This window comes from Carya illinoinensis, chromosome 5 (genome assembly GCF_018687715.1).
Source record: "Carya illinoinensis cultivar Pawnee chromosome 5, C.illinoinensisPawnee_v1, whole genome shotgun sequence".
In the NCBI taxonomy this organism is placed as follows: domain Eukaryota; kingdom Viridiplantae; phylum Streptophyta; class Magnoliopsida; order Fagales; family Juglandaceae; genus Carya; species Carya illinoinensis.
In genome coordinates, this window is record NC_056756.1 from 41894241 (window position 1) to 41965842 (window position 71602).

At 35.0% G+C, this 71602-nt stretch overlaps 5 protein-coding genes across 7 annotated transcripts; 1 reads left to right on the top strand and 4 right to left on the bottom strand.

Moving 5' to 3' along the window:
* Positions 1-11421: 11421 nt before the first annotated feature.
* On the bottom strand, positions 11422-15431 carry LOC122310675 (G-type lectin S-receptor-like serine/threonine-protein kinase At1g11410). Its single transcript, XM_043124772.1, has 7 exons — positions 14117-15431; positions 13781-13921; positions 13347-13549; positions 13011-13221; positions 12637-12874; positions 12350-12500; positions 11422-12052 (listed from the first exon to the last, which is right to left on the bottom strand). Exons 1-7 carry the CDS (start codon positions 15363-15365, stop codon positions 11750-11752), a joined length of 2496 nt encoding a protein of 831 aa, XP_042980706.1. The 5' UTR covers positions 15366-15431; the 3' UTR covers positions 11422-11749.
* Positions 15432-24923: 9492 nt separating this feature from the next.
* LOC122310784 (probable inositol oxygenase) lies at positions 24924-27595 on the bottom strand. Its single transcript, XM_043124920.1, has 11 exons — positions 27302-27595; positions 27033-27150; positions 26703-26781; positions 26399-26603; positions 26206-26265; positions 26047-26099; positions 25822-25944; positions 25664-25733; positions 25483-25561; positions 25251-25332; positions 24924-25163 (listed from the first exon to the last, which is right to left on the bottom strand). The coding sequence occupies exons 1-11, from the start codon at positions 27330-27332 to the stop codon at positions 25137-25139; spliced, it is 927 nt and encodes a 308-aa protein (XP_042980854.1). The 5' UTR covers positions 27333-27595; the 3' UTR covers positions 24924-25136.
* A 490-nt stretch (positions 27596-28085) lies between these two features.
* Positions 28086-30938, bottom strand: LOC122310782 (bark storage protein A-like). Its single transcript, XM_043124919.1, has 6 exons — positions 30206-30938; positions 29480-29547; positions 29211-29366; positions 28769-28960; positions 28512-28691; positions 28086-28428 (listed from the first exon to the last, which is right to left on the bottom strand). Exons 1-6 carry the CDS (start codon positions 30459-30461, stop codon positions 28252-28254), a joined length of 1029 nt encoding a protein of 342 aa, XP_042980853.1. The 5' UTR covers positions 30462-30938; the 3' UTR covers positions 28086-28251.
* A 145-nt stretch (positions 30939-31083) lies between these two features.
* LOC122310785 (peptidyl-tRNA hydrolase 2, mitochondrial-like) lies at positions 31084-38535 on the bottom strand. Of its 2 annotated transcripts, none has more exons than XM_043124921.1 (8): positions 38370-38529; positions 37240-37548; positions 37055-37113; positions 35398-35457; positions 35253-35322; positions 33626-33695; positions 32483-32509; positions 31084-31472 (listed from the first exon to the last, which is right to left on the bottom strand). In XM_043124921.1, the coding sequence occupies exons 2-8, from the start codon at positions 37447-37449 to the stop codon at positions 31423-31425; spliced, it is 546 nt and encodes a 181-aa protein (XP_042980855.1). In that variant the 5' UTR covers positions 37450-37548; positions 38370-38529; the 3' UTR covers positions 31084-31422. The 2 variants fall into 2 exon arrangements, 1 of the variants encoding a protein (XP_042980855.1); XR_006242676.1 differs by lacking the exon at positions 31084-31472 and adding an exon at positions 33923-33994 and having other exon boundaries at positions 38370-38535.
* Positions 38536-53476: 14941 nt separating this feature from the next.
* On the top strand, positions 53477-58299 carry LOC122310916 (TOM1-like protein 1). 2 transcript variants are annotated; one of them, XM_043125166.1, is made up of 4 exons: positions 53477-53627; positions 54520-55096; positions 55270-55515; positions 57665-58299. In XM_043125166.1, the coding sequence occupies exons 2-4, from the start codon at positions 54578-54580 to the stop codon at positions 58082-58084; spliced, it is 1185 nt and encodes a 394-aa protein (XP_042981100.1). In that variant the 5' UTR covers positions 53477-53627; positions 54520-54577; the 3' UTR covers positions 58085-58299. The 2 variants fall into 2 exon arrangements, with proteins under 2 accessions (XP_042981100.1, XP_042981099.1); XM_043125165.1 differs by having other exon boundaries at positions 54531-55096.
* The last annotated feature ends 13303 nt before the right edge of the window (positions 58300-71602 follow it).

Below are 71602 nucleotides of genomic sequence, written 5' to 3' on the forward strand. Positions count from 1 at the left end.
CCTACTCGTGGAGAAGTATGGAACTTGCTTAATGATTAGGAATTTGCTCTACGTTAGAGATAGTTCACATAGTAGACGAAGATATAGTCTATTTGATTGAATAGCTTCTAATGCCAAATAATTTTTATCATGTGCTGAGGCCTATTAACACAGTAAACTTTTATAGTCCCACCCTGCCATGGACTTCATGGTGACACAAATCTACATTTGTCAAGAATTTCATGTGGGCTAATAATGATAATGGAACTTTTTAGTTTCAAATTTTCTTTTCCTATTACAAAGATGAGTATTTCTAACTTGTTCTGCGATCTGTACATTCATCATTTCCACAGTACTTTGAAGGGAAATTTTATTTTGTGATTAGCACAATTATAAATAAGCAGTAGGCATGGAGAGTTGCATGTTTATTGTTGTATTCAACCAAATCATTCTCCCACTGCACTTCTCATTATTATTCAAGGTGAAGGAGAGCCTTGCGGTTGTTTGTTTAATGAAGTGAACATTATTAATGACTAGATTTTATTATTTTATCTCCCATATTTCCGCTTGCAGGTATAGGAAATGGCATGGCAAAATCCCTTCTGGATTCAGTTGGTGCTCCTTGTGCAGCACCTAATGCTGTGCTTGCCATTATTCGAGGTTATAAATGATCTCTGCCCATATTTTGTGGAGTGTTTGCTTTTATCATTATTCCAGTAGTGGCTTATTTCAATTCAAGAGTTTTTCTGCTGTTTGCTTAAATTGTTAATAGGCCACAAGTGCTCAGTGGATGTAGCTACAATTGTCCAGGAAGAGGCGAAGTTCTTTAGTGTTTTGATGCTTGCATGGGGTATGCGGAAATATCATTACCTAATGCTTGTTATGTTTGGAGTATGATCTTTCTAAAATTGCTCTGTATTCTATTCTTTCTTTTTTTTGGTGAAAATTGTCTCGTTTTGGCTAAGACTACTACTACCTTTAATATTTCCAAAAGTTTCTCTAACGAAATCTTATTTTTTTCAGGTCTGCTCGTTTAGATTTCTATGTATGTTTTCAGATTTTAATTTTTTGTGTAGATGGTTGGATACTTAATTGTTTCCGTAGGCTTTTAATTTTGCTGGACTTTGGGGTAAGTCTGTAACCCTAGCTTCAATCCCTTGCTTGGGTTCGTTGATCTTGTTGTTAGTCAGTTTCTCAATTAGCTCCTTTTTTTTTCTGCATCTGTCTCTGTCAAAGGATTGACAACCATACTTTTACTTGTTTGTTCTTGAACTTCTAAAACTTTTGTAACATGGTTTTATGTGCCTGATCTCTGCAGCAAGGAAGTTAAAGAAACCTACTCGAAATGCTCACACCAACCATGTATAAAGGAAGATTGCATGAATCAAGTTCAAGATAAAATAGAGCATATTGAGGCTGAACTTGTGGTGTATCTTTTTGTTATTTGTAACTGCTGCACATTTTATTACATTGTAACCGTAGCATAGTTTTTGCTCAAACATATGTATCATTCCTAAAATAGAACTCTAGAATCTGTGTATATATATCTCAGTCTTCATATCAATGAAAGTGTGGAAAAACAATTCTTTCAAATCTCTGTAGTGAATATTTTCTTACACCATGCACCAAAAGTAAGTATTCTGTATATTTGTGTTCCCTAAATTTCATATGCCTGGAATTGAAATACATTGATGTATGGATAATACATAGAAACTGGTATTAGCCATATGTTTTTTTTCATGTTCTCTCCTATTTCTATCCAATATCTCTTCTAACACATCATTTCTAGTATTTCAATTCCAGGTCACTCCATGTTTTTTATTTTTGACATTAATGGATTGTTTTGATCATTGCCATTAGATCTCTTTGCAAGTTATTTATATGATAGCTTATTGTTTTACTAAAAACTCGCATCTTCCTAGGTCCTTGAACTCATTTTGAACTGTTTGGTAGTTTTTATCTATAAATGAACTTCTTTTGATCTTGTTTACTACTCTTTGATCCATATATAGGATGTTCATTTCCTGTCATATCATCACATTGACATTAATGGCTTGTTCTAGGATTTAAGCACTTGGTTTTATTTGCTAATTTGTGCATGTTTATGCCTTGTATATTAGTCCAACTTATTAAAGAAATTGTTTTCTAAAGACTGAAAACTGAACACAAGACAGGAATAAGTATCTCGTCAGTAGTTCAAGCTGTCTTTTATTCAAGAAAAGGAAGGGGCTTGGCCTGTGGGGGATGGGAAACACGGTAAAACCTTTCTAGTGCTATTATAAGCTGCTCATTTTTTGTTCATGTTTTTGCTTAACCTTAATGTCTGCTTGTTTGGTGAAATGCTTTTGTCCTGCATTGCAGTTTGAGTGTGACAGAATGCATTCATCTTAATTGGGGTGATGAAGGATTGATTACATTATTTTCAAAGATTTGGAGATTGCTTCATCCGGTAATTATTTTCAAAGATTTATGTTACTAGATCGATGTTTTAGGTCACTGTGCCATTGATAATAATTCAAATAGTTGGTATATCTTCTGATCTTGTTGACTTCATGATGACGTGTTGCTTGGAAGCATACTGGCAGACATTTTGCTTCCAACAAGCCAGGTGTTAAACTCAAATTTGCTTGGTGCTAGAAGGCATGTGACACATAAACTGCAGTATGTTACATTAAATAAAATAAAAAATAATAATTTCAATATACGGACAAACATTTGAGTTTTATGGGAATGTTTCGTCCATAAAGAAATTTAGTTGCTATACATTGTTTAAACTCATTGGTCCTGGAAGGTGTTAAATGTTAATTGATAAATATATATATACATATACTATACAGACAAATTATGGTAAAATTTAGAATCACGATCTAAGACAGCGTAAATTTTTAAAACGTAAATAGATAGATATATACTATAATTTAAAATAAAAAAAAAAAAAAAAAAAAAAAAAAAAAAAAAAAAAAAAAAGGTTTCTTGGTTATTATTCATTGATGGGGTAATTTTTCTGATCCTCACTCAATGGATTGAGGCTTACGAAGGGTTTTTCTGACTATGCATTAGCTCTTGTTTTGAGCACCTAGGGAGACCTTGCATAACTTTTGAGGCATCATGGAGTTATAGCTTTACCTTGTTCAGGTGAGTTTTGGAAAAAGCTTCTATAACTTTGCGTGGCTTAAAGTTTCACTGAGGTAGAGTAAAAGATTAGCAGCAGCAAATATACATCAGGATCTCTGTCCTGTTTGATGCTGAGATAGCAGTTTAAGCTTTCATTTAACCTTTTTTATTTTTAATTGAGATGGCAGTATGTCTGCAGGTTTTATGGTTTTGCACGTCATTCCTGATTATACTCACTGTTGGTTAACTTAAACTGAAGTAGAAATAGCCATTTCGGGGACACATAGTTTCTTTGCCACAACTTAACATTTATCAGGGTCAAGTGATAATCTTATTTACTTAATGCAATTGCCAAATCATGTATGCCTACTTGATGACATTATTGTCTGGATCATTGTTTATCCATTCTTTATAATGTTTTCATTGCACTAAAATATAGAGGTTATGTATCACATATTGATGTTTTGGAACTGAACATGGATCGTGTTGTTTCTGGAATCAACAAATTAAATCTGAATTCTCGTAACTATATTTTAGCTGCATGACCAAAGTTGTCAAATTTGCTTAATTTACCTCGGATTTGAGTACTAGAAAATACATTTCAGGACTTCTGCATTGTTGGGAGGGATATTGGGGTTATCCCATCTTTTTTGGTTAAAAGTTGTACTCCAAAGGTTATGAGATATATCCAAGAACGTCCAGGTAAGTGAGTTTGTTGTTATTGATGTAAAAGTCACTTGCTATAAACCTGAAACTTAGTGCATGTGACTGGGTGGTTGGAATTTTGTTCAAATGAGATCACAAAAGGCCATACGTGGAAGTGAAATTATGGATACAACCGCCTAATGCAACTGGCGTGTAACCGAGTGTCCATATCATCCACAATATATTCGTTTTTATTACTTTCCACTTCCTCTTCCTCCCAATTACGTTCCCTCTCTCTCGCTCCTCCGAAATTTCATTTTCCCCCTCTCCCTCCCTCCCTCCCTCCATCTCCATCTTTTTCTTCTTCTTTTTTTCGGATCAGAACCCTCCATCTCCATCTTAGCTTCCTGATGAAGCTTCTTTTGTGCATTTTTTTTTCTTTTTTTAATAATCTTCTTCCACTACATCATTTATACATTTCTCCTTATTTCTGTAAGCTATCCATCTTTGTAGGTGGAAGATTTTATTAAATCCATATTTACATATTTACTTTTAAGAAGAGAATGCTTATCAATAGAAAAGTCCAGGTTTTAAAGCACCGACGAAGACCAAGACCAGTGGCACTCCCACATGAAGACAGACGAAGACGAAGATGAGGCAAAACACTCTAAAACATGCACTTCTTTGCAAGTTCATATTTTTTCTTTGTGATTTTGTCCAAAATTGGGTCTCAGAATTACCTTTCTCGTTTCAAATTTGAGAAAACATAAACATTGGTGAAATGGCATCCATTATAATTGAAATATATAGGTATTTGTAACACTAAGATGACCAATCTTTGGCAGATCATTGTTTTTTACCCGAAACAGTCTTTTTCACAGCTCCCATTGAGATTAAAAACTGATCAAGGGATGATAAAGTTTTCATGTCAACTGGTCAGAGTCATTTGGGCTTTTGGAGCTGCAAAGATGATGGCCATGGTGATTGGGAAGGAGGTTTTCTTTGTGGAAGAAAATAAGAGAAGCTTATGAGAGAAGGGGAAACAAGGTGCGATGAAGTAAAGGGGAAAGAAAGTCTGTTCGTTTTTTTTTTAATAAATCGTCTGACATGACATAAAAATAAATTGGAGATGTTATGATGAAATAAACTTTGTATTTCTTCTTGTATCTTTATAGTAGGGTTTAGCCTCTATTTATATACATTGTCCAGACAAGGAATATTCTCTAGAAATAGAAAGAATATTATGGCTAGCAGAGATTGTACAATGACATATGCAGTGTGTGCACTATAATGGGTGGTTGGTTGCAAGCAGCTTAGTGGGTGCAAGCATTGCATGAACTGTGAACGTGCTTTGGTCTACTGCATGTGCTCCATCATTTGTGGTAGACGTTGCATGGGTTGCATGTACTGTGTGTGTAGGTGTACTTTAACAGACCTCCTCAAGTCAAGCGGCAGTTGCTTCAAGCGTAGACTTGAACACATTTGAGTGAACCTTGCAGCAAAGAGTGGCTTTGTAAGCACCTCGGGGATCTGGTCTTTGCCTGAAATGAAGGAAATTGTGAGAGACTTGTTCAAAACCTGATCCCTGACAAAGTGGAAATCAATTTCCACATACTTTGTCCTGGCATGAAATATTGGGTTGGAGGAGGTAAGTTGCCCCTAAATTATCACATTAAAGGAGAGGAGTAGTGGTCAGTGTGCGACCAAGATCACAGCATAAGTGTTGCACCCAGATTATTTCGACAGTAGCATTATTAACAGCCTTGAATTCAGCCTCTGGAGATGATCTTGCTATCGTTGGTTGCTTTTTAGAGGACCATGAGATGAGATTGAATCCAGAGTAAATGAGGTACACACTTGTGGAGCATCTGTTGTCGATGCATCCAGCCCAGTCTGCGTCTGTGAATGCAGTGAGGTTCATGGTGGCAGAGTTAGAGAAAAATAGGCCAACATCGGAGGTGTGCTTGAGATATCTTAAAATCCGTTTTACAGCTTTCCAATGAGGGACTCTCAGCTCATGCATGTATTGATAAATTTTATTTGTGGCAAAGGCAAGATCAGGTCTAGTAAATGATAGATATTGCAAGGAGCCTACGGTACTTCTATAGAGTGAAGGATCTTCAAACAAATGGCCCTCATGTAGACTTAATTTTTTGGAAGTTGACATGAGAGTCTTTACTGGTTTTGCCGTTGCCATATTTGTTCGGAGTAAGTCTGCAATGTATTTTGCTTGAGTTAGCAATAGTCCCTAATGTGTGGAAGTTGCCTCAATGCACAAAAAGAAATGGAGGCTGCCAAGGTCAATTATGGGAAATTCTAGCCACAAGGCTTGGAGAAGATCAACTATCAATGACATGTTGGAGCCAATGATGAGCAAATCATCAACATAAACAAGAACATAAACTGTGTTAGTTCCACAAATTCAAATGAATAATGAAGAATCAGCAGTTAAAATGTGAAAGCCAAGATCAACCAGTTTGTGACTAAGTCGAGAGTACAAGCTCGAGGCAATTGTTTTAAGCCATAGATGGCTTTGCAAAGCTTACACACGTGAGTGGGAAATTGAAGATGGGAGAAGCTAGGAGGCTGAGCCATTGATGCAGGGGGATTCGAGACAGATGATGCTGAGCTGTCAGATTACACCTTGATGGCGCTGAGATACCAAGAGTTGGTAGATCAGCGCAAAGGCGGGAATTGATTGTGATATGTTCCTAATTAGGACCGTTTTGAGTGCGTTTTAGTCTTTTGGCCATAACTTTGGCTACGGGTGTCGGAATCGCGCATAAGACCCCAATTTGGAAAGCTCTTTTTAGCACGCAAGCTGTCCACATGGAGTAATTCCATGTGCCTTTTTTTCAACCTCAAAATCTGCTGTTTTCTCCTCCAAATCACTAGTTTTAGTTATTTTTTACTATTTATGGTAATATTTCGCTTGTCAGTTAGGAAGTCATTTTAAACCCGATTTGGGTCAGTTTTTTGGCATATTGCTTATTTTATTTTGAATTTCAATTTGGAGTATTTTCGAGATTTTGCTATTTTTGACAAAATTCGGATAAACACGATTTTTGACTATAACAATCCGGCTTGTGGACTGATTTTTTATTTATTGCTTGATTTGATAATATTCAGTTAAACCCTAGAGACTTTTCCCTCTGGTTTTGGGTGATTTTTCTCCTGTAAATCTCTGTTGGAATTAGCCTACAGGATAATCGCTATTCTATCCGGCGTCAGCCATGAAAACAGTTTCAGAGAGTGGGCTATGAAGAAATGCATTATGTACATCATATTGATGAATTGGCCACCCATTTGACACTGCAACAGAAAGGACTAATCGTATGGTGGTAGCTTTTACAACTGGAATGCAGGTTTATTCATAATCAATACCGGACTGCTATAAAAATCCCTTAGCCACAAGTCTGGCTTTCCTTCGTTCGATTGTACCATCAGCAAGGTACTTGGTTCTAAAAACCCACTTGCATGGGATGATGTTGGTGGCAGTGGATGCAAGCACAAGATCCCATGTTGCATTACTGATAAGGGCATTGAATTCCTTTGTCATGGTAGCTCTCCATTATGTATGTTTCTAGGTCATGGTAAGATAAGAGGGACTTTCAGGGATGGGTGAGGTGTCGGTTAAGTGAACTCGAGGTGGTGGCCAATTTATGGTACCATCAGTGAATTGTCTAAGGCATGCTAAACCAACCTGTGATCTTGTCAAGATGAAAAGTGCATGCTGCATAACAAGAGGTGAATAAGACTGAGAAGTTACAGACAAGCTGGAGGAAGAAGAAGACGTTGGAATGGGCCCGAGTATGGAAGGAAGTGTAGGTGAGAGGCCCATTGTAGAAGGAAAAATGGGAAGAGGCACGTGAATTTGATTTCTTTGGATATGTAGATGAGTTGGGTGGGAATATGGTAGCAAATGGATCCATTATGTTTTGGGCTTTGACCAAAGTAAACACATTCCATGGCCCGATAATTGAATTTGTGGGAATTGAAGGGTCGAGTGAGAGGCCAGCAAGCCGAGCCAAAGACGTGTAGTGTTTTAAGGTCTAGTTTGAATTTGTGAAGAATAGAAAAATGGAGAAGCATTTGCCAGTGAGGTAGATGGAAGAATGTTGATGAGTTTCACTGCATGTTGGAATGCGTATGGCCAGAACCGAAGGGGAATAGAGGCATGAGCTAATAAAGCTAAACCTGAATCAACTATATGCCTATGTTTTTGTTCAATAATGTCGTTTTGAGTATGAGCATGGGGACAAGTAAGTCGATGTTTAATGCCTGATGTGGAGAGTATCTCACAAAATGGCCTAAATTCCCCTCCCCAATTCATTTGAATTTGTTTTATTTTGGTATTCAATCGTAACTCAACGTAGGCTTTGAACTTTAGAAAAGTGGATTATGCTTATGATTTATGTTGTAATGGAAACAACCAAGTATAGCGTGAAAATCATCAACAAATGAGATGTAGTACCAAAAACTTTCATTGGATATATGAGGGGAAGGACCCCATAAATCACTAAAGACAAGATTAAAAGGTTCTAAAGATCTATTGATGCGGGTGGGAAAAGATATGCGATGGTGTTTAGCCATTGCGCACGCATTACAAAATAACGGTAAAGATAAAGGATCAAAAGGTATGTTGTGTTGCTAAAGAGTAGATTGGACAACTTTGAATGAGGGGTGGCCAAGTCTGGAGTGCCATAGTGGAAGAGAAGAGGAGCCAGGTGCAAGATTGCTTAAGTGAGTTTGAGGGGAAGTCGGTGTGAAGATGTATAGGCCATTGCTAGTTTTGCCTTGTAGAAGATGACTCCTCGTGTTGCAATCCTTAACACAAAAATGATCAGAGTAAAAGGTAAAATAAACATTGTTGTCTCGACAGAATTGTTGTACTGAAATGAGGTTTTTGTTAAATGAAGGAACACACAATAGTTCAGTTAAAATAAAAGGGGAAGAGGAGAAGGGAAAAGTGGCAGAACCAGAATGAGATATAGTGATGGGAGAACCATCACCGATGCAAAGATGCTCATCACCAAGGTGTTTTGTAGCATGCAAATTCAAATTGGCAAGTTCACTGGTGACATGGTTCATGGTTGCGGTGTCGGGGTACCAAGCATTGTCAGGCATGCAGGTGTTGGAACTGTAGTGTGCTGCTAGTGAAGGCGATGTCGTATAGGCTTGGTTGAACCGGTATAGACAGGAGAGAGCAATGTGACCAACTCTATTGCACACTTGACAGATTGGACGACCATCAGTGTATGAAAAGGGTGAAGTGTTAGAGGGAGTACCTGTATAACCATGATCACGATTTGATGGATAGCGGCCTCCACGACCACGATTACGATCATTACGTCTGCAAGTTCCATTGTTACGACCACAACCACAAGCCGAAAAATTTGAAAAGAATTATGGAGGAGAAAAGAGAGATAGATTAGCTGCATGATGCTGCAGTCGTGCCTCACGTGCAAGAAGATGACTCAGTAGCTCCTCAGTGGAAATGGGATTGATGCGAGTAGTGACAGAAGACACTAAGGCATCAAAATATGGACCAAGTCTAGCTAACAGGTATGGAACGGATTCTTCGAATGGTAAGGGATGACTAGCTACGCTCATGGTGTCAGCAAGAGACTTGGCCTTTCTGAAATAGACAAAAATAGTGCCAGATCCCTTCTTGAGGGATGCTAGTTGAAACTGGGTTTGAACAAGTCGAGCTTGAGATGTAGAGGCAAAGGTTTTCTCAAGAGAGGTCCCGACATTACACGTAGAGAGGCATCCTACGACCTGAGCCATGACAGGCTTAGAAAGAGACGAGATTAACACAGACATGACAAGCTGGTCATGTTGCATCCATACATAGTACACTAATAGTACGTTACGATAAATGCCGCTACTAGTAATTTGCTGACGCATCATATAAATTGACGGCATTTATTTAGATGCCACTAATAGTACATTGGTAGCGGCACATTGAATAATTTAACGGCGTTTACCTAAACGTCGCCAATGACCTAATTTAAAGGGGGTTATCTAAACGCCACCATTAGTACGCTGCCGGCTCATCATATAATTTGGCGACATTTATTTAAATGACACTTATAGTACTTTGGCGAATTTATTAATGGCATTTATCTAAACGACGCCAATTTTTAAAATAGCATCATTAACATAAACGCTGCTACATTACGTTGCCAACGCATCATATAAATTAGTAGCATGTATTTAAATGTCACTAATAGTACGTTGGCAGCACATTGATTTTATTAACGACATTATCTAAACACCGCCATGAGTTTGTTTTTTCTGTATTTCGGCTTATTGTAAACGTCGCCACTAATTCGTTGCTGGCACATTTTTTAAATTAACGACATTCATATAAATGTGGCTACGAATACATTACCGGCACATTGCATTAATTAACAGCATTTTATTAAAAACACCAATAATATGATATCCCACAATAAATATATATATATATATAATATATATCAATTAATAATAAATATGATATAATGGGTCATTATTCATATAATAAAAAAAAATTACAAATCAAAGCATATGAAAGTTCTTCTTCATGGATAATTCTTCTTCTTCACATTGTGTTTGTCATATTTTGTATTCGGATTTCGTGCTCTAAGCATCAACATTATTACCTCTAGTATATCTAACAAACACATGCATATTTGTTGCCAACAAAATTCATTTTATAACTACCAATTTCTACAAGATTAGAAAGCTCTTTGAACACATTTTGTAAAAGTTGAACAAAAACTAGAATCTTGTCATTTCCTTTTTCAAAATGTTTAAATGCAAATAATTCTATTGCCCTTTTATTTTGAGTAAGTTAAAGAGATGAGTTATGGACATAGTCGTACCCTAGGAATTGATGAAGGTCCATCACTAACCTAGACCTATATCAATATGTCTCACAGACCAAGGGTAATTAACACTTCCAATTTGAGATTAATAAATTTATCCTCCCATTAGTTTTTGTGATCTCTTTCAATTATTTAAATGGACTTGATTAATTTTTTTTTACGATTAAACCTAAATTTGATAGACGCCGACCTAAAGTTTTTTAGGATGGGCTTTGCTAGATACAGTCGACAAATACAGTCGGCGTGCAGTCGGCTGTACGGAATGAATAAAAAAAATTATAAAAAAATTATTTTATATTCAGGGGGACCTACATGAATAAAAAAAGTTATAAAAATAATTTTTTTTTTCATGTAGATCCCGTATTAATTTACTTTTTTCTCCACGACTGCACGCCGACTGCATTTCCCGACTGCAAAAAGTATTTCTCTTTTAAGATTACATTTTTCAAAAAATATGAATGGAATGACTTTCATTAAAAATATTTGTAACAGTCTTGGTTTTATTCTCGATTATCTTATCTCAAATATTTATTATCTTTCAATCCGCTCCCAAGCACCTCTCTTATTCTCTTCAACACTTTGTCCAATCATGAAAGTACAATGTTTTTGAAAAAAAAAACAAAAAAACAAAATAATTGCAATAAAGAGATGAATTCTTTAAAACATGATTATTAGAAAGTAATATTTTGAAAGTAATTAAGATAAATAGGAAATGAAGAAAGAAGATGATTTTTGAAAAGAAAGAAATGAGAATGTTTATATAATGCAGCGAAGAAATATTAAGATCTACTCAATATCTAGGATGAAGTAAAGAAATTGACATGCCTTATAAAATAAAACTCATATGGTGAACTTATAAAATATATCCCGATTACTATAATATTTACAACTCAGATTACTACAATATGTCTACCACTTGCAATTACATCAATCAAATATCTACATTATTGCATATATATTGTATAGAAAAAGAAGATTGGGACTGTTTTGGCTCGAGAGGACCTCCGCCAGTAATGTGGATTGGGTTTACCGATCTAAACCAAAATGAAGAAAAGTCATGACGTTGATGGCCAAGTCATCAACTTCGAAATGTCGTGCACTGATTAATTAAGCATGCGGTGGACGTACTTAATTAATTAGCGAGCTCCAACGTTGGATAATGTCACCTCATTTATAGAACAAGATCCTTCTGCAACTGATTTTAAATCATTGGAAGCTGTTCTGAAAATGAAAGCAGGTTGTTTGGGAGAAGGAAGAGTGGTTGCATCAGTACTCAGCATAAGCAGAACTTCCAACATATCTGGTCGATCTCCAACATCTTCTTGCACACATAACAGCCCAATTTGAATGCTTCTTAAGACTTCTTGCGGAACATATGACTCATTTATCGATGAATCAACTATGTCCAAGGCTCTATCTTCTCTCCATAGTTCCCAGACCTGTGTGTTTCGTAGCATTATGAATAAAAGGTTGTATCATAAAGAATTTAGATCCCCTAGAAAGTAGAAACTCTAGGATCAAGACAGATAGAGAGATAAATCCAAAGTAGACCCTACAGCATTTATTGAGTATATAATCTTGTGCAAAAAATTCACTCAGACAATAATAAATGTTGTAAGACTTATTTTACGTGTATATCTCTCCCATGCTTGAAGACTTTTGAGTTTGAACAAGAATGCTAAGGGATCTAAATCTGAGGATATAAGTGGAAAATATTGTTATTTGTAGTTACTTACATGCCCTATCAAAGTCAGGGAAGGATGCTCCATATAAGAACCACTATTCTTCTTGCCACTTACGATCTCCAATAATATTACACCAAAACTGAAGACATCTGATTTTGTCGAAAATTTTCCAAATACTGCGTACTCTGGTGACATATAACCACTGCACAAGAATTGTGTCAAAGTTAATCTTAACGTCATTGCATCTGAACAGAATAAAAAGGCATCCTTAAGATTTTCTTAGTGCTTAAAAATTAGTGTAGTTTTAAGTGTGGGAATAGTTTGCATATGATACTCACTATGTTCCGACAACTCTGTTTGTCCTGTCTTGAATTTGGTCCCCCTTGAATGTGCGAGCCACACCGAAATCTGAAATCTTGGGGTTCATCTCATCATCAAGTAGAATATTGCTTGTTTTAAGATCCCTATGGATAATTCTCAGCCTCGAGTCATGATGAAGATACAAAATCCCACGAGCGATGCCAATGATTATTTCAAAACGTTTGCTCCAATTCAGGGATGAACCTCTTGTAGGATCTATAACAATTTCGTTGCAGTAACACTCAAAATGGTGATTTCAATAGTGATTTGTATGTGGTTCTATGTATACAGACAACAAAAGAACATGTATATATATATATGAAGGGAATAAATTTATAGAAACAAGACATACCAAAAATAAAGTTGTTCAAGCTTTTGTTGGACATGTACTCGTAAATCAGCATCTTTTCTTCCCCATGAATGCAATAGCCGAACATTTTGACAAGATTTCTGTGTTGAAGTTTCGCAATCAACTTAACTTCATTTTCTAATTCTTCTATTCCTTGTCCTGAACTCTTGGATAGCCTTTTTACAGCTATGTGTTGTCCATTAGGTAATTGACCCTGACATGATTAGTCATTGTTATAGAATATTAACCCCTTCACATCCTCATTGTTATAGAATATTAAGGAACTTGAAATACGAAAAAACTTGCAAGATAGCAATCATGAGTTGTCACCATATATACCTTAAAAACAGGGCCAAAACCACCTTGCCCAACTTTATTGGATGGAGAGAAATTGTCTGTGGCAGCAACTATGCAGCTTAGATCGAAAATGGGTTGATCAAAGTTTGTATTACTGTCCTCGTGCTCATTTCCCTTCAAAGAGCCTTTGGTACCAGTCAATTTTACTGACTTCTTATGCAATTTTCTCTTCACTGTCCTAAAACCTAATGGGAGAAACTGTTTAATACAAATTGGAATTAATAGAGCATTTAAGGACCTTTCATCATGTGGAAAACTAACCTAAATGACTCCTGACATATGAGAACTTCTGTCACGACATATTGGCGCGCGCGCGCGCGCACACACATATATATATATATATATATATATATATATATATATATATATATATATATATATATGTGAACAAATACCATGCAACTGACTTTATTTACCTCTCGTTTTCTTCTTCTTCCTTCTTAGCCATACATGGGCTAGTAAAATTACTGGCAACAATGGCACAGCAATGGACATTACTACGAAAGCCAGCCTCCCCTTATTCCCAAGAAAACCTCCGGACTTCCTTGTATTCTTGGCTGAAAGGAAAAAGAAGGAAATAAGAAAAGTAAAGCTGCTTTTTATCATCTTGATTTTCTCGTCCTTAATTATACTAGTTGATATGCACATCTTAAATGATTTCATAGGTTAACCACTTAGATGAAAAGTTGCTTAAATTATAACAAAATTAAGGATGAAAAACAACATTTCTCTTGCGAAAGAAAGAAGCATACCTAAATCTGCTGCATCCACTCGAACATTTAAACTATGGTACCCCCCATCATCACGCACTCCAATATCCATCAACTCTCCATACCATTGCAAGCAATTAGTTTCTTTCCCATCATTCAAGCTTGTAAAAGCTGTGCAAGAACAATTCCTCAAGCAAGCTTGCTTGCACCCTTCATAGCTTATCATACTCAAATACATCTGACCTGCGACAGTCGCAAACGGAGCCTGCACACGCTCCACCTTCACAAACCCTTCTCCATTCCCACACATAGACAAACCCGACTTCTTTCTTACACAACCCTCAGAACCTTCTCTGAGATACCATTGCCTAGGAGACTTCGGTTCATACCCTGGGAGACATGAACATTCGAAATCAACATGGACTGTGTTACAAACACTGTACGCGCCACAATGTCCATACTTGTCACACCGATGCATGGGTGCAGACCAGAACTTCTTCCATCGATGTTCATCATCATTCCATACAAATTGCTGGAGCAATCCAGAGTTCTCTACCACGAATCTTGTGATGATTGCGGAGTCATCCAAGAAGTATTTGTAAGATATCTCATCTCCATTGTTGATTAAATTGACCTTATAATTGGATTTTATTGCAAAAGACCTCCATGGCCACGGTCCAGTCCGCCAATATGGGATCGAACCCTTGTACAGGAAGAACTCTGGCACCTCAGTAAGATTTAGCTTATAGGTACAGTCCCCAGTTCCGGGGTCATCTCGGGACTTCCAAGATGTTAAGAATCTGTCGAGCCCGGTTCTGCGATTCAAACCAAGCGACATGTTTGGCAGCATAGTGTCTGTCGGATAGTCAAAGCTTTGCCATAACACCTTTTTGTTGTTTACCTGGACCAGTACTAGGTTTCCTGAATCCAGGAGCTGAGCTGCAGTGGAGGTTTGCCCTTGAACTGAAACATTTGTAGACCAGAGAGAACGGTTAAAGCTGTCATGAAGAACAAGGTTTCCATCCTGGTTGATTGAGAGAACTCCCGAGGAATCATTGAAAGGATCATTCCTGTTTGCAACCCACACCGGAGTTTGTTCTGTCACCTTGGTGAACCAAATACCAAGATAACGATAGCTGGAGTTGGCTGGGCTGAAGAAGCCAAAGGAGAAGTTCTTTTCTTTGGATATCAAAGTTTGGCCATCTTTGATGGATTGGTTTTGTGTTAAGGTTTCAGTGGAACTGCAAAATGGGAAGAAGAATAGAAAGACTAAAATCAAAATCTTCAACATTTTGTCAGTTCATTTTCCAGCCAGTGGTCCTTCTATTGGAATGCTCGTGGGAGAAAAAATAGCGATGCTAGGCCGCCCAGCAATGACCGCTTGCGAACCTTCTAGTATAATTTTTTTTTTTTTTAATTTCTTATTTTTATAATACATTTAAGTATTTTTAAAACATAAAAAAATATATTAATATATTAAAAATTAATTTCTTAATCATTAATTAGAAAATACATTAATCCCGAAATTTCAATTTAACTTACCTCAATTCATCTCATCTATTCATTACAATTTACTTAAATTTTAACATAAAATATAATAAATAATTTATAAATTTTAAAATAATAATAATATTAAAATTAATATTTTAATAATATTTTATTCCTTTTTCAATTTTAATCTCAACAAACTTCAATACGCACCTAAAATAAAAACCTTCACAACATTTTGTCAGAGTTGATGACTTGATGTTCGAGCCAGTGTCCCTTCTCTATTGAAATGCTTGTGGGAAATGAAAACCAATAATTCCATGGTTAAAGTCAACCTTTGCTGCATTGTTGTCCAATTTTTCGGAACTCTCTTCCAATATTGAATTTTTTTTTTTTTTATTTATTAGAGAAGACGCCACATGTCTATGAGTAACATCTCTCAATTTTATTAAAAAAATCTTACTTATGAAGAAAGAATACCGTAAAAACAAACAAGACACATGAAATTTCAAATAACCTATACCAAACCATCCTCAAAATCAAAACCAAAATCAAACGTAACCAAACCCAGAAGAAATGACGTTAATTATAGACAAAGGGTTGGATTCCTCAGCTTTTCCTTACGAATAAGAGACCTCTCACTTTACTTGGCAGCACGTCACCTACAAAATATCTCCTCGTATTGCCTCGCTCACCATGACCAACCAAAAAATTGACAGTTAGTTTAGGTGACAATTATATTTATATATATACTAGAAAATGTTTGTATTGTTAAGTTTTGCTCTAAGTTAAATAATATTTGCTCATGCAGCCTAATTGGCATAACTCTCAAACCTCTAAAATAGAGGTCTTGAGTTTAAAACCGCCCTCTCTAAATATATAAAATAAAAAAATATTTGTTAGGCCCTAATATAGTGGACCTATTAGGAAAGCATTATTATAGCAGTATTTTATTTTATTTTTTGTACAGAAACATTTGAGCTTTAAAATTTTTTACACGCAAAATTTGAGAACATGACATCAACCGACTGAATAAATGATATGAATACATCCAGTTTACAGATATAAAAAATTATATGAGAAATATTTAAATGTATATATCATATTTGGAAGCCAGACAAATTTAATAAAAATTGAATATGGAATGAAACTATGAAACCTGTTTTTCCTTCCAGAAGAAATGGAGATTGTAATTAGCTAACAAAACATGAATATTGAGGGAAAATAGGCCAGTGCTTATTGGAGAAATTATGAGGACGAGTTGCAGCATGTTAATTAAGGAGTGAGAGGGAAATTTAAGTTTTCCTGAAAATTTGAGGGAGGTTGGTGCTTAAGTTTTCGGTTGTTTTTGTTTTGGAAATATTTTGAGGGAACTTATATATGGGTATATGTAGCGCGCCACCACTCATGATTTACCTCTTTAATTTAGTCTTCTCTTTCCTTATTTGGGCCTATTTCTTTCTAATTTCTTGACTAATATATTATGCTTGTTCAGTACTCTTTGATCCAAATATTTCAATCCTCTCTGTAATTGAAATATATAATATTATTTTATTATATATAAGATAATATTATTATAATTTTATGTTTATATAAAATATATATATATCTAATAATTTTATTACAATCTTAAACATGATAATGTTATCATATTTATTTGATCATATGTGTTGAACCCAAGATTTCAAGTTTTGTGTAATTATATATTTACACATGGATTTTGATGATAACAAATGAATTCAAAGAAGTCTCAAGCTCAAGTTGTCTACACAATGGAATCAAGCACATCAAGGAAACAAGCATGAGCAAGAAGGAAACAAGTTCACATTAAAATTATAAAGTAATGTTGTAAATCTCTTCAAAATTCGAAATTAGGATTAATGCTCAAAATTAATATTTTATCATAAAGCATTAAAATACATTTTCCACATGTGCATGAATATTTTTGAAAATTAAATTTGAAAATATTAAAAATGATTGATTGTCATCTTTCACATGTGCATGTTTTATTTGAATATTTTCAAAAGTGATTGATACTTTTTTAGACTTATACAAAAAGTAAAAGATTAGGTTTGAATTTTTTGAAAATGAAAGTGTGCTCATTTTGTCATATGTCAAAAGTAAAAGATTAGGTTTGATTTTTTTGAAAAAGTGAATGATGTTGTCTTTGACAATTGAAAAAGAAGAACCTTTTATTTGAATTTTTTGAAAAAGCGAATGATGTTGGCTTTGACATATGAATCTTTTTAAATTTGAATATGAAGTCTCATATGCCTATAAATAGATCATTTGGGAGCTTCACATTCACAACACCAAAAGCATACCACATTCATTCAAAGTTTTTATTCTCTCTTCTCTAAGCATTGAGCCTTAATCTTTGTTCATTTTGAGAGATATAGTTTGCGCTGTATTGTTCTTATTTCACTCATTGAGGAGTGTTTTCTGATAACCTACCCACTATCAGCTTTTGTATCAGAAAAATGGTGTGTATAACCCTTGTGTGTGTAGAAAGTATTCTACACGGGGAATAGTTGAATCACCACGTGTAAGGTGATTGCAAGTGTAGAGGGTGTTCTACACGGATCCTTTGTAGCGGTGTTGTTCAAAGGTGTAATAGGTTTCTATCTCCACCTGAATGAGGTTGAATAGTGAATTTGGGAATCCTCAAGGGGTAGCTTGAGGCGAGGACGTAGGCAGTGGGGCCGAACCTCGTTAACATACTGAGTTTGCTTCTCTCTTACCTTTACTCTTTATATTTATTGTTATTTCATATTTTGTTTATATTTTATATTATATATTTGATTTATAATTGTTTTTTTTTAATACAACTCAATTCACCCCCCTCTTGTGTTAGTCATTTGGGCAACAATTGGTATCAGAGCTAAGAGCTCTATTATAAGATTGAATATCTTTTGAGTTAAGATCTTATGGCTAACATTGCAGCTTCATTTGGTGAAGGTCAATCTAGTAGTCGGCCTCCACTCTTTTGTGGAGATAATTACTCATTCTGGAAAGTTAGAATGAGAATATTTCTTCAAGCTCAAGGTAGAGAAATATGGAAATGTATTGTAAATGGACCTTATATTCCAACAAAAGTGGTTGGTGGAGTAAAGGTCAAAAAGGAAGAAGAAGAGTTTGATCGTGAAGACGATAGACTTTATACTTTAAATTTAAATGCTATGAATTTATTATATAATGCTCTTAATGGAAATGAGTTTAATAGAATAATGAATTGCGCTACAGCAAAGGAAATTTGGGATAACTTGGAAGTAACTTATGAAGGAACTTCGCAAGTCAAGGAATCAAAAATTTATATTCTTACTCATGAATATGAAATGTTTAATATGAATGATGATGAATCTATTTCTAGTATGCACACTCGTTTTACTAACATCATAAACAGCTTGACAGCTCTTGGCAAAGTTTATTCCAAGGTGGAGATAGTAAGAAAAATTCTCAACTCTTTACCAAAACGTTGGGAATCAAAAGTTACAGCGATTCTTGAAGCTAGAGACCTCAAGAAGCTCGAAGTCAATGAACTCATCGGGTCACTTATCACCCATGAGTACACATTGAAAAGAGGAGAAGAAGAAGGAAAGCCAAAGAAGAGCTTAGCACTTAAAGCTGTTCCTCATGAAAGTGAAAGTGATGAAGATGAGGAAAATGACGATAAAGATAAAGAAGTTGCGATGATAACAAGAAGAATTCAGAAGTTCTTGAAGAAAAATAGAACTCCTCCGAGGAAATCCTTCAAAAAGTTTTCCAAGAAAAATTCAGGTAAAAATGACACTTTAATTTGTTATAAATACAATAAACCTGGTCATATCAAACCAGATTGTCCTCTGCTAAAGAAAGATCGAAACAAGGGCAAGAAAGCAATGAAAGCTACATGGGATGATGATTCAAGTAGCTCGGATAGTGAAGCAAGCAATGAAGAATCAGCAAATCTTTGTCTTATGGCTAAAGATGACATTGAGATAACAAATCTTAATAATATTGAAGATCCTTCATATGAAGAATTGCAAAATGTTTTAGAAGAGGTATATGAGGAATTTGAAAAATTGGGTATCAAGTATACTGCTTCGAAAAAGAAAAATTCTTCTTTAACAAACGAAATTGAAATTTTAAGAAAAGAAAGTATCATTTTGAAAGATGAAAATCTTGAATTGAATAAGAAGAAAACCGATTTAGAAAATATTGTTGAAAACTTTACAAATGGAAAAAGAAATTTTGAAAAACTTCTTGGTAGTCAAAGATGTGTTTTTGACAAGGCAAGTTTGAGATATATGCCAAAACAAAAATACAAACCTTATAAAAATTTCTTTGATAATCATTCTACATCAAAAACTAATATTCAAAATTCTTTTCATAAAAATAATTTTGTCAAAAAGGGATATTATTATAATCATTCAAGTTTTTCATATATGTCACATGCTATTTGCAATTTTTGTAATAGAAATGGTCATAATTATCATATTTGTCCTATTAGAAGAAATCATACAATGACTATTAGGGCCATATGGGTACCTAAAAATCTTGTTTCTTCTAATATTAATAAATAAAGGACCCAAAGAACTTGGGTACCAAGAAAAATCATTTTAATTGTTTTTATAGGTATGCATGAAGTCTTCCACAAGTAAAAACAAATGGTTTTTAGATAGTGGATGTTCAAGACATATGACGGGAGACAAGACTAAGTTCTTTGATCTTAAATCTAAAGAAGAAGGACACGTGACATTTGGAGACAACTCGAAAGGGAAGATCGTGGGAATAGGTAAAATTGGTAATGAATCTTCTCTCATAATTGAAGATGTTCTACTTGTTGAAGGTCTAAAACATAATCTTTTGAGCATAAGTCAATTATGTGATAAAGGATTTACAGTTACTTTCAAAATGGATAAATGCATTATTTTGAATGATCATGATTGTAATATTTATTTTATTGCTTTTAGAAACAATAATGTTTATACAATTGATTTTGAAGAAATTACCTCACAAGATGCTATTTGCTTGTCAGCTCAAAATGAAACTAGTTGGTTATGGCATAGAAGATTAGGTCTGCCAACATGGAACTTATTTCCAAACTTTCAAAAAATGATCTTGTGAGAGGTTTACCAAAAACATATTTTCTTAAAGACAAAATTTGTGATGCATGTCAATTTGGTAAACAAACAAAAACTTCTTTTAAAACTAAAAAACATATTTCCACTACTAGACCATTGCAACTGATACACATGGATCTTTTTGGACCAAATAGAGTTGCAAGTCTAGGAGGAAAATATTATACATTTGTTATTGTTGATGATTTCTCTAGATATACTTGGGTCATCTTTCTTGCTCATAAAGATGAGGCACATAATGTCTTTACCAAGTTATGCAAGAGAATTCAAAATGAAAAGGGCTATACCATTTCAAGTATTCGAAGTGATAGGAGAAAAGAGTTTGTTAATAAAAATATTGAAACATTTTGTGATGAAAATGGTTTTGTACATAATTTTTCTGCTCCTCGAACTCCTCAAAAAGATAGGGTAGTAGAGAGGAAAAATAGATCTCTTCAAAAAATGGCAAGAACAATGCTCAATGAGAATAACTTGCCTAGTTATTTTTGGGCCGAAGCGGTAAGTACTGCATGTTATGTTATAAATAGAGTTATGCTAAGGTCTAAGTTAGATAAAACCCCCTATGAGCTTTGGAATGAGAAAAAGTCCAACATTGGTTACTTTCATGTATTTGGATGCAAATGTTTTATTTTGAATGACAGAGATAATTTAGGCAAATTTGATGCAAAATCTGATGAAGGTATCTTTCTCGGGTATTCTACTAATAGTAAAGCTTATAGAGTATTCAACAAAAAGACTTTGACTGTACAAGAATCTATGCATGTAGTATTTGATGAATCTAATTCTCCACTCTCTAAGAAATCTATTGATGAAGAAACAGAAGGTATAAATAACACAGAAAGTCTCAATCTCAACAAAGAGAAAACAATAGAGGAAGTTCAACATGGAGCCATCAGGAAAGATCATCAAAATTTAATACAAGATGCAACCAAACAGTGGAAATTTGTGAAAGATCATCCAGTGGAACAAATTTTGGGAGAACCTTCACAAGGTGTAAGTACTCGATCATCTCTTAGAAATATTTGCAATCATACTGTTTTTCTATCTCAAATTGAACCCAAAAATATTGATGATGCACTTCTTGATGAATCTTGGATTCTAGCTATGCAAGAAGAGTTGAATCAATTTGAAAGAAATGATGTTTGGACACTTGTTCCTAGACCCAAAAATCATACTATTATTGGAACAAAATGGGTTTTTAGAAATAAGAAAGATGAGTCCAGAGTTATAACTAGAAATAAGGCTCGACTTGTAGCCCAAGGTTTTAATCAAGAAGAATGAATCGATTATGATGAGACATATGCACCTGTCGCAAGATTAGAAGCTATTCGAATGCTACTTGCATATGCTTGTTATAAAGATTTCAAACTTTTTCAAATGGATGTTAAAAGTGCTTTCTTAAATGGTTTTATAAATGAAGAGGTATATGTTGAGCAACCTCCAGGTTTTGAAAATCATATTTCCCCAAATCATGTTTTCAAACTCACAAAAGCACTATATGGACTTAAACAAGCTCCTAGAGCTTGGTACGAAAAACTTAGTGGTTTCTTGATTGAAAAAGATTTTTCAAGAGAAAAAATCGACACAACTCTTTTCATTAAATATGAAAATGATGATATTCTTTTGATTCAGATTTATGTTGATGATATAATATTCGGTGCTACTAATGAAAATATGTGTCAAGTTTTTGCTAAGACTATGCAGGAAGAATTTGAGATGAGCATGATGGGAGAACTTACATTCTTTCTCGGAAACAATGAAACAAGCACATCAAGGAAACAAGCATGAGCAAGAAGGGAACAAGTTCACATTAAAATTATAAAGTAATGTTGTAAATCTCTTCAAAATTCGAAATTAGGATTAATGCTCAAAATTAATATTTTATCATAAAGCATTAAAATACATTTTTCACATGTGCATGAATATTTTTGAAAATTAAATTTGAAAATTTTGAAAGATGATTGATTGTCATCTTTTGCATGTGCATGCCTTGATTAAAGGGTTGAACTTTGAAAATATTAAAGATGATTGATTGTCATCTTTCACATGTGCATGTTTTATTTGAATATTTTCAAAAGTGATTGATACTTTTTTAGACTTATACAAAAAGTAAAAGATTAGATTTGAATTTTTTGAAAATGAAAGTGTGCTCATTTTGTCATATGCCAAAAGTAAAAGATTAGGTTTGATTTTTTTGAAAAAGTGAATGATGTTGTCTTTGACAATTGAAAAAGAAGAACCTTTTATTTGAATTCTTTGAAAAAGTGAATGATGTTGTCTTTGACAATTGAAAAAGAAGAACTTTTTATTTGAATTTTTTGAAAAAGTGAATGATGTTGTCTTTGACATATGAATCTTTTTAAATTTGAATATGAAGTCTCATATGCCTATAAATAGATCATTTGGGAGCTTCACATTCACAACACCAAGAGCATACCACATTCATTCAAAGCTTTCATTCTCTCTTCTCTAAGCATTGAGCCTTAATCCTTGTTCATTTTGAAAGATATAGTTTGCGCTGTATTGTTCTTATTTCACTCATTGAGGAGTGTTTTCTGATAACCTACCCACTATCAGCTTTTGTATCAGAAAAAGGGTGTGTATAACCCTTGTATGTGTAGAAAGTATTCTACACGGGGAATAGTTGAATCGCCACGTGTAAGGTGATTGCAAGTGTAGAGGGTGTTCTACACGGATCCTTTGTAGCGGTGTTGTTCAAAGGTGTAATAGGTTTCTATCTCCACCTGAAGGAGGTTGAATAGTGAATTTGGGAATCCTCAAGGGGTAGCTTGAGGCGAGGACGTAGGCAATGGGGCCGAACCTCGTTAACATATTGAGTTTGCTTCTCTCTTACCCTTACTCTTTATATTTATTGTTATTTCATATTTTGTTTATATTTTATATTATATATTTGATTTATAATTATTTTTTTTTTAATACAACTCAATTCACCCCCCCTCTTGTGTTAGTCATTTGGGCAACAATATGTTTTAAATATAATATATACATTAATAACATTTAATCGCTTAATATATCTCAAAATATTCCTTTTGATAATTATATTAGTAAATTAGTAATACTAATTTATATTAGTATATAATTTATATTAATTATAATTTATATATTATGGTCTTATACTAACACTCTAATACTATGGACCCATGCAACGTGATGTGGGCCTTAAAGGTTTTAAAGTGCTCAACCCGGTCTCAGGTCCCATCATACGCTTCCATGGGCAAGACTCGGAACTTTGGTGGCAACGGGACCGCCATTACCTTTTCGTTGTACGGAAAATTCGTGCTGACAAGTGGCTTATCTAGCGTAGATGAGCTTCCAATCTTTCTCGTCACCTCTTCATATTTTCCCTTGAGGTCACGCAACTTGTCCTACACGCGCTTTCTTTCTTCCAGGCCATTGTCACCCGCTTCTCTTATGGACTCCTGGTGCTCGCTACTATTGGGGTCTCCCTGACGCGCTAACTCATGGAAGTTATCTTTGAGAGCCTAATTTTCTTCTCGGAGGACATCTACCTCATTGGTGAGCCTTTCAACAAGCTACTCTATAGCAGCCACCCTTGCTTCCATGCTGCTGGCAGTCTCCTTTTCTTGATCCAGTACCAAGTGAGAACAGGTCCTCGTAGGCATACGAAGGACACGTTTAGCTTTAGAATTTGTTGGATCCCACAGACACAGCGCCAACTGTTAACATCATGTTTCGTAAGCCTTTGGGTTGGGTAGCTCAACGGTCTGGGCTTTCAGTCCGTCTTCTTCCTGCACTGGGGAGAGGGGTGGCTCAGGGGACCTCTAGTGCCAAAGTCAGTAAGTCGTTCTCTAAGTATGTAAGGAAAATAGAGAAAGTCAAGTAGCAGTATTTGACCGAAACAGATTAGATTCGATTAGATGCCTACCTCGTAATTCTGGTCGTCCTTTTATACTCAACTTCTTGGGTCAGTAGGCCATACCCTGCCTTCTGGGGAAGAGGGAGGCCCCTCCCAAAGTTTTCCCTGCCATGCTGTCTTTAATACGGCATAATTTTCTGGTGTCAGTCATTTAAAGCGACGTGATTATCAGGTGTATTCATTTAATGACGCGTGGCCATTTGCCAATATGAATGGAACAAAATGATTAAGATGTGGATCTTGATCGAGTACGTCTTATTATATGTAAGAATTACTGTTTTCTGACCGTTGGGGACTCAATTCCCTTTTCCAAAAAAAACTCAACAAGTTCAAAAGTACAAAGTGAAGAAGAAACTTCGCCAGGTTCACTTTTATTCATTGAATTATAGTAATATTACAAGAACTTCTTGATGCTGATCATAGAATTTCTTTATACATACATCCATAGTTATATATATATATATATATATGTCTAAATGAACTGAAGCACAGCCGAAAAGGCGGCATCCAAGTGCATGTAAGTAAAGCCTTAGCCTTCCAACCTACAAGGAATAGCTTACCATCTGAGTGTTGCTGGAAAATACTGCAAGAAAAAAACCCAATTTTTAAAGAGCTTATAAAAAGAAGTGTTGAAAATCTCCAAAGCACATAATTATGAAATGGTACACACCTTTGCAATGAGTGATAGGTAGTAAGGCTTAACCTTCTCAACATCAACTCGAACTTTGCTCTTGCTATAGAGATCATATTTGCTATACAAGGTTTTTTTAAATAAAACAAAATGATTATGGTTTTAACAATCAAGTCAATAAGAAATGAATACTTGAGGGCCAAGATCGGCACTAGTTAGCAAGATAAGAATGTATGCAGATTTATGTGAATAGAAAACAGATTAAGCCTACTTGAATGTTTGGAGCCACTTCAAGTTCTCTTTATCCTCTTCATTCATTAGGAATTGATATGCTCCTGCTTTGTGCAATGCTGCAACATGGATAGACAAGAAAAAATATTTATTGAGAATCTCAGGATATTTTCCGTCTTCCAAATTTACAGGAAATTTTGGAGGATGAAAACTATGCTTACGGTAAAATGAGTGATATCGGATAATAAACAATCCAGCTGATGGTAGAGTAGTTCCATTTTTCTTGGCCACCTGCAGATTTGGAAACATCCTTATTATGATTGTCTTATTGAAATTATATTAGAGGTTTAATTTGTTGGAAGGTTCAGAGGGTATATACCAAGTACATGTAGTCATCATGTCCCCATGACATGACCACATTTTCTAGTCCACATCCTTCGGAGTAGACTCCAAGTTTGGTGTTGTAAGCAGGATTGTTGTGATCGGGATTGCCATTGAAGTGCTGCAACACAAAAATATTTGAAGCGATCTCTTTCACTTGTCTGGCCATAAATATTCTTATCAAACAAAAATTATCTAATTATGTTCTCGAGAAGAGAAAGACCTTGTGGTGAACTATCGACTCATCAAAAGCACAACCAAGAGGAAATGTATCTCCTGCAACATTAAAATTCACCTTCAGATTGAAATGACACAAAACACAAAAGCAAAAAAAATGGTAGTAATGTGCTTCAAAATTATTTGGTAAAAGCACATTTCTTACCAACAACAGCCCACTGAGGAAGCTCTCCAAATTTCTCATGAAGAAGAACCTTTCCAAGATCTGAAGAAACCCATGCAAGAATCAGTTACATCCACTTGATAAGTAAATAAACATACAAATTCAAGGAATAGATAGTGCATGTCAGTCTTTCCTTAGAACAAAACTAGGAACTTGCATGCATGGGAGTATTTACCATGAATAAGGGCAGTCAGGTGCAGCCAATCTTCATCGGGAAAGTCTTTTCTTGTGGCTTCAGCAGTCTGCAGCAAGTGCTCAATCTGAGGCTCATCCAAATCAGGGTCGCTTTCATCCACGAAACTGTTGAGCAGTTCAGCACAGTCCCAAATGCTCATCTCTGCTCTGTTCAGTTTTCCATACTCTTCCCTCATTCTCTTTACCTGCAATTTGATTTCCAAGTTTCATATATCAATTACTTGAATCCATGCAGTCCAGTTAGTTTACTGTTTTAAGCATCAACTTGGAGAAACTGTGCTTACAAAATCATATGTTTGGTTAACATGGTTCAACCGGTAGCATTCCTCCACTGTGTTTTGCCTTACGCTTCCTTCATAATCCCTGCCACCCATTTCATAATAATGGTTAGAAAACAAAAAAAGATATTTGAATCCTGTGATGAGGTGAGTTATCACGTGTCATAATTTTTTGGTTGATTTGAGAAAGATTTGGCAGTTTGAGGACGTCTTCTGCTATTAGTTTTGAAAAAATATTAGCAATCAAACGAGAACACTGGTACGGATTCATGAATTGTGCATGAATAGTTGGAGTCCTGAGTAACCCTGAGACAGGAGGAAGAAAAGTATTGAAACCTAAAAGATTGGCCAAAAGCGTTGGAGTCCGGCATCGCAAATCCAGCAACATCTGCTGTTGCATGTCCACCATTCTGTGCCAAGTCCGAAGATTGCTTCTTATCCTCTACTTGTGACCCTAAGATTAATTTCCAAACAAGAGAAAAACAACATTCAGACTGCAAAATGTTAACACAAAAAGAAAACAAAAAACAAGTTGCATGGACGAAAGAAGATGATGCATGGACAAAGAGGAAGAAGGAGATCATGGGGATGGATCAAAGTGATACCCAGCCCTGGATTCTCGACGGCGATCGTCATTTTCCCTTAAAACCGAGAAGAAGACCGTGTGCGATCAAGGCTTTCCTGGAAGGTCGTATACAGATAATGTGCTTTTACACATTATTTATAGTTGCATGAAAGGTTATTCACTGATATTAGGTGGTAAGGCTGGTCAAAAAGGATGATGTTTTAGTGGTTGGATTGTCTAAAAAATTCATGGCAATCATAATCTGCATGCAAAAGAAAGAACAGAATGAGATAATTTACCCAAATTAGAGCTGATTTTAATTCCTCATATTCTCGGTTCTGTTGTGAGGATGAGGCTTAAAATCAACTGCTGAGCTACGATTTTGGGAGAAGATGATTAGGATGTCACATTCAAAAAAAAAGAAAAAAGAAAAAAGAGGATAAAAATTTTGTTTAATTCTTTCTCTTCTGTTTGTTCGTAACAGTTTTGTTCATTTGCCATTTTTTATTGTTCAGATCAGAGGTTATCTTTTTTTATACTTCTGTTTTATAAGTAAGAAAGCCATTATCATCACTACCCAAAAAAATAAAAAACAAGAGGCTAATTACTGAGATTGCCGATCAGTTTCAGCCATTTAAGCTTGATGGCTACATGAAATTTGACAAAAAGAAATTTATCATGCATGCGTAATTCTCTGTCACGATTGAATTTCATGATATATGTTGCTATTCCTACGTTTTCTGCATTTTTCATGTTATGCCGCTTTCTTTCCAAATTATAACTAAAATGCACCTTGATATTAAAACTGACGTGGATGCTATCCATTTCATTTAAAATAGATAATATCTTATTCCAAAAATTTATGGATTGTGTTAGTATTTATTGAAAAATGCTAAAATTGTAAGTAGATGTAGCATATTATCTTGAAAAAAACAATTTGTTTACACATCTACTGTCTTCATCTACTCTCAAAACAAAGGTTGCCCACTTTCACTGGTCATTGATCACAGCTTCCTCACCAAATAATCCAATAAAGTCAACTGCGACATTGAGAGCATTCACAGCCGCCAAAGAACTCAGGCTCGTCGACGACAATTTCTCGTCTCCACCAGCCAGATCCGACACACCACGAAACACAATACAAGGCACTCCATTTGATAGGGATGTCTGCAGAAAGATCAAGAATGGCAAACACTATAACTTGCAAGTAAACAATTTTCCATGGAATTAGTGGAATTTTTTTCACTTACCATTACAATAGCAGCACTTTCTTCATCAACAGTTGAGACGTTAAATTCTTTGAACAGAAATTCTCTATAAGCTGCATTGTCAAGGTATATATCAGCAGTGGAACCTCTCAATCCATATACAACTTTTGGTGCTTCAGGTAGACAATATGTCTCATTGACACATTGTTGTAGTTGTATATCCTGCAATCAATAACACGTATTAATCCACACATTTAAGCTTTGAAAAGAGATAGATGGAAAAAAGAGTAATAAAAAACCTGAAGCTTAGTAGAAATGTTGAACAACTTCGGTTCTATTGGAAGCCAAAAAATCTCTTCCATTGGTTTTTCTACAGAGTATAACTGCTGTGGTGTGAACTCTATCTTTGCCAACAAATTCTCTCCCTTCTCAGGGAGATTGAAAGCCCCAAACTTCAGTTCTGTCAAGATCCCTTCTGCTGACTTGAACTCCTTCAGTGCAAAAGGGGGATGAATATGAATTAATTTAGCACCTATATTTAACTATATAAATAAATCTAGGTGCTTCACACTAGAATAATGATGAATTCTTAATCATTTAGCTTAAACGGGAGATAAAATGTAATCGAAGTTCGAACTTATGGTAAAGTCATAACAGATTAGTAAAACCAAACCAAGTAAACATCAATTTTTTTTTTACTCAAGTATTGTATGGCTTTAATATAAGTTGAGATATTTGTACCTTCCATTTCCATGATCCTGTAAAAGCAACATAATTTGGGATACTAACATCACCCAGGTTTAATGAATCATTAGCACTTCCAGAAGTCCCATAGTGAACAACTGCTTGAATATCAAACGTGTCAAGAAGGATTTGCAAAGTTATACCTGCATTTATCTAAGAATGCCACAAAAATGTCAAGTTTACAACTCATCGGCAATGTTTAATTGCAAAATCATAGGGAATATGTAGAATGGTGTTGTTAGAATAGATGAAAGAAGGGATCTTACCGTTTGCTCTCCAGTCATCACATAAATAACATCTACACCATCGATCGTCCCAATGTTGAACCTCCTTCCTAGGCACTCGACAAATTAGACATATTCAAAACAAGTTCTTTATTATGTGCACAGGAATTTATAATGACAAGAAGCTCTTTCATTTTCTCCTCAAGGCATTCCTAATTTTCTCCTAGTTTATTGCAGGATCTTGTGAGTGCACTTCAAGAAGAAAGCTAACGCAGCCCAAAAAAATAATTAAAAAGAAAAGAGCTGGTGCAGTCCCTGCCTTTGCCACTTTAAGCACAGAGCCTTAGCTTAACTCAACCTAGAAGGCGGTCGGATTAAGATTCCAAGTAATTTTATCCAAAACTTCACTTCAGATTTTAAGTGGGAGACGTATGAAAGTAGTTCTTGCAATATTTAATAAAAAGTAATTCATATAATATTTATAAAACATTTAATACTGCCTAAAGTTGTAAAGCTGAGTTTTATGTAATTTTTCCCCCTGAACTTCTAAATTTGACAAGAAATGGATGAATTTTTTCCAAGACGGTCAACCCACTTAACTTTTGCTTTAAGCCCACCAAACTTTTGCATTAAATATTAGCCTAGGCGGGGGCCACTTTAGCCCAAATTAGAACCGTTAAAATAAGCCCATTTGGTATAACATTACTGGAAAAACACAAGAAAACACACGACCAAGCTAAAAGCCAGAGAGAGAGAGAGAGCTACTACCAGCGAGGTCAACCCCGGGGATCTGAGAGCTGGGAACGAAGAAAGCAGAGGATTGAAGTGCAAGTTCTTCAGTAGGATAAGCCATGACGAGGCCAATATAAGGTCCTCCATTCTCATTGATTCTGTCCACAACCCCATGCATTGGGTGCGTAGCCCTCAGCTGCATACACCGCTCTACTTGCACCAACACCATTAATCCCACCAACATCACTTCCCAATGAACGGCCCACATTCTTCGTGGTCCCACCACACGCATCCAGCTCCGTCAGATCTTATTCCTTTCAGTCGAGAATGGGAGTTGATCGGGCAACTGTGGTAGCCGGACTCCCCTGGAAAGTGGGAGAGTGAGCAAGAGCCAACATGTGCGTACTGAAAAATGAAGATAGTATAAGGAAACAGAAGCACGGGGTACATATGTATAGAGGGATAAAATAGTAGTTAAGGAGCGGTACAACTTTACAGAGTGTTTTAGCGCACGTGGGAGCATCTCTCCAATAATTGTGGTAGCTGGTAGCTACCAGCTACATGCCCTGTCTCTTCTTAATAATAATATTAATAATAATAATTATTTTCTCAATCAATATTTGTTTATAATACTGTAATATCTGACGTCTCCTTCATTTCCCATCATTCATACACACCCAAATAAAATTGCAAAAAGAATAGCCCAACATTTAGTCGTTCTGAGGATCTCCGGTAACCATTCTTGGTAGTTGGTATCGTGACACCGACCCCATCCCTGAAAGGTGAGATATTAAAGAGTTCGAATCCTCCAATCCCCCCACTGACTAAGTAAAAAAAGATAACAGAATAAGCTACACAACTTTCTTGGAGGTAGGTGAGTGGTCGTGGCAATATGTTAATATGGGCACATATGGTAAAGACAAGATTGAAAACTCTTAACAATACTTGTAAGCCAGCTAATTGCTAGTTTCCACATCTCAATGAAAATTCAGGTGTTCAATAATTACAGTTCCACTGCCACTGGCATGAATCCAGTAAAAATATTTTCATCTTCATTTATCATCATCATCAAAAATGGTAAATATGAGAGGTTAAATGTGAACATCTGGTTAAAGCACTGCATAGCATGGACCTTCATAATATGTTAATGCAGCAACTTTCCATCCAAGGCTTTCCATCTACAACCGTTCTCCAAATGCTCCGTTGCTCTGTCATGAGGCGTGTACATGCATGCATTTGAACGAAGAAAACAACTATAGAAGTTTGAGTCCACCAGTTACATCATCAACCACTTCAACAGGTCCTGCACGTGTATTAGAATTACACGATTGAACAATAAACTACAAACGATGTATGTGTAGGCGAAATATACTTCTCAATTTATAACTAACAAGCATTTTACACTCTACACCCATTTATTATCATAAACTCACAAAAAGTATCGTTTTCAATTCTTGGTTAAGATGGACAGAAATTTGGTAAAAATGGTTTATATAAAGATGATCTGAATGGTCGGATCTTAATGGGGTGTAAAGTGGAAAATGTCCTTTCCCATATTATATACACAAAAAATTCTATCCTCAAGCCGGTGTGTAGAGCATACCTAATAACATGTTTATATGACATAATTTGATTTGGAATATAAATTTTAAAATTTGAATCTTATAAATCAAATCTTAGCATTTAAGTGATATGAATGATATGCTCTATATACCAGCTTGAAAATAGAATAACTCTGTATACACACACCCATGTGTGAAATTAAAAGCAAGAAGGAAACGCCTCATAAATAATTAAAACAAGAACTTAACTCCCAGCCAAAGACAAAAGTCAAGTTGAAACCCAAAGTATACCATCTCACCAACCTTTTTATGGGTAAAAGAAATTTTTATTATGAGAAGAAACAAAACATCCCAACAGGACTCGTACAAAATAACACCTCATTAGGAATCAAAAAAAAAAAGATACATGAAACTTAGCCCATTAAGGTTTTCTCATACCAACTGGCCTATGGTCTTTCCTTTTCTGTTTATTTTACTTCTCGAATTGCAACCCTATACCACAACTGCTATGACCCACATGACTTACCAAGTTATCAAAAGATTTGCAACATATGCAGGAATGAATATCACTAGATACAAACGTAAGATGTGCAAGCATTACGCACTCCCTTTAAAAAATGTGGGGTCAAAAAATGTGATTTTTTCATTTGGTCCCATATTTCCCCTACTTTTTTCAAAGGGAGTGCGTCAAACTTGCATATTCTAGGACTATATAAATCATTTTCCATGCATGTATTGAGAAGAGACTTACCAAGAATGGCCATCACCGTCCTAGAATCTGGGAAATCAGAGGAATGAGTTATAAGATAAAGTATTTAAGCAGTCTATGAAGCATGAAAACTTATGCGGCGGAAATTAGAACCAGATAAGATTTAGTGAACTAATTGAACTGTTCCGAACAATGTATAAAAAATTGCAAAAACTAATTTTTAGTACCATGATCACTTAAAATATTCAAACCGCAACTAATGGACGGACCATAAGCAAAACACAAAATTGGAATAGATTTTTATGGGAAAAAATGTTTTCTACTTCGTTCAAGCTTTCTCATCTCTTGATGTACAAGCCTCCCAATCTGAGAGATGTTAATTACCAAAATTTACATGCTTCCAGTATTTTTTTTCCACAAGAAACAAATTTCATTATAAAAGCATAAGGGGCACAACCCAAATATACAAGAGAAATGCCTATCTAGAGATACAGGGAAACATGCTTCCAGTATATATAATTGAATTGTTAATCATCAGAGGCTCAGTTTCAGTTCATATGCCCTTAACATGAAGTGTCCAAGGGAATGAAGCATTGTTAACTGTTTTCTACACTAGTATACACAAAACTCATATCAAATGTTTCAGACTCAATTCTAACTGTTTGTCTCCATGACATCATTTATCATCAACTATAACTGTGAAATTCACTTCAAGTTCTATTTTTTCATTTGTATCTTCAAAATAAATTAAACCCTCAAGAAATTATACTTGATCATCAAAACTTGTTTTTATAAGGCAAAAATAAAAATAAATAAAAAACTGTATTTTTTTCACTTAATAATTGGAGGTGTGTGTGAGCATCTTGCGATGGTAAAAATATCTGCATATGATAAATCAGATAGGATCGATCATTTAATCTATCAAAATCCTGCATCACACTCCATGGGCTAAGGTCAACAGAACCTCATACCAAGAAACCAAAGTCATTACAAATAATTTATCTATTAATGGCTCTAGCCAACTTCCATTATTGAAAAAAATGTCAAAGCCATAAATACTCCCAGATAACATCCAAATATTCACTTAAGCTAGCAAGTGGCAACAGAAAAACCAATCAACTGAATGATTTACCAACTACCAGAACCATAATCGAACTTTCAGGAAGGAATATTTTTGCAACTTACTAGGTGCAATCTGTGTTCTCCCTGCATCAATTGTAATGTGGGTTGGCAACTTTAATGATTTTGCCCGCTCCTGCAAATGTAGATAGCATGCACTATGTGAACTATAAAAAAATTGGAACAAGAGAACATAGAGGAGAAGAGAACAAAGTACAAACATTATATTTTACTTTTTTTGTTTAATGGGGAAGGCAGAGCAGGAAAAGTAAAAACATCAGATTAGAAAATGGAAATTATATCAGCCAATTAAGAGTGAAAAACATTAGAAGTACAAAGAAACTTCATACAAAAAAGTTTTACCAATGTCTCAAAAAGGACTAAGAATAAATTGATAAGGCTTCATCTACTGAGTTCATGAGCTTTCCAATTTACCTTCATTGAGAAATATTGAAGTTTATAAACATAGAAAAACAGCTTATAATAAACCATAGAGAATAAAAGAGACAAGCAGAACAGTGGGTGGGGACATCAGCAATTTAGGTTAAAAAATATACACATAAAAATTTTTTTTTTTTGATAAGTATATACACATACAAACATATATGATATATATATATATGTACAATTAACAAAAAGAGGAATCTAAGAGCTCTTCTATCACTAAGTTAACTCAGAGAAATAAAATAAAATAAAATAAATAAATAAATAAAAGCAATGACATGCATCCTTATTAGAGTGACATCAATTAAATTTACACCCAACTGCTTAATATTAAGCTGTTAGTGGTAGCACATTCAGAGAAGCAGTTCAATCAAAGGAGTGTTCCTTTTAACCACCCTCAGTTTTTACCTATAAAAAAATATGCCCTAAGTTTTTAACCGAATGACTTCTTTCCTTAATAATAAACTAGGACGTGTTATATGGGTCCGGGGTTTAACCGGGTAAAAGACATTTTGCGTTTGCATGGTCCCCAGGTTTCCTCATCATCAAAAAAATAAGAAACTCAGACTTTTTATATATAAGTAAAAGCAATTTTATTGATACGAAAATAGGCATAGCCATACACAGGAAGTATACAAGAGAATACACCTAATTAAGATCAAGAAATAGATGCAAGGAAATAATGGAAATTAAGACCATTAAAATCAGACAGCATAAATAAGGTCTTGAAGAAGAAACTTTTAAGCTCTTCCAAAGAGTGCTCCAATCCTTGAAGTTCCTAGCATTCCTTTCCATCCAAATGCACCACAGTAATATGTAACCTTTTCCACACAGCTGCAATATGGGAGATGCACTTAAGACCTCTCCAATTAGCTAAAAGGTCAGCCACCTTCCCAGGCATAACCCATGTTAATCCAACTCTGCTTAAAAATCATTTCACTAGGGCCTGAGAAACTCACAATGGAGGACTAAGTGATCCACCGTTTCACCACTACTTTTGCACATGCAGGCTTACACCACCAGTCAATTACAATAATCCCACGTTTTCTTAAGTTAGAAACTAGGACTTTCCTCATTAAAAAAAGAAACTAGGACTTTCACTTCTACTGTAGCTATTACCATAGCTACTCAATCAGAAATACGAATTTATGAGGGTAGCAATTTGGATTTTTTTATATTAAATTCAAAGCAAGAAAGAATGAAATCACCATATAGCTTTTTCAAAATAATAATAACAATAATAACTTACTTGCAGTACTAGCATATCTTCCTCACTTTCAATTTTTACTACCACCTTAGGTTGTGCACACATCTCCCACCTGTTTATTGGCAAGCTTAGTCACAAGAAACGGCAAGACTAAGGAATAAAGTAGTAGATTAGTGTGTGGTCATACCTATTTAATGTTTTTGGTGCCCGATGAAGAATCTTTTTATAGAGACCCAAAGTCGCATGGCTGACCAAATAAGGCAAACATTTGGATCATAAATTTTATCTAAGCATATTTAATTCTAAGAAACGAAGAGCAAACGTGTAACAACTAAATAGGGATCAATGGATCATCAATGTGTTGTTGAATAGGTGGACCAAACCAATGTAGAGGGCAGAGAAAAGATTATAACATCAATCATGCCAACCCAACCTCAAGCACTTCAAATGTACATGGATAGAAAGTGATAAGTAAACCATAATGGTTTTTTTATCGATAATAAGTAAAACATAATGTTATCAGCAAGACATAAGATAATATGAAGACAGAAGTGATCAACATAAATAAGTTTATAGCTTTTTTAATACTAAGGTTTTCTTACAACTACAAAAAAATATTATTAATAGAGAGAGGCATAATCCAAATACACAAGAAGTATACACCGAATACACCTAGCAACAAGTAGAAACTCTTTTTAATACGAAGGTTTAGGATTGGTTTCCAAACAATCACATCCAACAGAGTGCCATATTCAACAGGGGAAATACCTTAAATGCACAACTGGGGAAAAAAACGACAACAACAGTATAGTAGAAATTTCTTCTAAATTAGCCCCATACTCAGTCAAAGTCACCATATCCATTGGCTGGTCGCAAAAGCCAAGAAATTCTCTCTTTCCTATTTTCCGCTAACCATAACATTTACATGAGGAGTATTATGCGTGTGATAAAAAAATACATGAGGAATATTATGCATGTGTGATGTTCCACTTCCTAAGTCACTTATCAAAAAAATAAAATGTCCACTTCCTAAGTCTTGCACTGAGTGGGAGAAATCTGTTAGAGATGAATTAGTATGATAAAAGTGCCTTGAGAATCAAGTATTCAAAGAATAAAGGGGGAGGGGGTTGCACAGCCAACACATCCTCTGTGCTTACAAATTTCTAAAACAAATACAAACAACTTACTCCCCCAAAAATCCTGACTGACAACCCCTTCAAGCCTTCATATGCTACTATAAATTACTAAATGTCATTCTTAATATGCCTTGTATGAGTAGACCACAATGGTATAATTTTACTGACGCATTGCAGCATCATTAGCTCCACCAACCTCTGCTAAATGTTACCAAAACACACTAATATGTTTGACCTGCATCAATGATAATCATAATTTTACTTGGCTGTTGCTTTTTTCTTTTTGGGGGATCAACTGTAAGTTCATCTTTTTATCTTCTTTCCAGTTTACTAGGATGTAATTAGGTGTCTCACTTTGTATAATTCCTGTGTACTTGGGCATTGCCTAGCTTCATTTTATTCAATAAAGATTATTACTTATCAAAAAAGAACTTACAACCGTAAATTTGTCTTGATGATGAAGAAAATCATCCATTGATTTCAAAAAGAAACATGCTATCAGGCAGACAATCATTTACCAAATAACTTCTCAATAAAAGGATAATTAGTCACTCAATCAACATAAAACCAACAGATCACACATTGACATCTGTGTCTAAACAATTTTTGAATGGCATCAATGAGAAGACATATGAACACAGTTACACAAAGCAGAGAAGTAGATTTTATGGCTACAAAATTTATATTTAATCATAAATTAAAGGCTACCTGCATTGGGCTGCAATTTTCCCTTTTCCCATCTTTAGATCATTCCTCACAACCAAAACCTGCAGAAAATAAGATATAAGAGAAAAAAAATAGATATATCATATAAATTTTTTATTCTTAAATTCGCTTTCTGTGTATTTGTGTGTGTGTGTGTGTGTGTGAGAGAGAGAGAGAGAGAGAGCTACCATTTTGAACTCTTCAAGAATGTCAGCGAGTTGTTCAATCTCAAGGGGCACTTTGGGCTCATCCTTCTTCTTCCCATTACCAGCAACTGCACTATCTTTATTTAATCTTGCTGAGATGAAGATGCGACCAGGAAATCGTGCCCCAATGTAGTATCCCAGGGCAAGGCAGCCTGCCCCAACTAGAACGGCACTCAGCAACGCTAGGTCCATCCTCTATTGTACCCAAACAGTAGCCCTTCAGTTTTCTCTCAAGTCCCAGCCAGAATCAAGCTGGGAGTAAGCAAATATTGAGAGAAAATAGTCCAAAATCTACCAAGAAAAATGCAGACCAAAAAAGAACCGAATCTTGTCATTGGATGACAAATAAAATCACACCCAGAAAATAAAATATTTGACATTTAGAAACAGGAAAAAAAAAAAAATAGAAAGCACCCATTCAGCATAATACATACAAACAACCTTATGAAGGTTCTATATGTTTGTCATTGGATGACAAATAAAATCGCACCCAGAAAATAAAATATTTGACATTTAGAAACAGGAAAAAAAAAAAACAAAAATAGAAAGCACCCATTCAGCATAATACATACAAACAACCTTATGCAGGTTCTATATGTTTTTCACTTTGGTAAGTCATTTCGATACGGATTAAATAATTCAAAGACTCTGAGATACGAATAATATCACGAGCTCACTTGCTCTGATTCTGATCATTTATGTACCGTAAAGTAGTGGAATACAAGTCCTTTCCACTTCATATTACCTAATTCATAGACATAATATCAGACTGTGGACGTAAATTGAATTCAACATATGTTCATTTCCAGACGAATGTTCAACCAACTACAAATATGGGATCTTTCATACTAGCGAAACACCCTGACATAGATTCTGAAATTGTACAATTTCAACAAGCCTGATCCAACATAATCAGAAAACGATCGAAATGCATATATGATGCTCCATCATGTTAACATTCTTGCAATAAATTATAAAAATAAAAGTAGAGATCAAATAAAAAGAATCTCTCAACAAAAAGAAATTTCCACTTGTTTGATATCAGAAAAGTTTTCCTTCAGAGCAAACAGGAATAGGATAGAATAGTCTTGGCTTATCGGTAAAAGAGGAACCTGTCTCGTGTTGATGCTGAAGCTGCATTGATCGTAGTGTCAAAACCCTAGTCGTAAGCCACTGGAGGGAGTACTTTAAAGAGGAGAGAGGGATGGTGATTGTTTTCACCTAAAGAATCGCGTAGAGTCTGTAGAAATGCGTCCAATTTCAGCCGTTCAAATGCTAGACTTGATATCACATCTCAAAATTAAGAACATTAAGCTAACATGTTGGGAATGAATATCGTACGTCACTTTAATGATAATATTTAAATTTTATTTTTTAAATTAAATTATTTTATATAAATATTTTATTAAATATGTTCTATCCACTCGATTGATTATATAATTTTTCCAATATCAATTACAAATAACATTTGTGAGATTTAATAAGTCTAAATTGATCATTTTTAAAAATTTCAAATGAACTGATGGCTCAAAATGAAAAGTCCTCGTAGGATTTTGTAAAACTTTTGGTGGCTTCGACCCCGATCCCGACCGATGTATGCTTCAACTCCAATACCTATAAAGTCTAAAAATTAGTTCAGAGTTGAAATTGGAATTGGAGTTGCTCTAAACATTTTAGTTGGAGTTGAAGTTGATTTAAACTCCGACATATGAACTTCAACTCTAACATAAACAGTATTACATTTAATATATTTGATGTTGTAACATAAATAATAGCCACTTGAATGGCCTAACAATGCAGGCATGCATTTTGCAACACGTTGACTCGCATTTGAGACCCCATCAGCATACCAAATAGTGTGTTTTGCAATCTTTTTTTGGAGAAACTCTTAAAATGACATCGTTTACACTTCCTATATATTCATCTCTTTTTCAGCTAAACCCTACACATCTCCTCAACCAACACTCGACAACAATTTTGTTCTCTCTCTTGAACTCTTCTTTTGTTTTCTTTATTTGTTATAACGGCCTTTTCCCTCTTTCTTTGTCTTCGTCAATCGTGAAATCATTTCAATGAAATTTTACTCACAATGTGTACCGCTTCTCTCTCTCTTCTACTACCTACTCATCTCTTGACACACTCACTTTCCACCTAGTCTATATCTCGTCTCTACCACAGAGCTTCCTTTTCTATCAGTCCCTATCAAGATCCCCGTTTCAACTTGAATATTTTTCGAAGGTAATGATACACCAACAATATATTCATAATTTATACACAATTTTAAATATAATAATATTTTTTTATTATATTTAAACACATCAAATTAAAAAAAAGTCAAAATAAATTTAAAAATAATATTATTTTATTATATAATTGTATATAAGTTATTAATTAGAAGTAAGTTTATCATTTCTATTTTTTAAACCATATTATAACCACTCGAAGATCATGTAATGGGATTCTTTTGATTTATTTATTTTGTTCATATTGTTTTTTAAATCTGGCATCGATTCTAGAGTAAAGTCTTTTGATTTTTATTTTATTTTTTTTTTTTTTATGCTTTTGTGTTGTTTGGAATCTTTGGATGTTGTTTGGATTTTGGAAAAATGTTGAGAAAATTTTTAAAAAAAAATTATAAATTATAAATAAATAAATAGCCTAACTAATGGCCCTCCGACCTCTGGCTCTAATTCCAACAACTCCGTTCGGACCTTCCAACTCTATTAGAGTTGGAGTCTAACCCAACGCTAAGCCCTCATGTGAGTAAAAATACAAGTATGAGAGCTAAGTTGAGATAAATGAGTAATATTAGATACAAGTTTTAAATAGATAAGTTTAATACAATTTATTTTTTACATGTGGGTCTCACTAATAAATCATAATTTTTTTTTACCATTTTTTAGCTGTGATCTTTTTTTTTTAACAAATACTTGTATGGAACTTGTTTATATGAAACTTTCATAAATCATATCTCTTATTGGAATACCAATAGTGAGAATGGAAAGAAAAACAGGGGGAAGCCACGTTAGTCCTATTGGATGCAAAGGTTTTGAAAATTTCTCAAGTATAAATAAACCTTTATAAAAATATAAAAAATAAAAATAAAAATTCAACTTTTGCAACCATTAAAAAAGGTGCTTGTAAGTGATATTTTTTAATTTTATCATTAAAAGAATGTTTTAACAAAAAATAAAATATATATATTTACTAATGATATTTAAAATTTCTATTTTCAAGTATTAAATTATGAGGACTCATGCTCCTCATCCCATATCTAGTCGTGGGATCATTGAATAAAGATTGTGAGAGAGATGTTCTATTTGTGTAAATATGCACTTTAATTAAAAGAGAGACAACATGTAACGCCCTCAACTTTCATATATGGACATATGAAAATCGAGGTATCAGGATGATGATAATACGGGCCACACATCATATCACTAAATGCCAAGTGCATGCACAAGCGAAAGTGTACAACAAAAATAACGCAGCGGAATAATAATGTGACGCCCCCAAAACCCCACGCCCGAATACGGGGAAATCGAGACGTCCGGATGGTGACAACCCGGGTCACCATCCCATCGACGGGTGCCAAGTGTGTACAAAGGCAACAAATGTGCACAAGAAACACGCAGCGGATAACGAAAGTCATAACTAAGTACCAGAATTTTTCTTAACATAATATAAGCTGTTTAAAACATACTTAAATAAAATATTACAAAACACAAATACAGTTTTAAAACCATAAAGAAAAGCATAACATCAGCAACCCGGCAGAGCCGCATCCTCGGGCTCAGCCTCCTCCTTCTCATCCTCCAAACCTGCACCAAAAGCTACGGAATCAAAAATGGTTCCGCAGGTAAGTAAAACCCAAACACTACTAGATAAAAACACATAGAACTCAAACAATATGCATGAAACATACCCAATGCACAAAGCCCATAAAACACGATTTTTCCACGCACGCCAAAAATCCCATTTGGCCCAAAAACATATCCTTTCCGAAAAACACGCCAAAAGTCACATTTGGCCGCCAAAAATCCATTTGGCCCAATATCTCGCCAGAAGTCCATCCGGCTCAATATCTCGCCAGAAGTCCATCTGGCCCACGCCAAAAGTCTCATTTGGCCTCACAAACCATTATCCAATTTTAACCGTATACACCATGACCTCCCCTAGGGGTCATCCGCACACCCTGGCTCCAGTGTCACACCGTAGAGTACCACCATGCATGTGACACCTAACGAGCGATGCCCAGTTCCGCGCCCCGCGCGTTCGTAGCCAAGCATCCTCTAGCCCTCGCCAGCGAAGGGCCACGGAGTCGGTGAGTAGGGCGATGCCCGGTTCCGCGCTCGGCGCGTTCGTAGCCAAGCATCCCCTAGCCCCGCTCCCGTCATCGCTCTCGACAACTCAGGGGACATCACTCAGTTTATTCCGCTCCCGAGTGACCAGAGGAGCTCCACCGAGATAATAACCCATCCCGGCTTGGGCTCGTGATACACACGCACCCGCAATACACTTACGCCAATACACAGGCTTTTCACATAAATCCACAAACACACGTGCATGCACCATGTAATGCCATAACAATGCATAATAAAATAATCATAAATCAAATAAACAGGCAACTCCGTCCTCCATCCATCCGACGCCCCGAAACTCCTCGGACTCAGTCCGGAATCAACCAACCAGCAGATAAAATAAATTGAATGAGCGATATATATTTAAATCTGAAAATAGAGTTTGGAAAATACTTACAGCGCTATACGGTATTTTTAGAAAGCTCGCGGCGTTGCAAACGGCGGAGGAAAAGCAACGTAACAGTGTAATTTACACTGTGTCCGTGGGTAATAAATTACCCATTTTTGAACGGGGACAAACCAGGGCTTAGGATTGATAGGGAATGGCCTAGGGATGATTGTGAAGCTATTGGAAGTGGTGGTTGGCCGTGGGTGGCGGCGAAATCGCCGGAAATGGCCGGAAAACGCAAATCGGAAACTAAGCTCGTAGGAGCTGTTCCGGTGGTCGTTGGAGGCCGGAAATGGATGGGTTAGGACGGCAAGGAGTCGGTGATGAAGTGGTAAAGAGGTGGTGGCCGGAGGTGGAGCGACGGCGGCGGATCGAGTCAAAAACCGTGTGGAAAGAAATGGCTCTAGGTGGCTAACGGCTGGCCGGATGGGGGAGATATTTGGTGGGGTGGTGCGCCGGAGGGAGGGGGTTTGAACGAGACCGGCGGCGAGCCAAACGGTGGCTGGACGGCGGCGGTCTGGGCTGAAGAAGATTCCGGCGACAGGGGCAAAAACAGAGCAGGTGCAACGACTTCCGACGGCTCTCGAAAGCTAACGGCTGGTCCGATGGCTCTGAAAATTGGTGGGGATGATCTATGGTGGAAGGGGAAGAGAATGGTGGTGACGGTGCATCAAATGGTGGCCGGACGGCGGAGAACTGGCGGGTCAAAGTGGTGGCAACGGGAATGAGAAAAAGAGAGAAGACGCACGGGACGGAAGGAAAGGAAGAAGAAAGAGAAAAGAAAGAAAAAGAAAAGGAAAAAAGAAAGAAGAAGAAAAAAAGAAAAGAGAAAAAAGGAAAAGGAAATAGAGAAAAAGGAAAAAGATGTGAAAAGAAATGAGGTCCAATCCTCACTCCGGAAAACACGCCGAAAAGAGATTAAAAACCACAAAACAACTAAAAGAAATAAAACACAACATCAAATAAATTAAAAACCAATTTAAAACACAATAATTTAAAATAAATAAACCAATATATTAATTAAATTAAAAACAACCCTTCAGTGAAAATACACGTAAAAGCGGGTCATCACAAATAAAGTCAGTCAACTAAGTACCATAATTTGTTTAAATACAAACTCGCTTAAAAACAAGCGTAGTAAAAATATTACAAATAATCAATAAAAAATATAATACAAACCAAAAGTAATAACTAAAACTGAGAAATAAGTCACAACCCACAAGAGAGTGATCCCCGATCACAACTCCCGCGAAACCACATTCTCAGGGTCAACTTCTCACATGCATCAAAATCTACGGTACCAAAGACAGTACCACAAGTAAGTAATAAACTAAACAAACATTAAAATAAAAACACATTAAGCAACGACAATATAAACATGATGCTGTATGCATGAGGTTCGAAAATCCACATTTTCCATGCACACCAAATTCCATTTTGGCCAAAAAATCCAATCTCGTCATTTTCCAAGAAAATAACCAATTAACCAAACCATCAGAGCACTATAGGCGGGACTCTACTACCATCTCCACGCGTGCATTGTAGGCGAGAATCACAAGCGGAACTCTACCACTATCCCTACAGTACCTCTAACTCAAACCAATCAATCCAATCGTTCAAATATATCCAAAATCATTTCTCACTTGAAAACTCAGTTTTCAAATATGCATATGAACATGCATGCAATTACACGAAAATCTAGTTTTCATTTTCAAACATGAGCATGCATGCACTATGCAATGCTTACGACAAGATACCAAAAAATAACCAACAACAACAATTTCCAACAGCAAGCAATTATATATACAACTCCGTCCTCCAATCCAACCGACCCCTAACTCCTCGGACTCAGTCTGGCACAATCAACCAATCACAGAATAATTGTTAAAGTATAAATACATTTAAATCTTAAATGTCGTTTAGAAAATACATACAGTGCTATAAAATAACTTCCGAATAATCAAGGAGCTGCAAAAGGTGGTGGAAAGGCAACGTAATAGTGCAAAATGCATTATGGCCGTGGGTCACAAAATACCCACTTTTGAATGGGAACAAACTAAGAGTTAGAATTGATAGAAAATGGTTTAGAGGTATTGGTGAAACTAGTGGAAGTGGTGGTTGGTCGTGGGTGGCAGCACAAATGGAGGTGGAAGTAAAAAATGGTCAAATCAGAGTTTAGCTTGTGGTGGTTACTCCGGCAACGGATTGGAGTTAGAAATGAGTGGGTTAGGTCGGCAAGAGGCCGGTGATAAAGTGGTAAAGAAATGGCGGCCGGAGGTGAAGCAACAGTGGTGCTAGAGCAAAAGGACGCTCTAGCTTGAAGGGGCTCGTAGTGGCTAATGATGACACTAGGTGGTTTGAAAATGGAAGGGGGTGTTCACCGCCCGGAGGGGAAAAGAAGGAAAGGGGCGGTATGGCTCATGACGACACAGATTGTGCGAAAGACGAAGAGAACGACGGGGGAGAGGGGAGGAACTGGTCGAACGCGGGGAGAGAAGCGAGGGAAGAAAAAGAAAGAAGAAAAAGAGAAAAGAAAAGGAAGAGAAAAAGAAAAATGAAAGGAAAGAAGTAAGGTCCAACCCTCATAACTTTTGTCACGAAACTGATCTAACAAAAATTATTTTCAAAATAAGAAATTAAATAAAATAATTTAAACGCAATGATTAAGTAAAATAAAATAATAGAATCTAAAAGCACAATAGTTTTAAAGCCAAAAAATAAACTAATTTAAATTTAAAAAAATTAATTTAAATACAAAACAATAATAAATAGTAAGAAAACACGTTAAAATAATTTTACAACTTAAAAATTATAAAATAATACCACAAAAATCACATTTAATTTAAAACAAGAAAACCACTAATTATAATAATTTAAAAAAATGTACAATAAACATATACGTAAAAATGGGATATCACATAACACAAAAGAAACAAAAACAAAAAATGAAACAAATACACAAATTGTACACAAATACCAAAAACCTACTTACAAGTTAGGAACTAGAAAATGAAACCAAAAAAAAAAAATCAAGACCACTAATTCTATTAAATACAATGGCTAAAACCTAAAGAAATAAGGTGTTAAAAAAAACATGTAAATTCATCTACTGAGCATTCATTGTCTTCAAAATAGCAAGCATTCCTCTCGAATCAAATACATTACACAAGACATAAAATGATCATGCTTCAAACAGTGGCAATTTGAGAGTTACCCCTGAGATCTCTCTAACAAACGAAAAGATCTACCACTTTCCTAGGCATCATCCACACCACTCCAATTCTACTAAAATCTTCATACCATAACACCCTTGCCACATTTCTTATACATGTAGCACTGATTTATAACAATTAATCCACATTTTCTAAGATTATTTAAGGTTAGAATTTTTTTAAAAGAAGCTGTCCAACTAAAGAAAGCAACATTTGAATGCACCTTACTCCTCCAAATACATTTCCAAGGAAAATAATATACCACATTCCGGCTACTCAGCAACTTGTACATGGAGCAAACTGTAAACTTCTTATTCCGGTATGAATCCACAAATCTTGTATGTTTCAACTCAAATAAAACTTGTATCATACAACAAACTAAACATATAAGAAATTGCATCCATTTTCCAATCATTCACTTCTCAAGAAAAGTGTACATTTTATTGAGGGGAATCACTCAAGCAACCCAAAACATCTGCCACTAAAGCATCATGATTCTGAGTGATATGGAAAAGACCTAGAAAAGCAACACTGATGGCCCTACCACCACACCATGAATCATGCCAAAAACTACTCCTATAACCATTACCATTTGCCAAACAAACATGTTTGGTGAATTCATCCCAACTACTCCTAATATTTTTTTACACCCCCGCATAATGTATACCTCCCTTGTTAGAGCACCAACCCTTCAAACACTCCCATATTTGGAATCAATCACAACCCTTCACAAAGACTCACTTTCTAGATGATACATTCACAACCATTTCTGTAAAAAAATGCTTTATTGAAGGTCCTCAACTCGAGAACCCCAAGTCCTCCATACGATAGTGGAGTACAAAATCTTATATCAGCTAACCAAATGGAACTTGGCTTCCTCCCCAATACCTCCCCACAATAAATCTTAAAACATTTTTTCAATTTGATTAACCACACTAATTGGTAGAGGAAATAATGAGAGAAAACATATAGGGAGATTAGAAAGAGTGCTTTTGATTAGGTGATTCTATCAGCTCTTTTGACAAGTACAACATCTTCCATCCCACCAGCCTTCTTTCTACCTTCTTTATCACCTCATCCCAAACTGCTCTTGCTTTAAAAATCATCCCCAAAGGAAGGTTAAGATATCTTATGGTAATGAAACAACTTGACAACTCAGAATGTTTCTCAAATTTCTAATATTCCGCACAAGGCCCGTTGGGACCATCTTAGGTTTTTCAAGATTCACCTTAAGGCCAAACACGGCCTCAAAACACAGCAAGAGAGCTATGTTCGTATATGACTTGAATCCACTCACGAAAAAGTAACATATCATCTGCAAACAAAAAGGTGAGAAACATTAATCAATGCATTATAGGACCCACCCATCGAAATTCACAACCACTACCAATTGTAGCCATTAATATTCAACCAAGTGCATATGTAACTATGACAAAAAGGGAGGAAGACAACGAATCCCCTTGTGTCAATCCATAGAAACTGTTAAAAGCTCACCGGAGAGCCATTCACTAACATTGAGAATTGTGCCGTCAAAACACAATTGGCAAGAACTTTAAAAATGGCTTCGAAAACCCCAATAACCAGATTAATAGTACGAAAATCCTTCACATCATAGGCCCTCATCCACGTGTAAGTGCAACGAGGGTGGGGCCTTTGAATACTCTTGACATTCCCTTCCCTCTATGGTAACTCCTCAAAACAATAGATTATGTGCTTTGTACATGTTTCTCCAATACTAGGTTAAAGTAACGTATACAGTACGTTTGTTTAGTTGCATTAAACAATTATTTTACAAAAATAATATGTTTTTTTTTATAAAACTTGTAAAAAGTAGTTGATGGCATATATAACTTAAAAGACATTGCTTCAACTTTTATACCAGTAATATAATTAATAGAATATTACAAAGGAACTTTAACAAATAAATTAATTACTACGATCAGTATTTTAATTCTTGCTAGCACACGTGTAGCAAGAATTTACTGGGAAACTATTAGAGAAAATATACAATTTCTAACATACTTGTGATATCCTATATTTTTATGTGTTTTAATTAAATAATTATTTTCTTTATTAAAAATATTAGTTCTCTTGTTTTAAATTTAATGTGATTTTCGTTGTAGTATTTTTATTTACATTTTTTTTATTTTTTTGTATCTTTTTATTTTATTGCACCTGTATTATAAACCATTACTTAGTAATATATTTTAAATGCCATAAAATATAAGTGTCACTCTCATAAAAATAGTGTCCAAACTAAAACAAATTCACATAAAATCAAGCCCAAATCTTAGATGCAATCACTTTTTGTCATAATTTAGAATTCAAAAGCAACAATGTAATAAAGTCTTCAAATTGGTATATGGATATTTATGTTTCACTGGAAAGGCCAATCAGTATTTCTGTAATACTTTTAACTCTACATGTGTCTCACGAAAAAGTTGGAGGCAAATCTCAATCTTGAAAAGAATAAAGTATTATTTTAAAGAAATTGATAGTACAACTATCAAATATATCTACCAAATACGTCCACTCATATATTTTTATTTTTATTTTTATTTTTATGTTTTATTTTTTTTCAATCATTAAGAATGTTTAAAAAATATTTAAAGAAAAAAATAAAAAAAACTCATTGAGATTATTTGTTCTTGCTGCATCTAGGGAGTTGTTTATTGTTGGGTTTAAGTTGTCTTTGTTAGGGGGCCTTTGGTGTTATTTATTGTTGGGTTTAAGTTGGTGTGGATTGTCATTTTTGGGCCCAACCCATAATAGGTGAAGCCAGTCACTCTTTGCAAAACGGTCACGTTCTAAAGCTGAATGGGATGAAAACCCTAGGTCATTATCTCTTTCCATCTCCCCTCATGTTGCATCGCTCAACTCCTCCTCTATTTTGAAAATTTTCTTTGTCATCTATTTACATTGGAATCCAGAAAGAAAAATCATAGAATGGTGCATCATAATTGACATAATGATGATCAAACAATTGAGATAATGATGAGCACACAAAAAAGTAGTAATTTCTATTCTGTCGAGCACTTGGTGCTCAAAACAAATACAAGCAAATTCCAAGTAAAGACCAAAGACATAGGGATGAAATCAGAGAAAAGAACATAGACCAAGTAAATTCCAGAGAAACAAAACAAATGTAGAGAGTGGGCGATGCAGGGGAAACGAGAAAAAAAATCAATTTACCTTGAAAAACTCTTATGCCAGTCGGAGACGAGGGCCGATGCAGGGAAGACAAAATGCTGGAGGTTCTCGTTGACGACGTTGGAAACGGGTAGGAGATGAGGTCGGAGATGGAGAGGAGGGGAGACGATGGAATGCGGGGTTGTGAAGAGCAGGGGAAATGATTTTGACAAACAAATGGAGAAGCCGAGCTATGTGACTAGATCAACGAGTCTCAGAAAATAAAGAAAAAAAAATAAAGTGGGTTTTCGATAAGAAGAAGAGAGTGATTTCAAGATGCAGAAGAATGTGTTTTCGGGAGAAAGGGAGAAACAAGGGAGAGTAGAGGGCATGGCATTTTTTTATTCTATTAAGTCAGAGACCTGTATGTCACATCGAGCGGGAGTTGAAAACGGGAGACAAGCAACGTGCCTAGCATTTTCCTAAATATAAACGGATACTTACGGTAACTTAACGGGAGAAACAAAGAAATAAACAAAAAACAATGAAAACTACTATTCATCCGTTAGATCCGTTAGATAGCCACTTTTATATATAGAATATATGATGGTCTTTTACTTAAGTGAGTATCCATTAAAGAAATATTAGATAAGTACTTAGCTCTAAAAAATAACTCTTACAATGAATAATGGCTCTTCATTATTCTTCAGCTGGGAAAGTCCAATTGAAACACTGTAATTCTCGAAAATCCAAGTCTCTATTTATTTTGGCTTCTTCTATTTTGTTCGAACTCAACTACTGTATTTTGAACTTGTTTCCTTATGATCCCAGTAGAACCTTTGCATAATTTTATTTATTTGATAAATGTACGGGATTTGGAAGGAGAAAGATGCTCATGCCAGTTATTGCTATAACTTGAACCAGGGCCTTTAGAAGCATTTCAATGCTAGCTTAATATAATAATAATTAAAAAGTTGGACTGATTCAGTTTGGAACTTGATCTTAATTCAATCTAATTTTAAACTAAATCTAATATTCAAATACTTAACTCTCAAATTACTAAACTCATCTCAACTCAAAACTTCTTTATACGCGAGAATCATAACCTTTTTTCAACTCAACACATCTTTACATACGAGGTCCATAACCTTTTTTAATTCAACAAATCTTTACACAAAAGACCCACAATCTTTTTCAACTTCTCATCAATACATTTAAACTCATATTAACATTCAAACATATCTAAATTTATCTTAAGTAGGTCTTACAAAATTCACTACATCATTTCAACTTACTATTATTTATAAAGAATTCAATTCATCTCAACATCTAAATTAGACTTAATCTTTCCTAATGGAGTGTAAAAGTTTGAATATTCCTTATATTTTAATATTGTATTTAGTATCATTTTTCAAAAAAATTTATTTTACAATTAAAATGAGAAAAAGGAACACATTCAATAAATTTAATAATAATTATTTGTACCAATAATTCACACGAATAATTAATAATATATATTTATCTTTCTCCAATCGAGGTCAGACAATAATTTTAGAAGTCTTTAATCTCAACAACTATCCAAACAACAGCAAATAATCCTGTGACGATCTTAAAATTATTCTAAAACAATCTTATTAAAAGAAAACGTTGAAAAGGAAAACTACGTCACTTTCCTAATATCATACCTTCTTATTGATGAACCATGGTCTTGGTTCAACTATTATTAAAAGAGTTTTATTATGTATATTCACTTTTACGTATTTTTTTTTATATTTTATTAATATAATTAGTCAAAATAATTAATTTATATTAAAAAAATGATGCAACTAATTAAATTAATGAAATATGCAGAGAAGTATATAAAAATAATTGCATGTAAAATTTTTATTATTAAAATAATAAAAACTCACCTTAACATATTTAAACTTTATGCTATCACAAAATTAAAATAATGAGATAATTATGTAGCTTATTGCACTAATCTAAATTAAAAAAATTAATATTATATACAGTTTTAAAATATATAAATCTCATATATTCTCATTAAAAAATATAAAATTTACCATAAAAAAGTAAACAATTTCACTCGTAGATCTCAAATTTTTAGTATATTTTTTTAAAACATTACACAAGACTTGTAATTCTAAAATTATTAATTAATAGTAAAGTGGGTTTAGCCAACAACTCTCCTATCCAAGATTTTTAATTTATTATTATTTTTATTATTATTCAAACTTATCTGGCCTAATCTTTTTGGACGGATCGTCCTAACATATTATTAATTTATCGTATCAAATTCAAAAGCCACATAAATGTTCATTACTACTATTTTGATTTTTGATTTTTTTATCCAATTCAACGACCTCTGTATCTACCGAAAACGACACCTTACGAAAGTCACACTTCTAGGTTGAAAATAAATTATTATTATTTTTAGAGTAGTACTAGGTTGCCGTTTAGCTATGACTGCTAGGCGCGCCATCCAGCCCAAATATATTTGTTTATTTTTTTCTTCTTTTCATCTTCATATTATTTTTATATATTTAAATATTTAAAAAAAATACATCAATATACTAAAACTAATTTACAGTTTTATGATATCATTTCTGTTATTTTTAACCCAATTAGCCTTTATATACAAACACAGAGTCTTACCAGTATTAAACAATATCTTGCTTTTTTACAAAAAAAAAAAAAAATTACTTCTTGAATAATTTATTTTGTAGTATGATTTATAAATTATTAAAACTTTCACCCACTCTTTTATTTGAACTGTAAATTACTATTTATCTCATTAACTTATACTTTAAATAGGAAGATTTACTACGTTGCGAATTAAACAACAAAAGGCGTAATCTACATTCTCTCTCACCCTCTCTCCCTCTATCTCTTAAAAAAAAAAAAATCATATATATATATAATACAAGAAGACTCTCAAGCTACAAATCGTTATAAGGATAATGACGATTTTGTAAAAGTCACCGTGAGTAGTCCTCATGCGTCATTTACGATTGTGGGTGGTCCTCACATGCCATCTATTCCAGTAGCTTTTCTCATGCATGCCTGGGAGATCACTAAAATCGTTACCATCAAATCTTTCACATATGACTCTTATAGCTAAAAAGAAAAAAGTTTGTGGCTTTCACAATTGTCACAGATTTTAAAGTCTACCAAAATTAGTACAAATTGTAATTTGTCATTTTTTCGTTCTTGTTTTCTTTATTGTATAGTTAAAAAAAAAAAATCATCTCTTAGACTGTTTGTTCGTAAAGAATCTGTTCTGCTTGGCTTTTGAGAATTCTCAGATGAGAATTTTAAGTTTTAAGATTAAATGTTAAAATATTATATTTTAATATTATTATTATTATTTTGAGATTTAAAAAAGTTAAGAAAAAGTTGAATTGTTTATTATATTTTGTATGAGGATTTGAAAAAATTGTAATGATGATATGATAATTTTGTATTTGAGATAAAAAATTTAAATAGCCAAACAGTACCTCAGTCTTCCATTTCTATGAAATGTGATGTTGAGTCTCTGTTTAAGTAGAATGTTATCTCTTAAATATTTATTTGTAAAGAGTATCAACAGTAGTAAAATTCAGATCAGTTCAATAATATAATGATGAAGTTTCAAATAGTTGATGTGAGGATATTTTTGCATGTATTCAGACATATATATATAAGTTTCTCTTAACGAATGAACTATGATATTTTTCTTGATAAAAAGAGGATTTATTCTCTAAAAAAAAAAGAAGAAGATTTAAAATTACATTTATTGGTTTAAATATTAAGTATATTTTGAAATAACTAACGAGTTTAAAAACAAAAAAACTAATAACAAAAGAAAAAGGAAAATTCAATGCGTGCATTTTGTAAGCGGAACAATAATCCAAACCGAACGATGACAACCGATTGATGTTAATCGCCCAACAACTTCGACTTTGACATTTCGTCCTTTTAATTAGAGAGGTACAAAAGTCTACGGTGTAAAACAGTACAAGCTTATTACATAAAAAGTTAAATTATTATTAAGTTTCTAAAGTGAAAATTTTATTTCATCTTATTATTATATTTTTTAAAATTTTTTATATAAATATAATAAATAATTTAATTTTTTTTAAAATTTAAAATAATAATATTAAAAAATAATATTCTAATAATATATTATTTAACTTTCATCTTAATTCATTATTTAAATGACATTTAAGTCGTCGTGTAGAGTATATCATTTACATTATTAATTATAAAATTCTTTTATAAGATTAAAATTTTAAAATTTATCTTTTAAATCAAATTTTATCATTTAAATACCCGATAGTTTCTTTTATTGATAATAGAATTATTTTTTTTTCCCATAAATCATCAAAAACTTTGGAATATTAAAAAAAAAATCATTTTGTAGTATTTTTTAAGGGGAAAAAAAAGTCAAACTTACGTATGAAAATAGATATTTTATAAATCTTAAAAATAAAGTGTTATAACTATAAAGTGATTCCATAAAAATAAAATTATAAATTGAGATAATTTTAGATGATATATTAAATCTACTTTATAAGAAAAATAATTTATAATCTGACGTATTATATTAATTTATATTAATTTCTTCTTTTTTAGTTTGTAAAATTTCCTATATTACTATAATATTTCTAATCTTAAAATTGATATATTTTTTCCTTTCTAATTTAGAACTTAAACTCATTCGTTTCAAATTATGTTAACGTGGAGGATGCGTTGGATATTTTTAATAATCAAAATACGTAATTTATAAATTATAATAAATTAAGATCCACTTTCAAAGTCCTTGTATTTTTTTTAAGTCAATTAAAGCTTTTTATTGCCACAACCAATCGTTACAAAGTCTTTGGATTGGTTTGGATTAAGGGATACGACGAAATAATTTTAAATAAAAATAAAAATTAAATAAATTATATTTAAAATATTATTTTTTAATATTATTATTATTTTAAAATTTAAAAAATTTGAATTATTTTTATATTTTATATAAAAATTTTAAATAAATATAATAAATAAAATAAAATAAATCGATTTCCAATAAATTTTTCTTTATATTTTTCTTGAAGTTTAAATTTTGATAATTAATAATTACTAATAACGGAATTAAATATCGGTAGCCCATAGGGAACGTATAAGAGAAAGAAACTGTGTGAGAGAGAGAGAGAGAGGCTGAAACTCCAAGAAAGAAAGAACTTTACTGTGAGAGTCGTTGCGCGTCTTCCATCTCAACAAAAAAAAACCATCTCTCAATCCCAAAGGCCAAAGGTACTCTCTTTAATTTCATATTCAATCTTTAATTTAAAACCAAAAACCGAAAAAACACAGCCTTTCTCGGATTTCGAATTTGTTTGGTTTTGGTGAATATTAGTCTCATCGAGTAAGTTGACTCCGTTTGTTGTCTGAGAAAGCTGAGGGAAAACGTAAGGAAAAGGAAATAACAATTTTCATTATAACGTTTTTTTTTATGTTGTTTGGATAATTCAAATTAGACTGGGATTTTAATGCTTTCTTTTCTCTACCGCATATCGTTAGTCGGTGATAGACTTGGGAAAAATAAAAAGATATATAGATACATAAAATTGGTTTTCCTGGCTTTAAAACTAGTTTTGGCTTTTGATATCCGTAAAACTTATTTGTGGTTAACTTTAGTATTTAGATGTTCAACTTTGTTAGTTGCTTCTTACTGCCTATAAATCCCCCAATTTGTCGAGAAAATTCGGGTTCCAACTTTATCTTTTCGAGATCTGTAGGATTTTCAGGGTATTTTCTGTTGCAGTTTGCAGTCAGTTTTAGAAGGTATTTATTATATGAAAATTAGATTATTATTAATTTTAAGTTCATGTTTGTTGTTTTGCGTTGCTTAAAAGAAAATGTTAGTTATATATGGTTCTTGAATCTGCCAACATTTCTTTTCTGGAACTTGTTTTTTCCGACAGAGGGTTTTTGGTTTCCATTTTTACTTGTTTCCTTGTCTGGAAAATAGAAAAGGGGATTATTTTTATGTATATTATTCTGTCATTTAACCGTTAAGGAAAAATGAAAAATTATTGTTGGATTAAAAATATCCACTAATCTAATGGCTTTACTTTACATTCTCTTTCTTCAGCAACCAAATATGGTATTGTAGTTCTCTTTCTTCTAATCTTTTGAAGGTTAGTGGATTTTCAGGAAAGCATTTTGGAAGACTTGGCTTTAGGTTTTAAAGGGTTGCAAATATGAGTGACAATTTGATGGAGAAAGTTAGTGCTTTTGGTGAACGCCTCAAGATTGGAGGTGTCGAGGTGGGCCGAAAGATGAGTGCAGGCATGAGCTCAATGAGCTTCAAGGTAAAGGAGCTTTTTCAAACCCCAAACCAGACTGATAAGCTTGTTGAAGATGCAACCTCAGAGGACCTTGACGAGCCTGATTGGGCTATGAATCTTGATATCTGTGACATGATCAATCATGAAAAAATCAACAGCGTTGAATTGATCCGTGGAATAAAGAAGCGGATTGTGTTGAAGAGTCCTAGGGTCCAGTACTTCGCTCTGGTGTTGCTTGAAACATGTGTTAAGAATTGTGAGAAGGCTTTCTCGGAGGTGGCAGCAGAGAGAGTTCTTGATGAGATGGTGAAGCTGATTGATGATCCTCAGACTGTAGTTAATAATCGTAACAAGGCTTTGGTCCTAATTGAGGCATGGGGTGAATCAACCAGTGAACTCCGCTATTTGCCAGTTTATGAAGAAACATATAAGGTATCATAAAGTTCTGTTGCAAAAATTTTGCTACTGGCATCTTCCATTAACTAATCTTTCCCACTGTCTTTAAACATGAAAAATTATGTTGACTATGGAAAATAAAATTTGTACTTCTCTTTATGCTAGATTCTTTTCTTTCAACCTTTTCTGCTGGTGTTCTTCTGTTTCAGAGTTTAAAATCAAGGGGGATTCGTTTCCCTGGTCGTGACAATGAGAGTTTGGCACCGATCTTTACTCCTCCTCGTTCAATATCTGATTCAGAATACAATAGTGATCTTCCCCGGCAGATTCAGCATGATCTTCCTGTGCAGAGCTTTACTGCTGAACAAACAAAGGAAGCATTTGATGTTGCAAGGAACTGTATGGAGCTTCTTAGTACAGTTTTATCCTCTTCACCACAACAAGATGTTTTGAAGGTAATTTTTTTATCCTCTTGCGCTGGCTGTCATTTTCTAGATCCGCTAATTTGGAAATCTTTTAGAGTGAAATATGTTAAGACTTCTTCTTGGGTTTGACTTTTACCGAAAGGGAATTTTGAGATATGAACTAAGCAGGTCATCTAGATTGTTTAACTACCTTGTAATTGGCTAAGTTCAATAATTTTATTCTGAGAAGTGATTATATATATTTATTTGATAATATATAATGTAAACATATATTATCAAATAATTAATATATAATTTTGCTAACATCTTAGATGAGTTAGATAGCTTTTTTTTTTTTATAAGTAAAGTTATGGGCAAACATATTAGAGAGCTTATATTATTTTTCTTTCTTTCTAATATGAATATAGAGCTTATATTACAAAACACGCTAATGATGTAGATAGACATAATTCTCTGCCACTGTTGAGTCATAACTAGGTCGTTCCAGTACTTTCTCATATATTTCTGTTTTGTTTGCACTTGAATGATTAAATACTTATCTTCTTGTTATGTATTCTCATTTGCAAAAGGCTCCTATTGCTTTTGATTAGAAAACTCATAATTGAGGTGATTATTGGTTTGCATAACAGTTGTTTTGTGTGATCATTGATGTTGAATGAGTGTTGATGATTTGTACTGGAGTAGCAAAATATTTAATTTTATGTTAACAGGCTCCAGATAATAATACAAATTACATCATGATCTGCAAGTGAATGTTCATGATTTTTGGCATCTCTTGGATAATATGAAAACATTGCTGTGTGACTCTGAACATTCTGAACTGATTTTTATTTGGTGGTTTATTGTTGAACATTTGTATGTTGTGGCTAGTATATAATCCAATCAAAAATGTTGTGGCTGGTATAATATCTAGCCAATAAGACATAAATGCTGTGGGGACTTTAGATAAACATTGTATCCATAGCTCCTTTGGTGAATAATGCAATGATTAATGTGTCAAAAGCACACACCGGCCTTCCTTACAACTCATAACAGGTTGTATACATAACCAAGAGGGAAATGAGTCTAGAAATGAATTGAAGTCATGATTGTATTCCGCTTTTATTGGACCACTTTCCAATAGCTTGGACATGACATTTATTAGGGTCCTGTTTGTCCCTATTGAAGTAGGTTCTCAGACCTTCCTAAGTATCCAGACATTATCCAAAGTTGATTTTAAAGGGAAAAAATGGATAGTGGACTTGTTCAACCTTGCTGAACACATATTTACACCAAGTGAAGTAAATTTTAAAGCACAAATAGTGTTTGAGTTCCATGGATGCAATGTGCTCCCAATTTCAAACATGTTATTTCTGGTTGTCTTTGGTTTAAGAGCTCCAATTATAACACTTTTATGGGCTTGAAATGTGTATTTAGCGAGGTTGAACAGCATTTGTAGGTACTAGCCAGCCTAGTTGTTAAAGTTTTGTGCTGCATATTAGGGATCCGGAATCCTGGCCACCAGGGGTGGCGAATTTAAGTGTGTGGGAGCACCACCTCCCTTGTCTAGCCTCATTATTGGACCTAAAAAGAGAGAAAAATAAAAGGCTCTATGGTGTTTAATATTTAGGAGTGACTATTGGTTATTAATTAGCATTAACTTCTCTTTATATTTGTGCCATAACCTTTTGTTGGAGTTTATCTGCTCTGTAATTGAAACTGAATCCTGTAGTTGCAATGGCTTTGTTGGACAATTCCTTTGCCTGTTCCAAGTTTACCTAGGTTTTAAAACGTTACTAAGTGATGGAAAATGCATCACTTTCTATTATACTTAAGACACATACGATGGAATCCATTCCTTTAAAATCAAGTCTCTGTTATTGCAGATTCTAGTAGATCTGTACTAAATCATTTGAGTCTGAAAAAATGAGAAGAAAGCCTAGCACAACAACAACGATTTTGCAATGTCGATGTTGTGTTATGTCATTTGCATGTAATTGGACATGTAAAATTATGATAAGATCGAGACATAGTTGATTTATGCCTTCTTGGTCAAGAGTTTCTGCTTTATGAGGAACTATTTTGTCAATTTTAGTTATGTTACATATTTTCCTGACTTGAGCAACTAATACAATTGTTCTATACTTGGTATGGTTTGCTGGTGAGAACACTTCAACATGAATGCAATGTTTATTTCCAGGATGACTTGACAGCCACCCTGGTACAACAGTGTCGTCGCTCACAATCAACTGTCCAGAGAATTATTGAGACATCTGGAGATAACGAGGCACTGCTTTTTGAAGCCTTGAATGTAAATGACGAGATCCAGAAAGTTCTATCCAAGTACGAGGAGCTTAATAAGCCTTCAGATGTTCGTGTTGAGCCAGAACCTGCTATGATACCCGTCGCCGTTGAACCTGACGAGTCACCCCGTTATGCAAAAGAAGATGCACTGATTAGAAAACCCGCTGGTTCTCGAGGTTCAGGCCCGGGGGGAAGTAGCGATGAAGTGATGGATGATCTTGATGAAATGATATTTGGTAAGAAAGGTGGGGGTACGTCTGATTCCGGGCACAATACCAAGAAGCAACCACCAAAGGATGATCTCATCACTCTTTGAACCACTTCACTCGGTAGTTTCCATGGTTTTTAGGACACTGTTGATATTGGGTTTTTTAGTTGGTGAAGAACATTTAAATTTGATGTTTAACAAGCATTGGTTTTGGACTTTCTCTTGAAACTTAAATTGTTTTTGGCACATCGTGTAAGTGATTAATGTTTATATCTGATCACATGCTTGATGGAGTTATCATATAGGAGATATTCGGGAACAAATCGAGTTGTCGGGTTCTCATATGGGGTGTGGTTTGCCCCCCAAGTGGCTATCATTCTGGTTGGTCCCTGAAATTAGCCCCAAATTATTTGTTTTTATTTCTCTTTTGAGCTCCCCTGATGATTTGTTTAGTAAGGGTATGGTGCCTAAAATCCCGTTGTTAAAGTGTAATTAATAATTATAGTTGGTTGTGAAATCCTGTAATATGCTTGTGGGGGAAATGAAGTAAGAGTTTGACTTACCCCTCATAAAATTTTATTAGATATATCTTGTTAAAATTTTAATGGATAAGATTGATAAAATTAAAAAAATAAGAAGACTTTACTATTAATCTTATCAGTTTATTTTTTAACAGCATGCATTTAGTGAGATTGAATGGCAGATGAGATTGAATCCTTATACCAACATTTGTCTCTATCTGAGAAAGAGAGCAGTGAGATTCATGTGGAGCCTAATGTTTTGGAACCAAATATTCTACGTGGTGAACGTTGTCTGGTGATGTCATTGTTGTCGGATCGGTATTATAATCGTGAGGCCCTCAAGAGCATGATGAGGAAAGTGTGGCAACCCGTTCATAAAGTGAGCTTTAAGGATTTGGGGTCAAAGCTTATTCTGGTGGAGTTTGGTGACAAGCGTGATAAGCAACGTGTTCTTCGTGAGGGACCTTGGTCATTTGATAGAAACTTGGTTCTGTTGCAACGACTAGAAGGTGATCGACAGGTAACAAAAATTAGAATTTCAGAAGCTTCTTTCTGGATTCGATTACATGAGATGCCGTTAATTGCAATGAATGAGGAGGTGGGACGCCTTATTGGTAACAAGATAGGCACTGTGGAGGAGGTTGATGGTGAACAAGGCGAGGCTGCATGGGGAGAATTCATGAGAATTAGAGTTAAGATGGATATATCACAGCCCCTTATGCGTGGAGTCAAAGTCAATCTGGGTCAGTATGGCATATGCTGGATCCGTTTTGTCTATGAACGCTTGCCAAATTTTTGCTACTGCTGTGGCAAACTTGGCCATCAACTGAAGGACTGTGAGGTTGCTGGCCCTCAAGAGACACGGGTTGCTGATCAATTACCATTTGGGCCTTGGTTACGTGCTGGATCATTGCAACGCAGAGGGAAGGAAAGTACTGAACCTCAGACTTTAGTTCATCGGAAGTTTACACCGGAAGTTTCATCAGGGAGCGAAAGACAGGCCAATGGTGTCCAGTTGGGAGGTATGGAATCGACAGAGAAGAGAGAGGAGAATAAGGAGACGTTACAAGAGAATGAGTTATTTGATGTTTATGTTATGCATGAAATACGGGAGGAGGTGTTAATGGGAGATAATGTAGCAGATCATAATATGACTATGATAACTCCGGGGGTTATAACTGATATGCCAACTCAGCAAGATTCCTCAAAGCATGACAGAGTGGAAAGGGGTCAGTATCCATTATATGAGGATACTAATATAGTGGCTGAACAAATGATGAGTAATACATGTGGGCTTAAGTCCATAGGAGAGGAGGCTATGATTGCAACACATCCAAAATCAAAGAGGGGCAGGCCTGTTAGAAAGTGGGTCAGAAGGAGTCACGAAGCTCATGCATATTCTGGAGTGTCTCTGGCATCAGAAGTGAAAGGTAAGAGGAAGGCTTCTTCTAATCAACTGACTTCTCCTATTAAAAAACGTGGTAGGAGAGTAATGGTTGAAAGTGAGGATCTCAATTTAAACCCAACGGTGGTGGCTGTTCAGCAGCCCCGCCGAGAACAATGAAAACTATAAGCTGGAACTCTCGTGGGCTTGGGAACCCACGAGGAGTTAGAGCTCTCTGTGACTTAGTCAGGAGAGAAGATCCTATGGTTTTATTTCTAATGGAAACAAAGTTGACTAGTAGACAGATGGAAAGAGTTCGTGTGAGAGTTGGGTTTGAATGCTGTTTTGCAGTGGATTGTGATGGAAGGAAGGGTGGTGTGGCATTATTATGGAAGAAGGAAATTAAGTTATCTATAACAAGTTACTCTTTGTTTCACATTGATGCCAAAATTAGTGAGAATGATGGAGGGTTGGAGTGGAAATTCACTGGTTTGTATGGACACCCAGAAACTGAAAAAAGAGAGGAAACATGGAGTTTACTTAGAACACTGAGGGTAGAAGGAAATATACCATGGTTGGTATGTGGTGATTTTAATGAAGTACTCAGTCAAGTAGAAAAGCTGGGGGGCAGGCCACGACCAGAGAGGTGAATGCAAGCTTTTAGAAGTGTTATTGATGATTGCAATTTGATTGATTTGGGGTTTGAGGGCCAGAAATATACATGGTGTAACAGAAGATATGAAGATGGGGTGGTTAGTGAAAGATTGGACAGGTTTATTGCCACTCCTTCTTGGAAAGCATGTTTTCCCCAGTTTCGAGTGGTGCATGGAGTTGCTGCATCTTCTGACCATGTTCCTATCATTCTTGTACCAAGTTCTGCTCAGAATGAATATAGACACAAGCTTTTTAGATTTGAGGCAATGTGGGTGGAGGATGATGAATGTGGTGATGTTATATCAAGATGTTGGCAAGGTTTTCATGTAAATAGGCTTACTGGTTCTATCATTGACAGATTGAGCATATGCAGTAAGGAGTTGGAGGTATGGAACAGACAGAAGTTTGGGCATGTGAAACAGCAGATCAAAAGGGCTCGAGAGTCACTTCAAAGAATTCAGTTAGCTGATCCTAGTAGTATAACAAGAGAAGAAATGAAGAAGGCTCAGGATCAACTTCAGGTTTGGTTAGAAAGAGAAGAGATTTTGTGGAGTCAAAGAGCAAAAGCATTATGGCTTAAAGGTGGTGACAGTAACTCTAAGTTCTTTCATCATAAAGCATCTCAAAGAAGAAACAAAAACTGGATTACAAGTCTGAAAAATGAAGAGGGGAGTTGGCAGCATGGTGAGGATAGAAATCAACTAATTCTTTCCTATTTCCAGAACTTGTTTCAATCAGAGCAACAAAGTGGCAATTCAAATGAGGAGCTGAATTTCCTGGAAGGGCTGCGAGGAAGAGTAACTGAGGATATGAATGTGGAGTTATTAAAAGATTTTACAAGAGAGGAAGTCAAAGCTGCTTTAAACCAGATGCACCCTACAAAATCACCAGGACCTGATGGTATGCCACCACTTTTCTTCCAACAATACTGGCATATTGTAGGAAATGAAGTCACTTCTGCTGTTCTATAGGCCCTCAGAACTGGTACAATTCCCTCTTCTCTAAATCATACTTTTATAACCCTGATACCAAAGAAAAGTAAGCCTGAAATGATTTCTGAGTTTAGGCCTATTAGCCTTTGTAATGTAGTGTATAAGTTTATCTCTAAAGTTCTAGCAAATAGGCTTAAACAAGTGCTTGATGTGGTTATTTCTACTTCACAATGTGCTTTTATACCTGGCCGAATCATTTCAGATAATATTCTTATAGCATATGAAGTGATGCATTACTTGAGACAAAAAAGAAAGGGAAAAGAGGGTTATATGTTCATTAAGTTGGATATGAGAAAAGCTTATGATAGAGTGGAATGGTCTTTTATTGAAAGTGTAATGTCTAGGATGAGATTTAATGCTCAATGGATTGATCTTGTGATGATGTGTGTCAAAACTGTATCTTTCTCAGTTTTGATCAATGGTGAGCCAAAAGGTCTTATCATTCCTTCTATAGGACTTCGACAAGGGGATCCCTTATCCCCCTATTTGTTTCTTCTTTGCACAGAAGGTCTTGTATCTTTGCTCAAGCAGGCAGAAGGGAATGGTGAGATCACCCCAGTCAGAATATGCAGAGGTGCTCCAAGATTATCACACTTGCTTTTTGCTGATGATAGTATCTTATTTTGTAAGGCAAATGTGTATGAAACCCAGAGAATTCAACATCTTTTGCACTGTTATGAGATTGTCTCAGGTCAAATGATCAATAGAGCAAAAACAGGTATTATTTTCAGTACAAATGTTCTACCTGCAACTAGAAGTGAAATTCTTGAGCTTTGGGGAGTGCAGAACAGCCAGAATTTGGAGAAATATTTGGGGTTGCCACCGTTGGTTGGGAGAGCAAAATATAGGGCTTTTTCTGATATTAAGCATAAAGTTTGGAAGAAGTTACAAGGCTGGAAAGAGAAGATGCTTTCTGCTGGAGGGAAAGAAATACTTATAAAGGCTGTGGCTTTGTCAATTCCTACCTATGCAATGAGCTGTTTTAAACTACCTTCCTCTTTGTGTTATGATCTTGAACAATTGATGGCAAAGTTCTGGTGGGGTCAAAGAAAAGAAGAGAAAAAAATACATTGGATGAGTTGGGCAAAGATGTGTGATACAAAACAAAATGGGGGAATGGGTTTTAAGGATTTAAGAGTGTTTAATGATGCTCTTTTGGCAAAGAATGGTTGGAGAGTAATGCAGAATACAGATTCTTTACTTCACAAGATTTTCAAAGCTAGATATTTTCCCACAACACATTTTTTTGATGCTGCTTTGGGTCATAATCCCTCCTATGTATGGAGAGGTATTTGGGGAACAAAGAATAAATTGCAAGAGGGATGTCAGTGGAGGATTGGCTCGGGAAACAAAGTCAGGATATGGAAAGATGCATGGGTTCCTGGTTTTAAAAATGTTCTAAGGCAGCAGAATGGGTCCTTAATGAGTGAGAATGCAGATGGGCTTAGTGAGGATGATGCTACTGTCAACTCCTTATTTGTTGCTAATCAAAGAGTATGGGATGTGGGAAAGATTAATTCTCTGTTTACACCACCTATAGCTCTGCAAATCTTGAAGATTGTGCTTACTCACGAGGGGGAAGATCAAGTCTGTTGGAAGAATGAAGCTACTGGTTTTTATACTGTCAAAAGTGCTTATAGGATGTTTTATTCTTTATATGCAAATAGACAGAATGGTGAATCCTCTAATGCTAGGGTGTTGAGAAAGGTATGGAAGTTTATTTGGAATATGAAACTCCCTTCAAAGGTGAGAATTTTTTCTTAGAAAACTGCCAAAGGGATTCTACCAACTAAATCCAATTTACTGAAGAGGAAGGTATTAACAGAGGAGGGTTGTGACTTCTGTAATGCAGAAACAGAAAATATAGTGCATGCACTTTGTTCTTGTCCTTCCATCAAAGAGGTATGGTCTCTCTATTTCCCATCACGAGTAGCTATAAGAGAACAAGATACTTTTCTTGACTTAGTTCAGAGAATGCAACTGAATATGGGCCCTGATATGCTTGAACTGTTCTTTCTGATATGCTGGAGCTGCTGGTATAAAAGAAATATGAAAAAGTTTGAGGCAAAGGATGTTAAAGTCGAGACCATTGTTGGAAATGCATTAGCAATGCAGAAGTCCTATAAGGAATTCAGAACTAAATCTGTTTCAGTAATTAGACAGCAGTGTAGATGGGAAGCCCCACAAGCTGGTGTGTTTAAACTCAATATAGATGGTGCTTTTTCTTCTATGGGTTCATTGGCTGGAATTGGAGCTATTGTCAGGGATTCAAAGGGTGAGGTTATAATGTCTGCTGCAAAGAGAGAAGTTTCTGTTATGACTACTGTTGAAGTGGAGGCTCTAGCTATTCTCAGAGGCTTACAGTTTTGCATTCATCTTGGTATTCAAAATCTTGTGATTGAGAGTGACTCATTGCTGGTGGTTAACGAATTCAATAGACAAGGATCTTCACAGGCTACTTTTGGTAATGTGGTTAGAGAAGCTAAGGAGTTGATGACATGCTTTGGTACCTGTCAAGTACAACATGTTATTAGAAGCTGCAATTCAGCAGCACATTCACTTGCCAAGTTTGGTTTAAGTGTACAGAATATTAGTTTATGGTGGGGAGCTTATCCTGATGTAATTTCTAATATTCTTTGGAGTGATTCAAGTACTTTGTAAGTTTTATTTAATGATAATGAAGTATGTTTTCCTATCAAAAAATAAAAAATAAAAAAAATTCTAAGGTCTCATTTGGTAACACAGTTCAGAAGAAATGTGATGTTTTGAAAAGGAATAAAATTTTTGAATTAGAATGTATTGGAGATAAAACTCAACCTGCTTCTAATGATGCAGCGACAGCCAAAGGAATAAGAGTGTCCAATCAAAACAGAGAACATTGCAATTGATATTTCGGAACAAAAATGCCCAGTCAAAATTGAGGATACTGCAACTAATATTTCAGGCCAACAAGTTTGTTACATTGTATTAGTGTTTTTTATTTTTGAATAGTTTACGTATAGGAGGAAGTTATGGAGAGTCTATGTATAAATATTATATGTTGTATACAATGAAACTATCTTGAACAGAAATTTTTTATCCATATATTCTCTCATTTACTTAACTTTTACATGGTATCAGTTGCTGATATGACTCACGTCTAACCAATCCTCTTCAAGATGTCTGCCTCCCCAAATTCCTCCACTTCAAATGTTGTCACAACCACCCTTCCCACCTTCAACCCATCTTCCTCGTTGATTACGCCCAAAGAATAACGCGATAGTTGTAGCACAGCTTTGGGGTATCGATTCCACAGGGAGACAAATTAAAAGAATAGCAAGAGGAACAAAAAAACTAAAGAAAAAATATTAAATAAGTAATAGAGAACAAAGATTAATTTTAAATGTAAATTCAAGTGAAGCAAAGTGATTAACAGAAAAAGTACTTAAATTTGACAAACAATAGAGTGTCGGGAATCCCTTGCACAAATCTGGTATTTTAATTATTCTTAATTCATTAGATAACTCAATTAAGAACTCAATTCCCGCAATTTCCAAGCGGAAGGTATAGATTTATAAACCAGACTTAAATCAAATGTAACCCATTGAAAAAACATTCACCACTTTTAAAAAACGTGAATTACTACCCCTATTGATAAAATCCGATGACGACAATATACTTAGGAAGCGATATTGCAGCAAAAAACTAAATCAATATAGATAAATAATTGATCCAAATATAATCAAAGAACTAATCCATTCAATAGAAAAAGCATGACTGAATCCATAAACACAATAAATTCTATGATTATTCGGAGAAGAAAACATCAACGATGAATTGAGAATGATAAAACAAAAGAGTTTTAGCAATTGAAAATCAAATACATGAATTAACAATAAATTAGAAATACCATCTAATGTGCAAGTTCATCCCTAACCCTACTTGAGAATTAGTTACCCATAAATATAATGGACAACAAAAATCTCCGGAGAAAATTGAAGCGAACGGTGGCCATGGAAGTGATTTTCTCCTCTCTTTAGATCTGCCTCTTGCGCCTCTTGCTCCCCTCCATTTCGTGCTAATGATATGCTTATATAGGGTAAGAAAGAAACCCTAATGTCCTCTTGATTTCCGCATAAAAAAATCGCATAAATTTTAGGACTTATCTTAGCAGCCACGTACACCCTTCAGGAGTTCGAATTTAGAAATTCTTATTAGATACAAAGTTATAGCCCTTTAAGATATCTTTCTAATGCATCAAGAATCGTATCAATCCGATATGTGAGTAAAAAGATACAGTCAAAAGAATAAAAGTATATCCAGACTGTCCCTAGCGAATTTCAGACTTAGACTTCTTGTGGTCTCATTTTGTGATTTTTTTTTCTTCTCTTCCAAATTGCTCTCAAACCCCATGAATGTCCTCCTTTGAATTTGACTGGGCTTGACTTGCTCTTTTATAAACTCTGAAATTAGACATAAAAAAAAACTGCTTAGGAGTATCCCAACGTAAATAGAAATTTAATTTAAGAATACACATTAATTCCTATGATTTCTATCCACATTTTAGCATTTTAGTCCAATAATAGGGTATATAGAGTGCACTTTCGCATACTCATCACACCCCCCAACTTACTCATTGCTAGTCCCTAGCAATTTTCATATCAAAACAATGAAAAAGACCAAAGAAAATCACACATAAAGGCCATCAAGTTACACTTTCCAGATTCACATATCAAAACAATCTAAGGAATCCAATAACCCATCAAGATCAATCCACCTATAGCAATCCACAGAATGTGTGTGTGTTCTCCAAGCCATAACCATTGTACCACTAACCTTGACACATGCAACATCAAGAACATCTGAAGCAAAAGGTTCAACTCCATAACTCACGGGTATAATAGTGTTTCGTGTAAGGGCTCTCTATGGAGTTGACAATGGGTGTATATACACTCTCATGGAAAATTAGGCAATTATGTACAAGTAACAAGCAAACATTTATCTTATGATAGGAACACTAACAAATGAGACTTCCATCAATCTTTCCAACAGCTTACTTAGGATCAGAATGGTCAACACAAAAGGTTGTAATGTGGTTTGGTTTTGGGGTTATATGAAATAAAAAGATGAAAGGGATTCAAAAACTTCCAAGTACATACAAAGGAAATTTTATTAAATATCTTAATAGACCACACTTCTCACTTGATATACTCTCCAACTTTTCAGATCATCAAATAATAATGTTTTTCCTTCTTCTTCCTCTTTTTTTTTTTCAACAATTTGATGGACAGACACATGCCACTTTTGTATTCTTTCCATCTCTACCAACTTTTTTTTTTGGAGCTCACTCAATTGAACACTTTGCAACTTGTACTCTTCTCTTTTTTTCCATCGTCTTCTTCTTCTTCTTCTTCTTTTTAATTGAAAATGATAAAATTAAAGAAAGAAAATACAAATTCCACACCTAGTATACACTTGGAAATAAAAAGGATAAGAAAATCTGTGTATAGGTTATACTCCAATGTGGAGAGGCATGGATAATATGGGCATATGAAAAGAAAAAGTTACAAGTGTTTTATTGGCTCAAAGTTGGCTACTAGGGGTCTATGATGGAAATGATAGCTTGAAAGGCTCAAACGTTAATTCTAAGTTGACCTTCGTCATATTCCAAGTATATCTACCATTGTACCGCAAACCATGTAATGATATTCTCAAAAGAAGTGCCCAATTCAACAGATCAATGAACACTTATCACAATTTACTGCATTTGTATGCTCTCAATCCTCTCCAAATTCACATGAATACTTAAGCAAAAGAGTTCTCTAGCTACATGTGTCAAACCACCATCTTACCACAAAACTTGGATAAGTGCATTAAGGGTTCTGTGAATGCTTCAGCAAAAATGATTATGGTGGGTTTTGTGAATTCACGAAGATGGCTATGAATGAGAATGAGTACATATGTGAAAATGATGCACGTGTGATTAAAATTAAAAAAAAAAAAATTTACACATGAAAATATGCCACAGAATTCCAACAAGCATTTTAAATACTGAATTTGCACCACCACCCCCCAACTTAAATGAAACATTGTCCTCAATGTTTAAAAATCAAAATTGAATGGGGAGTAACTGAAAATGGTATAATACACCTGATGAGTGACGTGGGTAGCTCACTAAACACTAAAGATGGTAATCTGAAATGATGAAATGAAACTATCATGTAATCAAAAACAAAGAAAACAACAGCAAACAAAAAGGAAAAGAAAGAAAATAAGAAAAACAAAAAAAATAAAATAAAGCAAAACAAAATAAATAAAGAAACACATACCTTGGTGGTATGGTCAAGGTTGATAGACTGGATCCACAAGTGGAATGTCTTCCACTTCCGGAACTTGCCTATTAATTAATATTTTAAGGCGTTGACCATTTACTTTAAAGATCCGACCATCCTTAGGATCTTCTATTTTTACCGCCCCATTTACAAAAACATTCCTTACTAAAAAGGGGTCAGTCCACCTAGACCGAAGTTTTCCTGGGTGCTTATGGAGTCTAGAATCATATAAAAACACTCAATCATTAAGCTTAAACGTTTTTCTCAAAATATTTTTTATCATGAAACGCTTTCATTTTAGCCTTATAGATTCTAGAGCTCTCATAAGCATCATTTCTCAATTCCTCTAACTCGGTCAACTGAAATTTTCTAAGCTTACCTGCTTCTCCCATATCAAAATTGAAATGCTTGATGGCCTAATAAGCTCGATGCTCGAGCTCCGCAGGTAAGTGGCAAGGCTTCCCAAAAACAAGCCTATAAGGTGACATACCTAAGGGAGTTTTGAAAGCTGTACAATAGGCCCAAAGCGCATCAACTAGTCTTAAAGACCAATCTTTGCGATCTGGATTGACCGTTTTTTCTAAAATTTGTTTAATTTTCCTGTTTGCAAGTTCTACTTGTCCACTTGTCTGGGGGTGGTAGGCAGTAGAGATCTTATGTACCACCCCATATTTTTTCATCAAAACTTCAAAAGAACGGTTGCAAAAATGTGTACCCCGATCACTAATGATAGCACGTGATGTACCAAATCGAGATAACACATTCTCTTTGAGAAATTTGATTACCGTCCTATTATCATTGCTCCTGTAAGCTGCTGCCTCTACCCATTTTGACACATAATCTACTGCCACAATAATATATTGATACCCAAAAGAAGGAGGAAATGGTCCCATAAAATCAATGCCCCAACAATAAAAAATTTCAATAACTAAAATTGGGTTTAAGGGCATCATATTACGACGGGATATAACTCCTAACTTTTGACACTTTTCACATGAGCGACAATAGATGTTTGCATCCTTAAATATGGTGGGCCAATAAAATCCACACTGCAGAATTTTTGCAGCGGTTTTCTTCATTGAAAAGTGGCCCCCACAAGCTTGAGAGTAATAAAATTCTAAGACGCTAACAATCTCTTCATCAGGGATGCAACGCCTTAAAATTTGGTCAGGGCAGTATTTGAAAAGAAAATGATCATTCCAATAGAAATTACGTACCTCAGTTATGAACTTCCTCTTGTCCTGAGCGCTCCAATCCACCGGTATCTCACCTGCAGCCAAATAATTCACAATATGAGCAAACCATGGTAGAGAAGTAATAGATAGTAAATGCTCATCGGAAAAATCATCCCTAATTGGCAGGTGGTCAGAGGTGTCCTCAAATGTGAGCCTCGAGAGATGGTCAGCCACTACGTTCTCCACTCCTTTCTTGTCCTTGATGGTGATGTCAAATTCCTGCAAAAATAAAATCCATCATATTAATCGTGCCTTAGCATCCTTCTTTGTAAGAAGGTACTTAAGGGCTGCATGATCCGTAAAAATAATAATAGGAGAACCAATCACGTAAGCACGAAACTTATCCAAAGCAAACATTACAGCTAGCAACTCTTTTTCAGTGGTGGAGTAATTCATCTAAGCACTATTTAGAGTTCTACTAGCATAGTAAATGACAAAAGGCTTTCCCTCCCTTCGCTGTCCAAATATAGCACCTACAGCAAAATCACTTGCATCACACATAATCTCAAAAGGTAAAGTCCAATCAGGTTGCTGCATTATGGGTGCTAAGGTAAGCTTGCTAATTAGCATTTTAAAGGTCTCTTGACAATCTTGTGTCCACTCAAATGGGGCATCTTTAGCTAGGAGGTCACATAGTGGTTTAGATATGGTGGAAAAATTCTGTATGAACCTCCTATAAAAGCCCGCATGACCAAGAAAGGATCTCACGTCCTTTACTGTCCTAGGTGTAGGCAACTTAGAGATTAATTCAATGTTAGATTGATCTACCTCTATCCCCCTAGAAGAAATAATATGCCCTAACACAATACCTGAAGGTACCATAAAGTGGCATTTTTCCCAATTCAAAACCAATTCCTTCTCCTCACAGCGAGTCAACATCCTCTCTAAATTCAATAAGCATGCATCAAAAGTAGATCCAAAAACAGTCAAGTCATCCATAAAAACTTCCATGCAATTTTCAACCATGTCACTAAAAATGCTCATCATGCAACGTTGAAAAGTAGCAGGTGCATTACACAATCCAAATGGCATTCTACGAAAAGCATAAGTACCGAAAGGACAAGTGAAAGTGGTTTTATCTTGGTCTTCTAATGCAATTTCAATTTGATAATAACCAGAATAACCATCCAAGAAACAATAGAAAGGATGACCAGCCACACGTTCAAGAATTTGATCAATAAAAGGGAGAGGAAAATGGTCTTTCCGGGTGGCAGCATTCAATTTTCTATAATCAATGCACATCTGCCACCCAATCACAAGTTTTGTAGGGGCTAGCTCTCCCAGGTCATTCTTCACCACAGTAACACCTGACTTCTTGGGAACAACCTGTGTAGGACTTACCCATTTACTATCAGCAATAAGATATATGATTCCTGCATCTAATAGTTTCAACACTTCATTTTTCACCACTTATTTCATAGTAGGATTAAGCTTACGCTGGGGGTCTCTACGAGGGCTAGTTCCTTCCTCCAAATTAATTTTATGAGAACAGACTAGGGGACTAACACCTTTTATATCAGCAATGCTCCAACCTAAGGCTGACTTATGCTCACTTAGGATCCGAATTAATTTCTCACCTTGAGACTCAGACAATTCAGATGAGATAATAACAGGAAAAGTATCACCTGGACCAAGGAAAACATGCTTTAAACCCTTAGGCAGAGGTTTCAATTCAACTTTGGGTGCTTCCACACTTGAAGGAATTTGCTTTTCCTCAAACTTCGGTTGCCAGGCCTGAGTGCCATAATCCTGAGTTCTATCAAAAATAGCACAAATATCAACTACATTAGATGGATTACTGATAGAATCAAACTTAGAATTAACAAAAAAATACTCAGGGGGGTCAAAATCATGAGCTATAGAAACTCCCTTTTCTATGAGTGAGTCAATCATGTATGTCTGGTGGCTCTCGTCATCATCTTCTGGCTGTCTTGCAATATGGAAGATATTCACCTCGAGAGTTATGTTTCCAAAAGAAAGCTTCATGAGCCCATTCCTGCGATTAATAAGAGCATTAGTAGTGGCAAGGAAAGGCCTACCTAAAATCACAGGAATTTTAGAAGTAGTATCAACAACAGAGCTAGTGTCAAGGATTAGGAAATCAACAGGATAATAAAATTTATCAATTTGAATTAGAACATCCTCTACCACACCCCGGGGTACTTTGACTAAACAGTCAGCCAATTGTAATACCACAGTGGTTGGTTTGATTTCTCCCAACCTCAACTGCAAATAAATAGAATATGACATTAGATTCACGCTAGCTCCTAAATCTAGCAAAGCTTGCCAAACTCATGATTTCCAATGCTGCATGTAATGGTTGGGCAACGAGGATTCTTGTACTCGGGAGGAATCCGCTGCTCAATTAGAGCACTAACTTGCTCTGTTAGAAATGATGTCTTCTTAACATGGTGCTTCCTCTTGACTGTACACAAATCTTTAAGAACTTTTGCGTAAGTAGGAACTTGTTTAATAACATGCAAAAGAGGGAGGTTAATTTTTACCTGCTTGAGATTCTCCAAGATTTCA

What these genes read in the sequence shown, in the direction of transcription:
- LOC122310675 (XM_043124772.1), bottom strand. Translation starts at nt 15,365, where the DNA reads ATGTTGAAGATTTTGATTTTAGTCTTTCTATTCTTCTTCCCATTTTGC. An exon ending in GAAGAAGAAGAAAACGAGAG is followed by an intron (nt 13,550 to 13,780) that starts GTAAATAAAGTC and finishes TTCTCCCATTAG; the next exon opens with GTTTTAGGACAGTGAAGAGA. An exon ending in CTTGAACAACTTTATTTTTG is followed by an intron (nt 12,875 to 13,010) that starts GTATGTCTTGTT and finishes AAATTGTTATAG; the next exon opens with ATCCTACAAGAGGTTCATCC.
- LOC122310784 (XM_043124920.1), bottom strand. Translation starts at nt 27,332, where the DNA reads ATGACGATCGCCGTCGAGAATCCAGGGCTGG. An exon ending in TTAACCAAACATATGATTTT is followed by an intron (nt 26,604 to 26,702) that starts GTAAGCACAGTT and finishes ATCAAATTGCAG; the next exon opens with GTAAAGAGAATGAGGGAAGA. An exon ending in AGTCGATAGTTCACCACAAG is followed by an intron (nt 25,945 to 26,046) that starts GTCTTTCTCTTC and finishes TTTGTGTTGCAG; the next exon opens with CACTTCAATGGCAATCCCGA.
- LOC122310782 (XM_043124919.1), bottom strand. Translation starts at nt 30,461, where the DNA reads ATGCGTGTGGTGGGACCACGAAGAATGTGGGCCGTTCATTGGGAAGTG. An exon ending in CAGGATCATGGAAATGGAAG is followed by an intron (nt 28,961 to 29,210) that starts GTACAAATATCT and finishes TTTGCACTGAAG; the next exon opens with GAGTTCAAGTCAGCAGAAGG. An exon ending in AAAGTGCTGCTATTGTAATG is followed by an intron (nt 28,429 to 28,511) that starts GTAAGTGAAAAA and finishes ATCTTTCTGCAG; the next exon opens with ACATCCCTATCAAATGGAGT.
- LOC122310785 (XM_043124921.1), bottom strand. Translation starts at nt 37,449, where the DNA reads ATGGACCTAGCGTTGCTGAGTGCCGTTCTAGTTGGGGCAGGCTGCCTT. An exon ending in TTCTTGAAGAGTTCAAAATG is followed by an intron (nt 37,114 to 37,239) that starts GTAGCTCTCTCT and finishes TATTTTCTGCAG; the next exon opens with GTTTTGGTTGTGAGGAATGA. An exon ending in GCACCAAAAACATTAAATAG is followed by an intron (nt 35,323 to 35,397) that starts GTATGACCACAC and finishes GCCAATAAACAG; the next exon opens with GTGGGAGATGTGTGCACAAC.
- LOC122310916 (XM_043125166.1), top strand. Translation starts at nt 54,578, where the DNA reads ATGAGTGACAATTTGATGGAGAAAGTTAGTGCTTTTGGTGAACGCCTC. An exon ending in TTTATGAAGAAACATATAAG is followed by an intron (nt 55,097 to 55,269) that starts GTATCATAAAGT and finishes CTTCTGTTTCAG; the next exon opens with AGTTTAAAATCAAGGGGGAT. An exon ending in CACAACAAGATGTTTTGAAG is followed by an intron (nt 55,516 to 57,664) that starts GTAATTTTTTTA and finishes GTTTATTTCCAG; the next exon opens with GATGACTTGACAGCCACCCT.